At 41.3% G+C, this 71,538-nt stretch overlaps 4 protein-coding genes across 5 annotated transcripts in view; 1 reads left to right on the top strand and 3 right to left on the bottom strand.

Moving 5' to 3' along the window:
• Nucleotides 1–4,768, bottom strand: part of LOC139347419 (breast cancer metastasis-suppressor 1-like protein-A) — a 5,231-nt gene extending 463 nt beyond the window's left edge. Inside the window, exons 1-10 of the mRNA XM_070987011.1 lie at nucleotides 4,490–4,768; nucleotides 4,158–4,248; nucleotides 3,674–3,801; nucleotides 3,402–3,481; nucleotides 3,147–3,243; nucleotides 2,679–2,768; nucleotides 2,472–2,536; nucleotides 2,338–2,377; nucleotides 1,928–2,057; nucleotides 1–1,357 (exon numbers count right to left, since the gene is read on the bottom strand). The exon at nucleotides 1–1,357 is cut by the window's left edge and continues 463 nt beyond it. Of these exons, the coding sequence (XP_070843112.1) occupies nucleotides 1,240–1,357; nucleotides 1,928–2,057; nucleotides 2,338–2,377; nucleotides 2,472–2,536; nucleotides 2,679–2,768; nucleotides 3,147–3,243; nucleotides 3,402–3,481; nucleotides 3,674–3,801; nucleotides 4,158–4,248; nucleotides 4,490–4,625 (975 nt within the window). The 5' untranslated portion in view covers nucleotides 4,626–4,768 and the 3' untranslated portion in view covers nucleotides 1–1,239. The remainder of the gene's footprint in view (nucleotides 1,358–1,927; nucleotides 2,058–2,337; nucleotides 2,378–2,471; nucleotides 2,537–2,678; nucleotides 2,769–3,146; nucleotides 3,244–3,401; nucleotides 3,482–3,673; nucleotides 3,802–4,157; nucleotides 4,249–4,489) is intronic.
• An 8,588-nt stretch (nucleotides 4,769–13,356) lies between these two features.
• On the top strand, nucleotides 13,357–15,777 carry LOC139348056 (NF-kappa-B inhibitor alpha-like). Its single transcript, XM_070988008.1, has 6 exons — nucleotides 13,357–13,660; nucleotides 14,237–14,342; nucleotides 14,465–14,672; nucleotides 14,783–14,871; nucleotides 14,976–15,236; nucleotides 15,345–15,777. The coding sequence occupies exons 1-6, from the start codon at nucleotides 13,428–13,430 to the stop codon at nucleotides 15,372–15,374; spliced, it is 927 nt and encodes a 308-aa protein (XP_070844109.1). The 5' UTR covers nucleotides 13,357–13,427; the 3' UTR covers nucleotides 15,375–15,777.
• Nucleotides 15,778–17,447: 1,670 nt separating this feature from the next.
• On the bottom strand, nucleotides 17,448–21,041 carry LOC139347514 (proteasome subunit alpha type-6). The gene is made up of 7 exons (XM_070987193.1): nucleotides 20,883–21,041; nucleotides 19,857–19,951; nucleotides 19,367–19,448; nucleotides 18,580–18,735; nucleotides 18,271–18,449; nucleotides 17,967–18,061; nucleotides 17,448–17,646 (listed from the first exon to the last, which is right to left on the bottom strand). The coding sequence occupies exons 1-7, from the start codon at nucleotides 20,956–20,958 to the stop codon at nucleotides 17,589–17,591; spliced, it is 741 nt and encodes a 246-aa protein (XP_070843294.1). The 5' UTR covers nucleotides 20,959–21,041; the 3' UTR covers nucleotides 17,448–17,588.
• A 19,124-nt stretch (nucleotides 21,042–40,165) lies between these two features.
• Nucleotides 40,166–44,113, bottom strand: LOC139348199 (protein FAM177A1-like). Of its 2 annotated transcripts, none has more exons than XM_070988171.1 (5): nucleotides 43,969–44,113; nucleotides 43,472–43,678; nucleotides 43,195–43,261; nucleotides 41,594–41,691; nucleotides 40,166–41,499 (listed from the first exon to the last, which is right to left on the bottom strand). In XM_070988171.1, the coding sequence occupies exons 1-5, from the start codon at nucleotides 44,035–44,037 to the stop codon at nucleotides 41,287–41,289; spliced, it is 654 nt and encodes a 217-aa protein (XP_070844272.1). In that variant the 5' UTR covers nucleotides 44,038–44,113; the 3' UTR covers nucleotides 40,166–41,286. The 2 variants fall into 2 exon arrangements, with proteins under 2 accessions (XP_070844272.1, XP_070844273.1); XM_070988172.1 differs by having other exon boundaries at nucleotides 43,478–43,678.
• Nucleotides 44,114–71,538: the final 27,425 nt, after the last annotated feature.

The following is a 71,538-nucleotide window of genomic DNA, read 5'->3' as shown; positions in this document are numbered from 1 at the left end:
AAGAGGGAAAGAGAAGTGACGGTTGAGAGGGAGAAGTACAGATAAGAAGAGAGGATGAGGAAGAGGAGATACTTCAGATTTTTTAGAGGTGTAACATTTACACTGCAGGACTTAATAACCAATCCTTTCTGTTATTCTAGTCATAAAACACACAATGGGCTGGATAAAGACAAAAAACTGAAAAAACGGCACTATGAATTACGAATTTGAGGCAATGTACACATGGATCCTGCCTTCAGTGTTGAGTTCTAGGCATTATCAGACGCATGGCAAGGAGATGGAGGGAAGAATCACAGTGAAATAAACACAAAACACACAGTCACCTCTATATACAGGGCCCCTCGATTACTGTCGGCTGAAAACTCAGCTTATGTTTTGCTCAGTGAACGGGGCTGGCCTTAGTTTGAACTTAAAATACAGCGCTGGGAAAATTACATGAAAACATCAAGAGATCATTTAGTACAGTGGCTCCCTAAGTGGGTTTCAACAAAACCCCGGGGTGTCCTCAAAGAATAGTTTCATCTCATTACATTCACAATATAATCATTTACTCAAAATTGATTAATCGTTCCCCGTCTCCATATTGACACTTGTGCAACTTTTTTTTTACTCAATCAAACATGAACTGGGGATCTTAATAGACTTACTAGGCTCTGTGGAGCGTGGCCGGAGAGGTAAACCAAACACACGGCTCACAGCATCCTCACCTGAATCAGGGTTTCTCACTCACTCGTTCACTGACCCGCTCCAGTCCTCTTGGTGCTAACACAGTACAGAGTAAGGCTTCACTGCATTGATATTTAAAGTTCAGGACTTTTTTTTTCATCAGCGTAGGCATTATCTTGTCTCAAAAAGGCACGCGACTCAGCTCCGCGGTTCACAGTCCACCACCGCTCTGGTTCTTCGCCCTTCGTTTTTTTTGTTTTTTAAGTTTGTTTTTTCTTTTAGCAGCACTTTGCATTGATCTCCGTTCCAGAGAAAATGACACTTTGTGACCTTGTCAATAATATCAACATACATACATATTTACAGAGAAGATCGTCTCCTTAGACTCGAGGAGGGTTTGATATCTGTTAAGACAGTTTCTTTTTTTCTTACTTACACACAGAGGAAGTGAATTGAGGCGTGTTTGTGTGAGTTGAGACTGTACATATGGCAAGAATGTCGGATGATACCAAACAGAAAGAGAGAAGAAGACACAGCAGAGATGATGGTCTTTGCCTGTATGAGTGCATGTTTTTACGAGTGCTTGATAGTGTATTTGCCTTTCTGCAGCTGGGAGATGTACAGCTTTGACTTGGTGCCATCCAGCCGTTTGAACCACACCTCATCGTTGTTGACAGTGGTGATGATGGCGCTGCGTGACACAAACACACGACAATGTTAGCACGCAGTCAGTTCCCGCAGTTCCTCACAAACACCGCAGAGTTGTATACTCTATTCTGGCTACATTTTAATGTCCACAGACTTTCAGTAGGTATGCTGTACGGCTGTCCAGATGCACGTATTTCATCTGCACTCATTCATAGCAGCAGCATGTTGCATTGTGTGATCAGTGTAAAACAATGGAGTGGAGGGTGCTGTGCTGTGACATCAGTGCATACCTTCTATTCACTGAGCATCCTGTCCCGACAGCACGCCGAGCAGGACGCACAAAGAGCTGAACGTGAATCATTCAGCCTGATACTCTCATTGTCTGTCTTTGTTTAAGCCATCCATGATCATTTCCATTACAAATAAAGACACCATGTGACCACTGCATCTCGGCCGCACAGACTCACACGATGAGTCAGAAACGCAAACACTTGCAGATGAGTACACGCATCATTTAGCACTGTAACTCACACAGGCTACAACCAAAATCATCACTCTCTCATTATTACAAAGAGCGCTTTAACTCTGCTCCCACACACACGCACACACACACCTAGTCGGGTACTCGTCCTTCCTGTTGATGCAGATGGCCTGTCCCCTGCAGTACCATTGGTTGTCATAGAAAAGTCGACCGTCCTCGGAGCGCGCCACATGGTGATGTCTGTCAGGCTTGACTACAGGAACTGGAGGAGAGAGTTAGAAAGAAAAAGGGGGAGTGAGGAAGTCATGTCGGGTCGAGAAGAGAGCAAGCGAGGCAAGGAAAGCATAAACTTGAAGAAAAAAGAAAAGAGGACAGGGAGAGAGACAAAGACATATGAGGAGGCAACATCTGTCTCCTTTTCAACTATGAACTTGAGTACTCTGAGCTGAAAGGACTGACTCCGCCCGTCCTGTGTGACCGCGGGTCGATCGCTGCACTCAGCCAGATATTGACTGTAACCAAGGACAAGGAGAGACTCTTACCATCCACCTTCACCCTGTGCGGCCCCAGTGATGCCATCGCCTGTGGGGGTGGGAGGAAACAGACACAGCTGAAAAAGTCAAATCACAACACAGACACATTCACAGAGTGACTTCTTTCTCCGTCTCCAAAGTACCTTTCTTATTGCAGTCCAGTCTTCAAGAATATCTAGATCTTGCAGCATGTAAACAATATAGGGCCGTAACAGAGCCATTAAGGAAAGATATGCAGTGAAGAGGTGGGAAGCATCGTAACAGCACGTCACTGAAGAGCTGCTGCAAAATGTGGTGCAGAGGAATGATGGGAGGACAGAGACAGGGAGAGGACAAAGGGAAAAGGATATCAGAAACAACAACGGGCTTCTTCTTCTTGACAGGGCAGAATGGGTCTTTCTTCTTGTTTTTCCGCGAGTGCAATCCATCATTCCACAGCTCTGGCAAACAAAGAGGGCAGATTAGAGAGAGGAGCACACTTCCTTCTGTGTTATAGATTACGAGTGCAAACTTTGCATCTTGTCAGTTTTTTTATTTACTTGGTCTTCATTAGCACCGTTAATTGCACCCTGTATGTTAAAGGTCCAGTGTGCAGGATTTAGAGGGATCTATTGGCACAAATGGAATATAATATTGCTAATTATGTTTTCATTGCTGTACAATCACCTGAAACTAAGAACTGAATACTGTGGGTTTTGGAAATGTTTGTCAGACTTTAGGATGCCCCTGTAGGCCCATCCTTTGATGGATTTAACTGAAAAAACTGATACAGAACAATACTTTTAGAAACATTTGTTTGTTGCAGCCATAGCTGGTACCTGAGGTGATGTCAATACTGTGTCTGTCTTCCTCCAGTCTCCTTATCTTCTCCTCCAGCTCACTCTGCACAGTGTCAAACAGCAGCAACTTCTCACTCTGAGAGAGAGAAAAAAGGGAGCAAGACACACTGGTTGGAAAACTATCACTAAAGATCCTCCTCCAAAAGAGAATTTCTGCACCGTAAAGGCAGAAATCTATATGAACAAATTGTGGTTTGACACTGAAGACACTGAACTCATTTGTTGACCTCTCACCTCCCAGTGTTGGCAGGCAGCCTGGATCTCACACTCATATTTGTTCTTCACTGACTCCAAGCACAGCTCCCTGTAGATCCCTGTGACAAGCATTGAAACATTAAATCAATTTGAAGCAGTGGCTCGTAATGTATCCTCTGCTTTTGCCATAAAGAAGTTTATTCTATACACAAGAAGACACCCTAACTCTATCCTCACTGTCACAGGAGGCTGACGTGTTAAGTCTAAGTCAGTCACATGCACACAACATTAGTAGTATAACTCTGACCTACCAGCAACTTTGGTCCTGATCTGCATGTTCTCCTGCAGGTTGGCTAAAGGTTCCAGGTACTCTTGGGCACAGCCAGCCATCACCTCCTGCAGCTTGATGTCCACCTGGCTCAGACGCTCCTTGTACAACCTGAACAGCAAAAAAGGAAGTTGGCACATCTGTTCATAAGCTGAAAGTGGCAGCATTGCAGGGTCCCCAGAGAGTTTGGAGTATGAAGACAAGAGTCCAGCAGCAGAATAGAGCAGACGAGAGCAGGATGCTGTGACACATCTGCAGCAGGAGGCTGTTCATTTAACACGCCAGTGAGGCTGATGATGTGGCTCAAATTCATCAGCATATTATGAGGTTTCGAACAGGGTTTCACCTCTAAATGATGGCCAGTTTCATTTCAAAATTGCTGGCAGGAAAGACTGAATATGACCTGCAGCAGGTGAAGCTGTACGTGAAGCAGCAGGTGAAGCTGTACGTGAAGGCTATGAACTTACTGCTCCTTCAAGTCAGTGAACTGCTTCTCCAGGGTGGTCATCTCATCCAGGCACTCCATCCTCCTCCTCTCACAGTCCTCATCATCCATGTCTGTTCACATAAACACATGACTGGTTTGACATCAGCTCCATATCAACTGCTTTTCTTATCAACCACCATCGTCACCCTCATAGCATCTCCACCCGATACTGTTCCTTATACACACCATCCCTGGTCAAAATGTCCGCTAAATTTTAGCAGCAGGCACTTATTATGGTGCACTCATGTCTGACAGATAAGTATATTTGATTAATTTAGCTGTGGGTTGATATATAAGGCCTATTTTCCCTACCCGAGCTGTCTCCATCTTCAGACACGGACGAGCTAACGGTGTCCTCCTCGTCTGTACTGCTGCCGTCTTGCTCGGGAAAATCCACCTCCATTTCTTCGTGGTTACTTTCTTTCTTCTCTCGGGAGTGAACCGGCATTGCGTCTTCCAAATAAGCCGGCGTAAACGGAGAGGAAGGGCTGTTCGTTAATTTTAGCCCGAGTAAAGAGGCAAATGCTCCTCACACAGCTAACCGGTTAGCTAGCACGCATCTAGACAGCTGCTAATGCAAACATGGCCACCGGGAGCCAATCACACGGAGCTTTACTGAGTCCCTCCAATCAAATGTTGGTACAGGCAACCGAGCGCTACGGAGAGATTTTTGGGACTTGTAGTTCCTGTAACTTGTTCTAAACACCAACTACTTCTTGTATTTACAGGTGTATAATTAGATTGATATGTTTTTTGAGGTGTATGAAAAGTCAGTGGGAAATCGGAAGGCTTGAATTAAAAAAAGATAAATGTTTATGTTATACTTTGCACTTGTACTATGCACATACTTATTGCAAAGACAAATCTCTATTACAGTAAAACATGTAACAATAATACAAAGAATAAAAAATTTAAGCAGCTATGCTTGCTCTCCACAAATAGATGACAAAAATATCAATCATAATGCAGACAGAGAATATTGTATGTCTCAATACTGCTTTATAATTATTTTTGTGTTTTTGTTGTTGTTGTTGTTTGTCTTTTTCTTCAAATTAAATATTTGCTGTAATATTTTTCATTTTTCATTTTGTGAGATGCCTTCATAAGCCTTTTCTCTCTTTTTGACATGTTTTGTAGTTCATCATGAAGACACAGACAGTTTGACCCTTGACCTTCTGGAACAGCACTGTGGAGCACCTGCATCTGAATTCATTCATTGACAACTTGTTAACATGTGCCACTGCATACTATTTATAACTGCAGATGACTCACAAACATTTGTTGATGGCCTCATAGAAAGTGACAAACTCCATTCATGATTTCTTCACATGCATTCCTGCAGACTTGATGGTTTACTACTCTTTGTTAATTGCTAACGTTTAATTACATGTTAGCCAATGACCATTAATGACTCAAAAGGCAGAGATATTTCACAACCTGGCAGCCTGGAACTTGTTGTTATTGATGGCTTATAATTGATCAATAAAACATGAGTAAATGGTTATAAATCCTTCATAAAGGGTTGCTTTTTCGGAGCTGATACCATTTTGTCTTCTTGCTTGTCAAAATGGACTAAATCTGCTGGAGACAGTTGAAGATGGTGAGGTGGGTGGGTAGCATACCACAGAGGAGGTATCATTTGTGCTGACTGCTGACTCATAAATGAGTCTGTGAGTGTGTTTGTCCTGCGGGTCCAGACGTGCTATCAGTGCCATCATCATAGTCTGTAAGGGAACTTGAATACCTTTTTTTTTTGGCACTGGAAGTAGACAGGAGGTTTTCACTGTGAAGGCACCCTGTAGAGCTGCAGGGATATGCTGAAGAGGTGCTGGAGAGCCTTTGCTGGCTGACTGGCAGATGATTCAAGCACCCCAGGGTGAAAGCTGTCACGCATCGCTGCTCGATCCTCATCTCACTCACCTAGGTGGCACTGATGGATGGAAAGGCTGAGGAGAGGCTGGGGATGCGGTGTTGTCTAACAGTGTGATGGACAGTTGGAAGAGTGTAACTAGCTTATAGTGCTGATTGTTCCAACAAAATGATTGTGTTGTGATTTAAAGTATGCAAATTCAGGCAAGATTCATTTATTTATTATACATTTATTTTGTATGCATGTCTGGGGAATAATGATATATTCATTTATGTTGACTGTCAGAGATTTTCTCATACCATTTATATATCAAGCATCTGTCTTTTAATGTCAATGGGTATGTTAGGTTATTGTTGTGAATATAAATATTGCCAAATGACAATGGGGCCTGATATTTGCATCAATGTAACAAAATAGCTTGATTTGCCAGATATTTATTAGTAAGATTAGCCAAAAACAGACATTTCCTGTCTGGTTCTCGTATCCATGAACTACCCCTTAATTGATTTTCCAGGAAATGTACTAAACTGTGTTATCAAATTACATGTATTTGTTGTCATCCACAATGCTCCAACTTGTGTGTATTTTTGAAGAGTTTATGAGTGAGAGGGAGAAGGACCTGTGATCCCAGGATCTGCAATTCATAATTCAAGCACAGGAGGGCGATAAAGACCTTTGCTACATGGTTGAACAATAGCTCCCCAGTTCCTCCATTTGAATCCATTCCTGACCTGTATGATTTATTTCTAGTATTGAAGCTGGAATATTTGGTAAGAATGATAAAAGACCAACTATAGGATTATGATTTAAATGAATGGATGACTGGATATATGCATAAATGGATCCATGAAAATGTAACAACGAACATAAATGTTTGTTAAAAATGAATGCTATTAAACTACCCAATGCTATCATTCATATGTTGCTCCATTTGAGTTTGATGTTTGCAAAAATGAACACCAAGCATGACCTCAAACCAGTGTGTGTTGTCATCAACAGGCAAAACAAGAAGCTGGACTTTTCTTTGCAACACAGCTGACATAACAGAGGGCCTGCTCAAAATGGAAAAATTCATGTGAGCCACTTAAACAGTGAAAGATTTTGCTCAGTTGGTTTGCGGTGTGTCTTGAAGCCTCACTATTTCCGTGGTGTAGCACACTCAGTCAGATCCATTTTCACACTGCTGTAAGTGTGTCAGGAAAATTTGCTGGTCTAATTTGTATCTGGGACAGTACAGTGTGATTGCTGAAAGTCTGAGTTGTCCTTGTGGTTTATTTCATGATACTGATCTATTTTTTTTTCCTCATAGTCTCACACAGTCCAGAGTACAGACTGCTGGCACAATGGACTATCAATAAATCTGCACACAAAGGAATGTAGGTGAAAGTCAAGAATGAAAACATAACCGAACAGTGAAGCACAGTTTATGATCAAATGGCATGTTTTCCAAGTCCTCAACTCCTCCAATTGTATAACTTAGAGCTGTACTAAAACTGCATCCTGGAAGACGTCCTTAGCTCTATTTGCATTGTTTTTAACTGCTTTGCATGTGCACTCTCAGGGCAGTCAGCATTGTGATAACAATCATGTAAATCTATGACCTCAAACCATACTTTCCTATATAGGCTGCATGCCCTATTTTTTTTCATCTGATTTTAGGCTCTCAGTTTCAAAAATACTCTAACCTTTCAAACGGTGTTATATTGTTGTGACTTCATTCAAAGCAATCTAAGAATCTTGGTGATCTTTCACAACAAACAGTTATCCAATGATTGACTCAACTTTTGAAGAACAGGTAGAGATTCAAGTGCAGACTTGCTTCCTACCATTGAAGAATGACTATCAAAAAACATGTTAAAGTAGGCCTCTGATGCTTTTATCTTATCTCCTTTGAACTACTGCAGCTGCCTCTTTGTAAGCCTCCAAAAGCACTCTGACATCTCCAGCTCGTTCAATATGCAGCAGCAAGTATCTGAATTGAGGCCAAGCAAAGTGTTTGTAAATCCCCAACATTAGCAATCCTCCTCTCCTAACCGCTATGAAATTGCATTGAAATGTTAATTATCATGTGAACACCCATTTACCTCTCGAGTGGCATGACAGGGCCACGCAGACTGCTCCAGCCGCTGTGCCTCACTATTTCATTATCATCTTTAATTGCATTTTGAAGTGGCTATTTTCAATGTTTCCACAAGAGCTGAGCAACGTTAACTTTCTCACAAAATGATCATTATGTCATCGTAAGGGGTGGGGTATGTGCTTATTTGCTTTCTAGATTCAAAATCAATACCAGCCTTAAATCTGCATGCCACATATGAAGCTATAGGCAGCAGCTGGTTATCTTAGTGCACACAAAGACTGGAAACAGATGGGAAACAGCTAGCCTGGCTCACAGATCGATAATCTGTCTGCAGTACCAGCACTTCTAATGCTCAATTATTAACATGCCAAATCTAGTTTGTTTGAATTGTATGTTGTATGTATGATTACCTGGTAACCTCATGCTGATGATAATAAAACAACAATTTTTTGTTTTTATGTTTCAGTGACTTGGACAGAGCCAAGCTAGCTGTTTCCCCCTGTTTCCAGTCTTCACACAATGCTAAGGTAATTGCTTAATGGCTCTAGCTCATATTTAACTTAATCTAAGAGTGGTGTGGATTTTCTATCCAAGCAAATATGAATATTTCTCAAAAAACCCGAACCTGGTGGTAACACTATGGTCGTGAGAGATGCCTGGTGGCAGTAGGGTAGTAGGACAAGAGATCATATTGCATACAATTAATCCCTTTCTGTGTGTGTGTGTGTGTGTGTGTGTGTGTGTGTGTGTGTGTGTGTGTGTGTGTGCGTGCGTGTGCGTATAAAACACTGTGGGAATGCCTGGGGATGGAAATAAAGGTATTACCCCTTCTCCGAAAACACCCACGCTTCCCCGAAAAAATATGCATTTGCACATTCAGCGTGAAACCGAGGCAACAAAGGGGAGGATCTCAGAGTTTTCACCTCAGTTTGAAAGTTTCAACTGATACCCTGATGTCTTCAGTCACTTTTTCAGAAGCTATAGCAAAAGAAAGATGCGAAAACACTCTATTTTCCCCATTCTTCATAGCAGCAAAATGAGCATGACCATCACCTGCCACAGAGAGGAAATAACTTAGTTCTTTTTTACAGGTATAGAAACTTGTTTGATCAGCTTTTTTCACTCGTGCTGGGAAACACACAGAATTAAAGACCTCCCATGTACTCTTCTGCTTTCTACTCATTGAATGAGATCATTGGATTAGGTCATGAGAATAAAGGCCACACACGCATTATGATCTTCATTCATGTCATCTCCTCATGACCATTAAACTCATGTAAAATGTAATAGCATGCACATGATGTAATTCCATGTTGTAACAACCACCTACACTATATTTGTCTTTTAACATGGCAAACTCATGGTGAAGCTGTTCTGACAAAGAAACAGGTGGACTTATATTGTTCAACAGCAAGCGTGTCTTCACATTGTTTAAGAGAAATCATGCCAAACCGCCATGTGTGAACTTGTCATACTAAAATAGTTTTTTTTTTTTTAATCAAGCCACTTTGTGAAAACATCAAGTGGGTGTAGTTTGTGTAAAGTCTGCATGTAGAGGTGCTGTGTCACCAAGCCCACACAAGAATTGGATTGGTTGAGGTTGTCCATTGACTAATTTATGTAATAAAGGAGCGATAGCTTCCTTCTGACACATGATGAATGACAAGCTCACATCTGGGAACCTGAAGCTATTTTAGACAGCTGGGCTAGGAACAGATTACTGATACAAGTTACTGACATAAATGACAGCTTCCAAATGAAATAAACGGTTTACACATCTATGTTTCAAACAGCGTGACACGATTCACAGAAACACTATAAAAATGTCATACCACTACTAAATTTATTTAATTCACATTCATCTTATACTTCTGAAAAATGTGCTTGGACAAACAGACAAAGTAGAAAAAGATTTAAAACCTGGCTCTACATGACAGTTATTTCAAATGCTAAGATAAGCCAATCATCTCCCCGCTCTAGCTCTACATGACAGTTGCTTCAAATGCTAAGATAAGCTAATCGTCTCCCCTCTCTAGCTCGATATGAGTTGTCTAAACTTTGGCAAGAAAACGAATTTGTCCCAAAATGTCAAACTATTTCCTCAAGTCTAAATAATAAATGCTTTCCAGAAATTACAAGTCTTTCAGTTTCACAAATTAGCCATGATGTAATTTCAGTATTAGTAGTTGTGACCTTTTCCCCTCCCCTTCCCTTATTAGCAGTTTTAATCAGACGGTTCAGAAACAAGGTTGTGCACTTAAGAGTCTCTTCCTGTGTCTGTCGTTGCCACTGACCTGCCCCTTTCGGAGACTTACGACAGGTCCTGAGTCTATTCACTTCAATGCGAGAAGTGAACGTAGGCATAGATTATGACGTGTTGTCTCAGCAACACACTTTTGCGAGATCTGGGGCGAGCATATTAAGCTAACAGATAAAAACAAGCAGCAAAATAAAGCATTAAAACAAACATAAAATTTGTACTGTATCTTGCATCGTATTGTTTTGAGATGGACAATCAACAGTCCAGCAGAAGTGTGTTCATGTTAAAAATGCCCAGACAGGAAGTGTGGGCTATATCTTTTCATACGGTTAGCACGGCAATGTTTTGTCAGAGAGGATCTTTGATTTAACCCTTGCTAAATTTTGCTACTTATTACTATAAAGTGAAGATCGAAAGTTTCCTTTAAGTAAATATTATGGTTATGCGATCTACTTCATAGAATACTTAGCAAGGATTTTTCTCTCATGGGATATACGATTTACCTAAAAATCCCAACCTGATATACTGAATTAATCCACTCTATTAGGGTATAATGTTCAGTTTTTGTTGAAAAGATGTATTCATTCAAATTAATAGTAATTGTGGAGGCTGCAGTTGCATTGCATAATGCTGAGGGGTGTTGATGATATTTTGTTGGCTCCATTTATATCAATGAGGGTAGGAACAACTGTGACACAAGCTGTAGGCTCCAAAGTGATTATGTAGTTGAATCAACACTAAGCTATATCAGCAGAAACTGAACATTATAATGTTCATGGTGGCAGACTTTATTGCAGGACTCTTGTATTAGACTGTGTTCGTTTTAGCCTCTCATACAGTTGCCACTAAAAGTAGCTGCATAGTGAAACAGTCCATCTTTTTTTCAAAGCATGCAAGGTGGGGTTGGTGTTAGCTGGTGAATCAAGAGACAATGGGAGATTTTCATGACTTAAGCAAGTCAAGTCACCCACAGGGTGTGAGCCCCCCCCCCCGCCCAAGGCACTCACTGCGTCTGATAAGTGGTGCTTTACCAACACACAGACAGAGGGCTATGTGCAGCACTTGACGCTCAACTGGCGTCAGTGCTTTCCCAGCGGTTGGTGTCCATAACAACCAGCAGTAAACACAAGGCAAGAGGAGACAAGAGCAATTGCACAAAAAAAAAACCAACTCAAAGATGTAAAGTGGAAGTCCCAGTATTTCCCATGTTGGGTGAATATCAGAACATACACACAAGCACGCAATCTTGGCAAATGGAGAAAAACACAGGGCTGCAAGTACAGTTTGTTCTCAGATGCCTCATTATGATACTTGGCAGAGATTAAAGAATGTGTGGAACTCACTGCCACTCATGTGCCTGTGTGAGTGGCATTTGTCTGATGTGACGCACACACACAGATACGCACGGCTGCATAAGATATGACATCACAGCCCTGCTGGGTGTGCACATGTGTGTGTTTGGTTTGACGGCGTCATCTTGACTGAGTATCGCCCCACAGAGGTGTGAATGCTTCACTGCTCTTGGATACTGTTGCTATGTTTCCACCAAGCCTACCTTTCACAATCTAAACAGAAGTGATCCTGGGAATTTTATGTTAAATGTCAGGGGAGCACAGACAGGTAGCTCTATCACGCACTTTGCCACCATGTTGTGTAACAGAAAGTTTTCTCTCAAAGCAACAGAGGGACAAATGCAAAAGAAAAAAACACAGGGGAAATCACGACAGTGGGCATAAAGAAGATAAGGAAAACATTCAAAAATTCAGCCAAAAGTCACAGTAAGATAAGATATTTTCTGCAGGACTTAGCACAGTGTTTTCCAAGACCAAAGCTAATTTGTGCAGGATTTCACCTCCAGGGCTGCGTTAGGGATGTGCAATGCTAGATGGGTAAATCCAGAATATCCCATTGTGAAACATGCAGTGTTGGTTTCATAAGGGAGTCTCCACAAGGAAACTTTAGAATCTTTCACCTTCCTCCTCGCTCAGTGTGCTGCTAAATTCAATTCAATGTGGAAATCCTACCACCTCCCCGTGCCTGACTCCTGAAGACCCCTGCTCTTATATAATAGCCTATATGCACTATTTTCGCTCATGCACATCCCATTAATATGTAGGCAACAAAAAGACAGTAGAGTTTAAAGGGGTAATGGGACATATATTTGGCAGATCTGATCATATCAATTCTTTTGAGACTAAAAGTATTTGATAGTGACAGAGAATGCAAATCTCAAGTTGTGTAAAAATCCAAATACAGAACACTTGGATGCAGGACATGCATACATGTACGTGTGTTTTTACTTTAGTCTGTTTCCAACTCAAAGTGGAACACAAGTAATGTTGCGCACTCCTAATAGTAAAAGGAATTATTTACTTTCTGCGCTATTTACATTAGTAGGAGACTAATGTCCAGACGAAGTGAACACATAGATGTGCTTTGCAAGCAAAATGAGCCTTATCTGTTGTATGATTGTGACAGCCGCAGACCTGAGCAGTTTGGAGATAACCTGGTGTGGTTATTTGTGTAGGTGTGGTCTGTAGTTCAGCGTACATTTTCAACTGAAGTTCAAATTGGAAACTTCAATGTCCCTTTTTTAAAATTCACGTTGGAAAATAAATGGAACATAGATGCTACTCTGGTTAGCCACTTGAAACAGATAATTTCCCCAGTGCAGAAGGGAATTCTTCAAGAGACTTCCAGGGGCCGTCTCCCTCTCATTCATGCCCATCATGTCTCATTCATTGAAATAAATAATGACATGTCCCCTAACCTACATCACAGGTGAAAATAGGTGTCTAATAGGAAACTACAAGTTTTCATTCTGAGTCTCTTTGGGGGGGGGATTTTTGTCACAAAAGCACAGCTCGGTGTGATTTCCCTTCGCCTTTTCTAAGATAAGTCAATTGGAAATCCCCGCCGAGGCTCCGCCCAGCCGAGCGCACAAAACCCAGTGCGCCTCCCAGAGACGCACGACTCTGCCCTGACCTCTCCACACAGACTGAGAGACTGAGCTGCTGCGAGCGACAGACGCGAAGTCAATATGGACGTCCACAGAGTGTCTCACCACAATCAAATGGATTATAACTTCGACAACATGGAGCCCAAACACGGGAAAATGATGCCTTGCCAAGAGGACCGTTTTGACAGCGGCCTGGACTCCCTGAAGGAGGACGAGCTGGTGAACGAGTTTGAGGACATGAATGTGAACACAAGCGAGGACTTCACGCAGGAATACGAGCCGTGGAGAACCGCAGTGACTGAGGATGGTGACACGTAAGTGGATTCTTTCTTTCTTTCTTTTTTTGGGGGGATTTTTAATAATGCAACTACGCATTTGCAAATTTCTTCCTCCTGCGCAGATCTAATGGAGTTTTGCACTGAAGCGCAGCATGTAAATTAAAAAAAAAAAAACCCAATGCATTGAAGTAACACGAAAAGCTGCAAAATTACTCATGAAAGTGTCGAAGGTTGCACGAAAACAAGAGCCCTTTAACTGTGTGTGTGTGTGTGTGTGCGCAGCGCGTACATTGTGTGTGTGTGTGTGTGTGTGTGTGTGTGTGTGTGTGTACACTTTGGCTGAGAGCGCAGTCTGGGCGGTGCTAAAGTCCGCTCTGCGAGTTCAGGAAAGTCCCTGGCCCGCTGCCAGGAACTGATAAAGCATCAGATGTGTCAAGCCACAACTGGTGGAAATAACCCGACAAAACTCCATTCTTGCGAAACGCTCCACTGCTCAGGCTTTGTTCTTTCTTATTTGGCTGGAACCATTTCCTCCATGCGTATTTTTTTTTTTGAGAAACACTATTCTATTTTAACTAATCTCCTCTCTTTCTCTTCCTTTTCGCCCCACAGGCTTCTCCACTTGGCCATCATTCATGAAGCCACAGACCATGCCCTCCAGATGATCAAACTATCTCACCATCACCCCTTCCTCAACGTGCAGAACCACCAGAGACAGGTAACAACCCAAATCCAACCCAAACGATCAGCTGATCAAACCCCTACCTTCCCCATCATACACAAGCTGCCTTTAATGTCAAGATAATAATGAAATATATCTTATTAATGTTTCCTCCCCAGACGGCCCTCCACCTGGCAGTGATCACAGAGCAGCCTCAGTTGGTTGAGAGGCTCCTGAAGGCCGGCGCTGACCCACGGCTGTCTGACGACAGCGGGAACACAGCTCTCCACATCGCCTGCAAGAGAGGCTCCCTCGCCTGCTTTGGTGTCATCACCCAGAACTCCCAACACCACCTCACCTCCATCGTGTCCTTCCCCAACTACAATGGTGATTATTGAGTTAAAACAGCACCCCTGAAGCCGCTCACAGACCATGTGTCACTGAAGCAGCTCTTGAATTGGTTGTTAACTGAGCCTTTCTCAATTTTCTCTTCACAGGACATAACTGTCTCCACTTGGCGTCCATTAATGGCTACATTTCATTGGTTGAAAACCTTGTTAAGCTGGGTGCTGACATCAATGCACAGGTAGGTGTCATTATCTCTAAAGGCAGCTGGTCTGACTTTTTGCAAAAGGGATGTCTAAAGAAAAAGAGGTAGAAGGCTAATGCTGTTCCTCTTGTTGCCCATAGGAACAGTGCAGTGGCCGGACGTCGCTCCATCTCGCCGTGGATCTCCAGAACCCCACACTGGTCCGTTGCCTCCTGGACCTTGGCGCCGACGTTAACTGCTTTAACTATGGCGGCTTCACGCCATACCACCTCACCTACGGACGCCAGAATGAAGAGATCCGCTGCCAGCTTTACGATAAGACGGCGCAGGACCTGAGGGAGCTGCCTGAGAGCGAATCCGATGAGAGCGATATGGAGGATGTGGACCTATCGGAAGATGAGGTCAGTATCTGATTTGTGGTCCTCAAAGACAACATCAGCTTCAGAGTTCATACGTATCACAGCTGTCTAGCCCGGGTTCCTAACGTTTTTTTATTTCCTTTCCTCCAGCTGTACGATGACATAAAGTTCGGAAAGTAAACCGAGGCATCCCTCCACTGGTGGTGTGAACGACAGTGAAGCTGCTACTGGGTTGCCCAGCCACGGCCCCACATCGAGGGACACATCAGTCCGAGTCCCCCGTCCAGGTCCAGGTCCAGAGGTGCTGGCCCTGAGATCACAAACATGAATGAAGATGGCGTCCAGTCTGGTCAAGGCTGGTCCGGATCAGCCAATGATCTGCACCATAAAACCATAGTACAGCAAAGACCATGAACTCCATATAGTCCTTCTGTATACTGTAGAAATATATATTGATTTGTATATGTCAGACATGTAATATATTGTATATACAGAGATATTATTTTTGTACTTGTACATATGTTGTGTGAATTTAAACACTATTAACAAAAAGTTGTGGAGAATAAAGAAGTTTATGAATATAAACAGCATCGCCTGGTGTGCTTCCTCCACTCAGCGGGAGTGTAATTTCCCTCCATGTGACGACTGTTTTCTCGGCCTTTCCACATTGTAAAACAAGCATCATTTCTCACTTAGGCAGTTGTTACGAGGAAGAGAGTCATCGCCCAGACTTGTGAAAGACACACAGACAGAAACGATCACACTCAGCCAGTTGGAACAGTCTGGGATTTCCTTGTTGAGGCGAGGTCACCGGGTCTCTGAGTCACCACTCTGAAAGTCCCTCGGTGGCATAAAAGGAACAAAATGTACTTAAATATTCCGCCTTACCCTGGAACTGCCGCAGAACAGCAGCTAGAAACTGGCACTTGGAAGAGATGCTAAGGAAATTTTGTATGGAGGAAATGTCTTGTACCAAGACGGGAACGCGTGTGTGTCGCAATGACCAGGAAACTTTGCAGCAGCCTAGGAAGCATAAGGTGGTGGATAAGGAAGCATAAGGTGGTGGTCAGATCCTTTACTCCAGTATGAGTACTCATGTGATATTTTTGTGAATTTTACATTACTAATGATTGCTTTCATTACATTAATTTGTGCATTATTTTCCTCTATTAAGTGATTCTCTGGTTTATAATAATTCCTAAAATAATAAGAAATACCATCACTGTCCCCAAAGTGACACCTTCATGCTTGTTTTGGCCAATCAATAGTCCAAACCTCAGTTATTAAAAATAAATTCAAATGATTAAATAATGAGTGATTGAAAGTAAATACAACAAACCCTCACATTTGCAAAACTGGAACCTTAAAATGGTTTTGCATGAAATGATGGCCATTGAAGTCTCTGTCAATCAGCCATTTGTGTCAGCTGTACTTGTACATACTGTTGGGTATTTTTAATTTGTATTTTATGAGCTCTTCATATGTTTGGTATGCAGTCATCTTAACTTGGAAAGGATGTGTGGCTAAAGCTATCAGATAATTGTAAGTACAATATTTCCAAAGGACCAAGTTGATCCTTTTTGAGGACACTGGCAATTACATAAAAGACAGAGGCTTTCAGCGATGCATTCAGGATGAGAAAGCCTGACATTTTAACTGGAGTTGTTTCTGTAATAGCTGAAAAGACACAGGGAGGGGTTGGCGGGCGGGGGGGGGGGGGGGGGGGGGGGGAGAGAGGTGACTGATGGGAAATGGCCTGAAAGCAACTGAGAGTGACAGCACATCATCATTTCTGGTCATACATTGATGGCAAAACCCTTGGTCAAGGCCATTGACTAGAATCCTTAGCCACTCTTTCCGCTTGAGTAGAAGCTGCATGTCGGTTTTGTCATTCTGAGGTATCGAGGGGAACACATTTTCCCTTTGCAAAGAGAAACTACATGCGTTGTATGACACATCCGGTGAGTTGAAGGATTTCTGACATGCTTCATGAGCCAAAACGCAGAGAAAAATCAGGCCAAATCAGGTCTGCATCACAGCGTAGTAAAATAAGCTCTCCACAGCACCTCGGTGTGTCATGTGATTTCAGCGTATTCACAACCACAACAGGAAGCTCAGAGGTAGAGCTCTGCACCACTCATGTTCCCATCAACATCTCAGCCTGCTGCTACACAGCTGATGAAACAGAGGCTTCTGTCTACATGAGCAGAACGGATCCTCACAATGAACAGGTATACAGACAGAGGTTATTTTACTCCAAAAACTTTTTTTTTATTGTTGAATGAAATAGTGGGGGAAATGTACAGCAAACAAAGATAACACCAGTCTCCTTCTGGGAACTGCATATCCCATCATGCTCTAACTTAATCCAACAGGTGACCCGTCTCTGCTCGCTCAGTCCCGCTCTGCCAGGGACATCAGGTGGGTGTCCACTTCAGTTTCTGTCAGAATCCTGGGGAGAAAAGAAGGGGACATGGATGATGAGCTGATATCCCCCCAACATTTTAACTGCAACCAGAGTTGCAACCACTCATCCATACAACTCACTGACTGACTGACAGGAAATTAGGGATTCTAAAGGTTACTTTTCAAGCACAAATGCCAAAGAACAAATGCTTTTCTTTTCCATATATGATAGTAACTGGACTGTTGGTTGAATAAAAAAAGCAATTTGAGTGTATCTCCTTATTCTGTGCGAAATTGAGTGAGAATGACATGTAATTCTGACAAAAGTGCTATAGGCCAGATAAGTGCGCATTGCTGGTTTCTTACCTGAACTTGGGATCCTGCGTTGTGACAACGCCCACCTCGAGCTCAGAGGGCTTGAAGTCGATGGAGAGAACAGTTGACAGACAAGAGATTGCCGTCTGAAGAAGAATAAAAAAAGGGAGGTAGGGAGATAAGATTGGGAGGGAGATAAGGGAGATAAGGTGTTTATTATTCTACTGTATTATATCAGAACGTCCTTGACATGAAAATCATAGTTTTAAGATTAGAAGCCGCACAGCTGGAAACCACCTGTGAGGTAACTTTCACATTCATATATGTTATGGTTATCAGCCTGATTTTATCGTACCTCAATGGTTTGCTCAAAGGTCCAGTCCAGTTTCTTTTTCACTTTCTTCTCCAGGAAGCTGGTGGCTTCTGTCTGCTTCACTCCAGCGGCCGTGGCCTTGAAGCCGCAGTAGTAACCTGCTGGGTCGCATTTGTACACCTGGGGGCCGTACTCCTCGTCTACGCCGATCACGATCATACCTGCAGGCAACAGCCACCAGTGAGGACTATGACCGACAGAACCATCCCTATGGATTTGGCGAATGCCAAAGCACAATTCAACCATTGTGAGAAAACCCTCGGCCGACTGGAAATTCATCAGTAGACTTACAGCAGCCCAGTGGTCGCATCTCAGCGTTTTGCGTGTAGACTTGCGAGATGTCAGCAATTCTCTTACACAGCATGTCCACTGGGATCTCATAACCATACTTGTACTGCCAGTTGGCTGCCTCGTAGCGAGCTCGCTGGACTTGGGACCTGCTGTCAGCTGCAAGAAGTGAGAGGAGCGAAAATGGCTGATTTGTTCAATGCACCCATTTAACTGTCACACTGTTATGTTGGTGCTTCAAATCTCCAATTCAATCTCTAAATAAAATCCACAGAAAGCTGTTCTCATGTAAAGAAGTGCCCTTGAGGAAAGAGGAACCACGAGCTACAGTAAACGCTGTGACTGAGCAGAACAGAGATGTCAAATAAGACTCATCACTTTCAGTTTTAACTGAAAATACTTGGACTTTTTAGAAAAGTTATTTTGGTTCTAACTGGTTTTCACAGTTTTTTTGTTCCTATGTGTGGAAGAATTACTGGATTTCCTGCCGCAAGAAACCTGCACAGTTTACAACAGTGGAAAATTTAGAATGAGCTACACCAAAAAAAAAAAAATGCATCCAGTAAAAGACAGAGAAGAGAAAAATGGAAAGAAAATGTAAACATACTGCTAAATATGCACCCTAGGTAAGAAAAATCCAAAACAGGTTTCCTTTCATAATCTTATTTGACTCTCTCTTCTAGTCAAAATAAACAGATTCCTGGACTGATTTTCTAAAAACAGATGGTGCCAACTGTGTGCGCTAAATTAATTAATCTACAACGGTTTCTCCTGCAGTAAGAAGTCTTACCTGTCATTCCAGACATTACACATCCAATATTATCTGTTATTCTGAAAAGGTGGGTCACTGTGGCGGCATCCAGAAGCTTGTCCTGTTTCAAGGAAGAACAGGATTCAAGAGAAAAGGGATAAATGTGATACATGAAAGACTGGCCAGATCTGATGAGGTCTTTAATGCATCCAAAAGATTTACTCAACAGTCAAAATCAATAAGTGCCATTGGTATTAGACTTTAAAAACACTTACAGTTGCTTTTTTCAGATTCACATAATGCAAACTGAGCACTATAAACTGATAACAGTATTTTGGCTGCTGGTTAGACGATGTGAACAATTAAAGAGCTTCATAGCGAATACCATTAACTGTCAGTGTGAATGTTGCCAGGAGGTGTTGAAGCGTAGGTGGATGCACCTTGTATTCACCACAGACTGTGAGTTTACAGTGCTCCCCCGCTTCCACTCGCACACCAGTTTGAAAACACAGATGTGACATCAACTCACCGGTACTTTTTTCTGTGTTACAACAACTGCGCAGTCCTTCCCCCTGACTGCTACCGATGTGAGTCCACCTTGGTTTATGGCCTTGAAAGCATATTCTGCAAACAAGCAAGACAAGAAGGTGTCTTCAGCACACATAAACATATATATATATGCTGTGCTTATCACAGCATTCAGTGCATGTACAAAAACAAACAGCTGTCTCCCTCAGAAGAAAACAACAAGCAAAGAACTGATCAGGTGTCATCTGATTGGCTCGCTGACATTCAATCATGGAGTCTGTGGGCTCCCAGAAGTTATGCTTCAGATGTTGCATCCAAATGAGTGTTACTTGTAGGATTTATGGGTGTGCATAAGGGAATATCCCTTGTGACAGTAAACTACAAAGATGTGTTTAGTTCTTTACTGTTTGTGAAACAACTTCAAGATTTGTCTTCTGCCTGTCAATCAGATGACATCAACAAAAATCCTATCTACGTGCAGTTGAGTTTAAGAAGAGACTGAATCAAAATAAAACCCATTAAAATTCATCTGCAAACTATTTAAACACCATATGTGTTTAATATTTTACGGTGGATTTTCCCTTTCTGTCCAACAACGCTTGCCGTGTTTGAAAAATGCAAAAAATGCCATCATTGTGACAAAATGCCATTATGATTGAGACACTTTAATAAAAACAAACGTTAAACCAACTTTCCAAAACAGAAACATTTGATTCGATGTCAAGTCGACACTTTCAGCAATGAATCAGCTTGCTTTTCTGCAATGCTAACCATGCTAACTGACCAGCTAGCTATTTTGAGTCGCGCTGTTTTGTTTAATTGAAACGTGAGCGAAGAATACGTAAAATAACGACTGGCACAACACAAGTACGACTTTCACGCTTCTACATTATACTACTCTCAATTTGGCGGGGTGTTATTTACAAGCTAGAAACCAAGCTAACCGAACCATGACAGAGCATTTAGCTAGCTAGCAAAGAAGTAAGCCTGCGAGCCGGCTTTTGTCTAAAAAACGCTACACACTGACCGACTTGATAGAGCCTTCCTTCAGGAGAGAAGATGGTGATGTGTCGATCAAACCCTGCACTCGACCCTCGGGACATTTTACAAGCTTAAGTTGGCCGAAAAGTTCGTCCAAATGAAATTGCAAGTACTTCATGCACAATATTCCCACCCGGAAGTTAAGCTGATGGGACCCGAACTTCATCCGGTGTCAAAGGCCTGCTTCGTTTCCATGGCGATAAAATACTTACGCTGTCTCTACAGAACATATCTCCTTGGTGTGAATGTTTTTGGTAAGTAAATGTACTCAGTGACTACACTACAGTACTTTTTGAGCAACTTGTACTTGTTTGAATTTTGCTGCTTCATACCTCCACGACATTTGAAAGGGAAATATATGCTACATTTTCTCCAGCACTATGTATACTATGTGTTCGACAATACCTATTAGCTATAGTTATTAGCTTTTAGCTGAAAATAAATTGTCATAGAATGTACTGCATGGACGTTGGCAGCATATAAAGAAGTTACACTTGAATGTATTCGTAATAACAATAATACAGTATATTAATATTTGCTAATATTGCATGACGAGAACCATTATGTTCTTGTCCCTGAATTCTTTTGATATCTTTGTGCATTTTTCTGATAATATTTAATATTTAAAATAGATTTTGAATTATGATTAGAATTCTGAAAGATTATTCCAATTATCATAATGAGTATTTTACACATACAGCAGTCGGGTCTGTGGGAACCAAAACAATGAGTATTTGCTCATTTCCTGTTATTATGAAACACTTCAGGATGTTGATATCTTGTACTGAAACTGCAAAACTGTGTACATTTAACATGTACTATGGAACTGGGACTCAGCATGAGATGGAGGCAGATATTTTTTGACTTGTCATACTGTTTTAAGAAAAACATGCACAATACTGGGATTTTATTGGTTGATTTTCTTATTATCACCTTTGCTACCATAAAAAGGCTGCACGGTGGCGCAGCAGGTAGTGTGCGTGCCTCCTAGCAAGAAGGTCGCAGGTTCGATTCCTGGGTCGGGCCTTTCTGTGTGAAGTTTGTATGTTCTTCCCGTGCATGCGTGGGTTCTCTCCGGGTACTCCGGCTTCCTCCCACAGACCAAAAATGCGATCGGCTGGCGACCGGTCCAGGGTGTACCCTGCCTCTCGCCTGATGACAGCCGAGATAGGCTCCGGCCCCCCCGCGACCCCGAAAGGGATAAGCGGCATAGAAAATGGATGGATGCTACCATAAAAATGCATTCCATGATAAAAACTGTGTACATGCTGACTTACTGACATGACACACTCTAACACATACATGGAAAAGTGCTTTCCTTAATGTCATCAGCACCTGTCACGGCAAGTGAAAATGTCTGCGGTGAAAAAGGCCTGTACTACCTTTGTGAATCTTCGACTATTTAACTTTAGTCAGTGTCAGGATGCTGGTGAGCCAGCTGGACTACACACTTAATTGTTCATCCTGTTTTTTCAGGAGCATTTTTAATGTAATTCAATACAAACCTACCACTAGAAGAAGAAAGGGAGTTATGTTAACACTGTATATTAACAGTGTCTAGTTGTGTTAGTGTCATTCCTGGCTCCCTTTTTTTGTTACTTAGGATTTAATATAGTTATACATCACCTATTATATTACTCATACAGTTTAAACTAAGCAGCTTCCTTTTGCCTGCCACAGACGCCAACACAATTGTAACTATATATATTATCACTGTGACAAAGTGAAGACAGAGTCTCATATGATACCACAGGTTTGCTTTTCCCTATCACATAACAAGCCGAGTGTTAATAATGCCATCTTTGCTATGGATTGTTTTTTCTTCCAATTCATGGAATAAAATCACTGACAGATCACTTGGTAAGCACTCCATTTCCTTGTTCCTGGAAGAAATGTGCGTGTGTCATCAGGGATTTTCCCTCTGTTCCCAGGTAGCTAATGCAGCTGAACTGAGAATGTTTGCTTCCTCTTTATAAGTTACTGATGTGCATCAATAATGATTCATACACTTATCACTAATCATCAGGAAGTGAATCACAGGTGTGCGATGCCAACAGGGGTTATCTTTAAAATCTCAATAAAATTTTCTGATATGGTTTTATAGCAAGAAGTCCCCATCTTTGGTTGCCATGTCATTACTCTAAAACTGATGTGACATAATGACACATGATATACATGGGAGTATTTGCGTTTGTGTATGAAATGTGACCTAATCATACACCATCTAAAAATGAATCATATAAAAAAGGGTTTTTTAATGCAAAAGTCCAGTATTGCAAAAAGTTTGTCCACTCCTGCACAACCAAAAGTATTCCTTCTTATTAAAGAGTGCTGCAGGAGGACAAGCACAATTTCCAACAGAGATGTTGTAACTCCAAAATATGTAGTTTTAACATCACTTAGGAAAATGAATACATCCTACAGACATTGCACAAGTTGGGGCGTTTAGATGATATTAATTCATGAATATTAATCTGTCAAATATATTGTTAAGGCCTAATGAGGATGTTGTTTGATTTAAAGACATGTCTAAAGGGCAAAGCAATAAAACACTTCTTTTATGTTGCAAGAGCATTCTTTGCTTTCTTTCACAACCTAGACAGCACAGACACCCACCCATTCATGCTGATGCCCTCCAACTTGATACTTCTCACTTTCCTGTCCTCTTCCCCACCTCTGCGCTCTCTCTCATCTCTCCCCTGCTTCTGCTCTTACTGTACAAAAGCATGGCTCATTCTTAAAGGATAAGCGCAGCCTTTGCACACTGCATTCGCATATGAAACCAGAAAGACCCCCACCCCCGGGTCTAAGAGAAGAGGCGTGGGACTGAACTCTGGAGTGCAGGGGGATCTCCACCATCGATGAAAATACTTTTTCATGTTGCAAAGCCACAGCCTGCCTAATGTTTTCCAAGCACAGAAGTTTAGATGTTAGGCAATAAGGGAAACATTATTATGATGAGGCCTTTCGCTGAAAACCCTCATAACCTAAAATGAATCATTTGGACTCATTATGTGTAAAACATTTTGACAGCTTTTCCTTCCACAACCAGGGCCATTTTCAGACACGTTTTTAAAATTTCCCAAATATTTTTCTCTGAAGAGGCCGTTGCATGTGGTTTTCTGTACAGAACCACTACACACATTTGGTTGACTCTAAGAAAGCATGAAAATGTTAAGAAGACAATCCAATTTTTCTCACAAACGCAAAATATTCATCATACTTGACAGCAGACAGTTTCTAAGAACCATAATGCTATGTGCAGCTTGTTATTTAAAGGGAAATAAGACGTAGACTGATGCCAAAAAGATAGAAGTCATGTGGCTGATAACAACACTGTGTGCTGGCTTCCTTTTACTGCAAACATCTTCTTTAGAATTTTGTGCCTTGTAAATGATCTAAGATCATAAACTTAACTTTGCAGCACAGAACAGATGCCAGTCTTTTAAAATAATGTCACATCTGGTTTATATGAACCTCACCTTCTGATCTAACCTCCTAAATTAGTGGCGTTTGAGTTGCTGAGCAAACTCTCCCCGCTTGACCCGTATGAGAAAGAATATTGACACGCAAACTGGAAAGTACTGGCTGGTATTGTTCTTCATTAGATGTATGTAACTCCAGTTCATTTGTATACAGGGCCTTCGGTGATCTGGTCCGCCGCCAACTAGGTCAAATTCACTTTAATAACTTTTCATTTACTGTACTACTTGCCAGGAAATGTTGCTGTTGGCCTATATTTTTTGGCATATGTTGACCAATCTTCACTCATGTACTAGTAAGGTAATGTGTTTGGTTTTATGATGAAATTCCCTTCATTGCTACTGTGATTATCTTCCAGCTAAATATCGGATGTGTTGAGACTTACTGAGATTGAAGAACAGTCAAAACAAAAGCTACTGCAGTTTACGTAGGAAAACACAACTCAGCTCTTGCATAACTGCTGCAATTTCTGTCACTCACAGCAGATAAAGAATGCAAATGTGATGCCAGAGCTTATATAACACACTGCAATTGAAATGTATGTGAGACAAAATAAGAAAATGAATGCAAATCATTGTCAGTTTCGTCTTTCATAGCTCACCCCAGTCTGCAGTGGGCATTATGGCCCCATTTACTTACCTGGTATTGCACATAAATAGAAAAGAAAAAAAAAAAAAAAAAAAATCACCCAGCAAGTTAAAAAGTGGCCCAACTCCACCTCCTGCCACCTCAAGCTGCCTGTCAAAATGACAAGTAGCAGGAGTGGATAGCAAGTCTTCTCTTGTAAAAAGCAGTTTGAAAATAGTTATGCCACAACTGCAACTAATTTTTAAATGTGAAGGCGTGTGGATCAGATGTCATTGTTCTTATAATGACACAGGTCACAAGGTTTATAATTTTAAGTGCTGAATCAGGAGTGAAACTGGTAGCAGAACATTCAGATTTCACATTTTAAGGACGTATTACAGCAGTAGATTAGCAATTAGCAATAGATTTTAAAAAGACCAGTCAAAATCGATGCAGCAGAGGCTGAGATATCCTGACTTTAGTCCCTAGAAAGAGTCAAACTCCTACAGATCCTACATTTCCCATAATGCACCTCGATAGCTTCTTTCACAAGACCCCCTCCACCTTCTAAGTGTCTACTGTCTTTTTTCATTTTTTCAAACTTTGGAAAGCTTCCTCTAGAGCCACAGAAGACATTACACAACTGTTTTCACCGAGTAAGTAATACTTCTCGTGGCAAATAGACTGACCTTCATGTTTAGTTGAAATAATGGAGCCATTTTTATCATCTAAAGCAGTGAGTTTACCCGAGGTTTACCATCTGCCAGTGAGCAACAATTTAAAGTGGGCTGCGTAATGATCATTTGCAGCATTGGTCTTGTGGGCCACGTGAGTAGACCCAGCTTGTGATTCTTCCACAATGTTAAGTAACTTTGGAACTGTTTATGAAATGTGGCTGATGCATTATAAAGCTAAAACAGTTGGTTGAAATACAGACACCACAGTGTTCACTTCAGATGAGTTTCAGCTGGAAAACTTAGCGTGTCGTGTATTGACACTGCAGTTTATTTAAACCAGCCAAAGGCAATGGTTTAATACAAGCAGCCTGCTGGTAGCACAAGTCATGATGATTGTGCAATTACACCGTTTGCTTTGACATGTGCCTCCTCTGCTTTTTGTCAGAAGTAGAGTTGTACAGAAAGTTGAATACTTTATCACACACACTTGTTTTGTTTCTCAAGCTGTCCACAGAAGCCAGTAAAAAAAATCCATCAAAGGTTTCTTTTTCTTAGTATTGTATTGGCACACATGATGGCAATCAGAACTTTACTGCAAACTTCAGGGAGATAGTAGGCAGTGACGGACTGAACTGATCTCACTTGTCCTATGTCTTTAGCTCTCCTTTTTCTAGTAATAACCAAGTCTGTGAACTGACTGGGACCTCATCGGCTGATCTTTCAGAGCAAACTGTAGAGGAACAGGTGTCTTCGGTGACAATGGAGCCAGCATGGAAGGTGGGGGGGATATCCGTGGTTTTAACCCACATATCCTACTATAAATGTCACATGAAAAAAAAGCCTTAAATAACCTGCACATGATATCCCTGAGATTAGACTCAACACAAATGATATTCACAGATGCTGAGTGCTTTTAATTCAAATTAGACACACTCACTGTCTGCACACAGCCTGTAATGTAATAAGAAGTTATAAATATGCAAAGAAACCCACATGTGCTGGATGTCAGAGTGGTGGGTGAGACCGATAGCTGTTTTTGACCAGCTCACTCCGAAATACTTGCTCTTGTTCTTGAATATAACCACAGAGTTGTTCCGTTGGATGGATAGATTAAAGCAGATTCTATAACTAGGAAAGGCCTGTTGCATGCATATTAAACAATGGGCCTGAATGCACAGAAATAAAATACATGGATCCAACTTGATCACTCAGTATCATCAACTTGAATCCAAATGTGGGCTTCAAACAACAAAAAACAAGCTGTACTTCACATTCTCTTCAGTAAATCACCCGCTTGAGGAAGTAAACATGTGGCACTCTGCTGTGCTACAGGGCAGCAGGAAACCCAAAACCTCTTCTTCTTCTTTTTCGAAGTCTCGGTCTTTTGAGGCTGAGAACGTTGCAGAGTGTTTTTCAGCAGCTACTCAACAACAGGCGTATTCAGACAGGCCTTAACTATCAGGTTCTACTGGTAAGCTTTGTCAGCCGTGCCTCATGCCCTGCTCACTGTATCGTCCTCTACAGTGGGTTATGCCTCATGCTGAGCTATCTTATTATTTGTACCTTTAATGCCATCATTTGATAGCACTGTGCAAACCAGACATGCAGGCTTTTACTCATGCGTTGACAGCAAGTGCAACTTTACTCCTTGCCCTCAGGCTTTGAAGCTGTTTTTCACTTTGTTGAGCTCAAACCAGAAAACAAAAAGCCACTCCAATAGGTAAGGCTGCAACATCTAAACTGCAGCTCATTAATTTGCAACAAATTGATTGAGTTGATTTATTCAATAATTCTGTTTTGCTTCACATTACATATTTTCAGTGATCCTGCAGACAAAAGTTGATCTTTTAAATCCAATCTTAAATGATCTTTAGACCCTGGAGTTAGTGGAGTTAATGACTAACATGTGAGCAGACAGTTTCCTTTTTACACATCCAACAGTTGCTGTTATGTTTCTGGTCACCCAGCGAATATCCACTCTCCTTTTACCTCTGGTCATGCGATGGTAATATCAGGCTTTTTCAGACTTCATAAATTAAATACTGTGTTCATCACTAATGTTGTTACAATGGATGTGTGCTAACCTCCTCTCCTGTATATTGTTTGAAGTAAGCTAATGCTAGCGCCTAGCCTGTCCTGTAAACAGATGTGTAACTTATGTGACATTAAAGCCTTGCAGGAAAAAGTTATTGAGCGGTGCTGGTAGGTATATTTCATCTCCTTTTGATAGAGCCAGACTAGTTATCTCTGTATCCAGTCTTTATGCTAAGGTACACTGCCTAAGTTTTACTTTAAAGTTCCCACTAAACAGCCAGCAGAGCACCATTTACTTCCATATATTTACATGTTTCCTGCAGGCAGCTCGGGAAGGACTTGGCTATGCAGCTAACCGAGTAAACTAGCTAACAGCAGCTAGCCTTAGCAGCAGTTAGCAGTTACTTTAGCAACAAGTGGAGCTATCTGTCCTTCAGGGAACTTTGCGAAATCACCTCAGTACTCTAATGTTATTCCCTGTCGTCAAACTGGCCTCCTTCAGCCTCACGGGCTGTGTTCTGTTCCTGGTGTGGGAGGCTGCTAGCAGACAGTGTCTCATTGGACGCAAAATAACTAACATCCCAAGTGCAGAATGAGGCATTAAAATTATTATTTCCTTTCTAGGAAACGACAAATTCTAAAATACCACTAATAATACATTAAAAAAAAACTTTATTTTGTCATAATTGAACCAGATGCTGGTATATAGGTAGCATGAGATGTGATTAAAAACACTTTAACATTGATTTTGACTTCACAGGAAATTTAAAGAGCTAAAAATCTTTAACAGTATTAAGACACAAAGTTATCTAAATCAGCCTGACACTTCTTCCTAACCAAACTAAAGTAATATCCCACAACTGGAAACTAAAGAGCACGAGAGGATGGCTGATACAAAACCTGGAAAACCCATCTATAGAGTAATTTTGGAGGCCCGTAGTTCCTGGTGGCCTCCGTAATAACAGAGTGGAGTCAGTAATCTCCCAATGGCTTAAGAATAGAGGAAACACCCTGCTGCATTGTAGCAATGCCAACTGTACCATGCAGCAGTGGCCAAACCAACTGTGGACCGTACATGATGATGAAAGAGATACCAATCAAACCAACATGTGAAAGGCCAACAAGAACAATAAAACTGTTATATTACTAAATATTGGGCAGTCCTGGAGCAAGACCACAGCCTGATAGACACGCTTGTGGCGCACTGTGGAGCGAGACTGATGCAAGTCACCAAAAAGCATGACTCATTTTCTGCACACTACTGTACGCCTATAAAAATCCCCCCTTTCACACACTTATGCATTCATTAATTGAGTGTCCACTTTGTCCACAAATGGAAAAGTTTCGCTCATCGATCTCATTTGGTTATGCTGGATGGTCAAACAGGATTAGAAATAAATAACTATACTGAGTGGTGAAGTCACTTCAGGGAATGCAAGGGGAATTTGGAATGAGAAATCTTTTCCCAAAAATTAAACAGCGAAAATGACTGATGGTAACTCATGATGCTGTTTCACATTCTGGCAAAGCATAGGCTCTATTTAGGGATGCAATCCAACTAATTTAACATTTTAACACCTTAAGAATAACTTTTCTCTTAAATCCTTTGATGTCTTCCTCCTCTTCCTGTCTACTCTGCCTGTTCTTTCATGCTCCCCCACATTCCCAACGTGAACTGCATCCAGGAAATCTAGCAGGGATATAAGCTTACATGCAATATCCTCAGTCTGGGAAGATTTATCGCTAGCTTGAGGCTATGCTGGATGTTCAAAACTGTCCCACAACTGTAAATTTGACTTTCATTTCAGCAGCGAGATGTTCTGAAAAACGCAGGAATGTGCTCACAGAGGACTGCTAGAGTGGAATTTTTGCTGGGAATTTCCCACTAGTGTGTGTTTGCACATGCGTACAGCGGGTACGCATGTGGCCTAGGTGGAGTGCCTGTTGCCTCTGAGTGAGCGTAAACAAGTCTGACTGACTCAGGTGCATGTCTCCTTTTGAAGAGGTAAACAAGAAGTGTGCCAGGTGAAAAATACCTTGTTTTGTGCGTGAGAGCTCTGTCAGATCAATTATGAATCATTAGTAGAAGCCGGGAATGTCCCCTGTTCAAGAGGACATGCCGTACTCCAAATTTAACAGCAAGCCCTTCAGACATGCATGCTTACACCTCTTTTCTAGATGTCTTTTAGCTTCACTATGGGCTTTGTGCATTTCATAATAAAACCGCACGTACAATACACGGTGGAAAGCAAGCCGCTGTGTTTGGAGAAGTGGTTTCAAGAAATGAAAATGAAGCTTTAACAATGTGCAAACCCTGCAGTAGTGTATTTTAAAAGGGCAGTTTTGCAGAGGTGGCGGACTACTGCTGACCTCCAGTAGCACTGTTACTTAGAGGCTGCATCTCTCCCTTCTGAAATCCCCCAAACTTTCCCTCGGCCAAATCTTTCCTTCCAGCCGCCAAGATAATGGTCTTTTCAGGCCTCCCATGATACACACTCTGCTGTGGATCCGCCGCAGCTGGTGAACTGGCTGCCCGGTGAGTAGTAGCTTACACCAGCCATGTGTTCTACCTAATTGCTTTTCCAGGGCAGAGCAGAGGCCAGTGTTATGAAGACGAGACAGAGGGCTCAGAGGATGGACGAGGAGGCGTGCGGAGAAGCTTTCTGGCCCAGATGTGTGCAGTAGCAGTCGGCCAGGCGCACATCTGCAATCGTTTGAACTTACTGGGGGAATTCCTCTCTCACTGCGTGTCTCCATATATTTTGTCCCGCTGAATCCTCAACTCAGGACAATGAGCTGGTTGACTGCCTCCCTCTGTTCTTCCTCTCATATTTCCCCCTGTGTGTCATGAACTGTTTCCCCCACAGACAGACAAACAGGCTAGTCTGGTAGCGACTTCAGAAGGCGTGGGATCCTTTGTGTTGAGGAAATTTAAAGGGAAGATAAAAGAGACAAGTATTTCTGTAAATATACAGTACTGCGTATGAGGCACAGACATAACAAGCACTTAGCTATGAGGCTGTATTTGGTATCGTGGGCTTTGAGTGCACCTCACCACAACATGTCCTCCCTATGACAAAAGAAAGATGCAAGGATTTCAGCCACAAGTGCTTTATAAAAGCAGCAGGCAGGAGACGGACTTCTTACTTGGCCAAAAAGTCTCCAAAAATGTAAATAGCAATTTCATTTTAACAGTGCTGGTAAGTGGGTTAAATTTAACAAAGGGCTAAAAATATCTATTGTTTTGCTGCTGCGTGGGTTGGCCAGAGCACAACAAAAGTGGGGAGTTTCCTCTCCTCCAGGAAGTCAGGAGATTTCCTTTTGTTAGCATTGCAAGATTTGGGACAAGATGTTCTGACTGACACTGATCTACACTGAGATGCAACTCAGTGTCAGCCTCCTCCGAGGCACAGCGTTCTTCACATTCTCTTCCTTCAGTGACAGAAGCAGTTTGGGACGCGAATCATCAAAGGCATCATGGAACGTGTATCAGCCGGCCCTGCATTAACCTGCATTATCTATGAAATCATGTCATGTGCACGTGTGTTTACGCAGGTGATGTCTACCCATTTTACCTTTGACATGGGCTGTCACCTGACATTTCCACTCCCTCACACGCTCATCGTTTGCTTGACCTTTGCTTCTGATACTCCTTTAAGCAGGTCATAGGTGATTGGACAAAGCCAGGGTTGTAACATTCAGTAAGTGGAGCATAGAAAGGCCATGTTTAATACAAATATACACATGCTACCTGAAGCACATACAGTCTTTGTGAACAGACCTGACACAATTACTGTCTTTGGCATGTAGAAAACAGCCAGAAAGCTACACTATAAATACTAGGGCTTATGTTCTCCTTTTAAGATTAGTTTAACTCACTAACTATAGAAATTAAGAGTCTCACATTGGTTTTCTACGTTCAGTCCAGAGGCTCAGACAGTATATACAGACACAGATTATGCAGGTTGTGTGTGGCTTATTGACCGATTTTTGCTGCAGGTATTAGCATTATGTCTTGTGTGCTGGGTTTAAAGCTGCACTAATATTTTAAGTATAAAAAATGTGCTGGATGACTAACAGCAAATTGAAAGGGCTCGCCTATAGTGACGAAACAAGAAGAGGATTATGAGCCAGCTTTGCAGTTTCAAAGCGATACACGTTTTACTCTTCTTGTCTGTTACCAAGCCTCACCTTATTGAGTTACCTGTACTAGTTCCTACTTTTGGAGCATGTTTTTTTTATCATTATCTTATCTTGCAACACGAGTTTCTAACTTCAGTGCTACGTGGTGCCATAAGAGAGACAGAGAATATGTAACTGTTCCAAAATGAAACAAAAAACTCTTTTGCTTCGGGCCACTGTGCCTTACATAGTTTGTGTCTTTCTTCTTCATTCAAGTCTAAGTTCAGTCAACTTAACAGATTTGCCTCAGGGGAATACAACAATTCAATTTACCTTAAACGTGGCGCCCATGACCATCAAATGCACAAACATACAGCAGATGATAACTCTGGTTTCCCTTTGTCGTCCCTGTCTATGATCAATACTAGTTTTCTATGTTCATGTGGTCTGCGAATGATTAAAATAATACTACTTTAAAAGGTACAGGCCATAGAACTAGAGTCCCTATTCTGTTATTTTTGTCACAGACAACCACACGCTGAGCTATTTGTCATTAACCCAGAAGGGGGTTGACATATTTACTGCTTCCTTATGTTTCCAACTACTGTTCACACTGCTTGCTGTATATCAGATCTGAGAGCGTGAGTGACAGACACTGGGGGACTGCTCTTTACAGAGGAAAGTACCTAAAGTATACATCTGGACCTCAGTGTCCCTTACAGCTCCACACTCCACCCATGCAGGCGCATTACTCTGCAGAGGATGTTTCACTACCGTTTGCTCTGACCAACAGTTACATAAGCCATTCTGAAAAAGGGAGCAGGCCTCCACCCTGCAAAACAAAACACCCACTGACCAGTGAGGTTTCTCAAAGTCAAAGTGCAAAAATAATCAGCCTCACTGCCACTTGTTCCAAGTGGAAATGACATTTAGAAGTGCTAGTCCAGACTGTGATAGCAAACATTTAGTTATTACCGACACTGTTAACTATACCAAACATGTTTTTTTCAGCTCTTCTACTTTAAAAAAGGGGTAGGTAAACTTTTGAATGGGAAGGCTGTGTGCACATTTCTAAAATGAATAATAATGTGTTGACTCAAATGTAAAGCTCTGTGGCCTGTTGCACCAGCTATATGTAAGTAATTCTTAAGTTAAGGTGCAGGACTACACACTAAATGATAAACTGAAACTAGTTTGATACTGTACTTGGTTGACGTAATGTCCATCTTAACTGCTCTGGGGTGAAGTTCAGACTTACCAAAATATTGTCTCAGAAAATGACGTTTTCGCTAGCTGCAGCCAATCGGTGAAAAGCACTGTTTTTAATGTAGTCTGTGCTGTCTCTCATGTGCAGTTGTCTTTGGACACTTTGCTATGTAATAGTGAGCAGGGTAATGGCTAAAAAAGCTGCTGTCAGTCACCAAACAACAGCAACAAGGTCCATAAACGAGGACGAAATTTACAGCTAATGCGAAATTACAACATTGACATGGAATGGTGAAACCATCGACTACAACACAGAGTAACATCATGGTGTGTTGTTATTGGGCAGATTAACATTATAATAAACACATAATGACCAGTTAATTAGAAAGTTATCTAACCCTCTATGTTTGCTAGCCAACACTGTAACGTTAGTGTCTCCTGTCAAATTCAATCAAGTGACCTTTAACCTTTAGCTTTTAACCAAGTGTGATGCTATGCTGACATTCGTTTGTGTGCTGTTCCAGGAGATTGCCTAATGTAAAATAACTGGTAGAATTAGCTCGTCCTCATCCTCCAAGTCATCCCCCCTTTCAAAATGATGCCAACTGCCAGCCACATACCAGCTGCTAGTTCAACAGAGAGTTTACACCTACTAAGGGATTGGTATAAGATTTAACTTATTTCAGGTGGCGCAACCCTTAAAGTCTTGGTGCCATGTAAACATCCTAAGTTAGAAATTACAATCAGGATACACTTATGAAAGGTCCCATTCCTAGACTGTTCCTACATAGTGGCAAGACACCCAGACTGAAAGAGACACAAATGACGCAGCGACGTGGTTTTGCATCCCTTTGCGGTCAATTCATGTCTCCCTGCAGTTGTTTTATTCCTCTTTGGATTCGTCATTGTAATTGTTTTGCATCTCCTTGTGGTCATTTTGCACCTCTTTGTAGTCATTTTCAGTCTCTTTGTGCTTGTTTTGTCTGGTCATCCCTCTGGCCCTGCTCCCACTTTAACTTAATTTTATTTGACTTTGACTGATGAAAGAGCATAAAAAAGTGTGAAATTAATGCTGGCATTGCAAGACTCTGATTATGAGTCGGTTACTGATATATGTATATCAAAACAAATCAGGTTAGATCTAAAGAGGGACTTTTCACAAACTGCTAGCATCTGTCAATCGCGACATGTGTCCACAGAAGAAGAAAGTTAGAGGCAGTGATCAAGGACAAGGACAAGGATGGTTGTCAGGATCTTGAGTCATAATGTCTGAGAGATCTGAGAAAACAGTGATAAGGATGAGATGCTGTTAGGAGCTTCTACTGATCAAGGAAGAGAACTGACTCATACATTCTGTTCACCTTGCAGACGTTTCTCTGCAGAGACATTTTAAGAATTTCTGCAGATATAATACATGTAATTCTATTAAATTCACTTACAAAGTCCGTAGATAATATGCCTTTAAAAGAGGCTTTAATCTGAGCCCGTCCCAGAGATTTCCTGCTGTCCCACACAGTGAGGACAAAGAATGAAAAAATAGCAAAGATAAGAAAAACAGAACAACAAGTTAGACAAAAAGTGAACACCTCATTAAAAGTATACAGCGTTTGATGGAAAACAGCAAAAACAGAAAATGTATTCAGAGAACTGTAAGTGCTGTTCATGGTTAAAGTTGTGAGGAGAATATGCTGGAAATTCATACAGTGACGATCTTGCTGGCCAAACTCTGTGAGACATTGACATTTTTTGTGCATTAAAGTGCATTGAAAATCTTTCGTTCAAAGCAGTTTTTCTTTTGTTTTGCACTGTTAGAGGAGAACGATTGAACAGACGTCGGAAAACCACGCAATGCACATGAACTTGAGGCCAGCCAGAATTAGTTTGTGGCTGGGGTATATTTCAAGTCCTGAAAGCCCCCTTCTCATCTGCTTTTAATTCAGCTTTTTTGCTAGCAAGCAGGTCAATCAATGCATGAGCAGCTGGCACAGTATTGTTGGTGGAGGTTCACAGGTCATATTGCCTTTGCTTCCTTGTCACTGTAGCAGCCACCTGTGCGAGCAAACCTAGAGCTGAGATAGGAGGCAGATAGTGCCAGGGACTTTCCACAACCCAGTGTGTGTATGCATGTGCGTGTGTGTGTTAAGTACTTCTTTGACAGTCAAGTGCACTTCTGGTTGTGTGCATGTGTGTTTGGGTGTGCACAGGGCACTGTGTGCACAGACTGAGTGAGCGTAGTGTGAACTGCAAGTGTGAGAAGACATGCAGAGGAGTTTAACAGTAAAATGAAAGGATTGCATGCTAAGCATTCATTCTCCTGGATGTGATATTGTGTGGCTTGCAAACTGGGGACACAATAGGATTTTAATACAAGAAAGGAATGAGTGAGTAGTATGAGCATATTCTTAAACACAGCATCATCATGTAGCATGCAAACCTAAAGTAACTTGATGCTCCACAGCAAAGCAACCCTCAAACTACCATCTGACATATTCTGCTCCACTTTACCCCCAAAGGGATGTGGTAATAACACTGTCTTATCACTAAAAGGCCAGTGCCTGTCATTCCAGAGTGACAGTTTTAGCCCCAGAGTCTCTGTGTTGGTGTAAGTGGGCTGTCTGTGTTTTTAAGCTGTAGCCCACGGAGGAAGCAAAGGCTAAGGGGGTGAGGCAGGAGACCACGTAGTGCTGGAAATCCCCTTCCCTCGCTAGGCCTGACTCGTCTTAGACACACAGGGCCCCGCTGAGGCCCACATCAAAGGGGCTGCTGCTGTTCTCATCATCCTCCCTCTTTCTGCCTTTCTATATGTCTCACTGTCCCTCTGTGTCTTTACCCCCTCACCTTTGTCTCTGTTTCCATTTATATACATGTCTGTTTTACCACTGAGGAGCAGCTGTCCTCATGTTTTAAGAAGCGTCTGAATCTTGCAGTTACGAAGTGTGTCGAGATGTAACATGCCACTAACTCGCCTGGGTGTTTTTCTGTCATAAGCCAGCCTGGTGCGAGACTGTTCTGCAGGGCATCTTGCCTCTGCAGAACAAATTGCTCCTCTTTAAAGTATTTGTAACAACTGTTTGCGAGTGACAAAAGTGCACGTGCGCTCTGATGAATAACAGGGTGGATGCATCAGCACATATGGCAGTCAGGTGTGGCTTAATTCATTTTTAGGACATGTGGTTAGACTCCTGTACCACCTTTGAGTAAATCAGAAGTGAAAATGCTTGCTAAACTGGTCTCCCCAGAAGGGAGAAACACCTTCTGTCCCCACCCCCACTACTCAAAGCCCACAAAAATGTCAGGTATGTTTAAAGCAGCAGACAACTGAAGGCTGGCGAGTGGACATGCAGCCCGGGGACTGGCACATGAAAGTTGAACTTTGGGATGGAGCTTTTCACATGCAGACACACAAGCTCATATGAGGGCGACCGTTTGTGCGCATGCACACATTCTGCACCAGTAAACACTAAGTCACAAGGAATGGCATTGTGAATTCTCAACTCTGGATTTTCCCTCTTAATCACAGATTGCCTGATGACTGCTGCGTGTCTCATGTCTCCCTGAAGGAAGCTGCTCAAATAGTCTGTTTCCTCTCAGCTGCACCGCTGCACAGGCTGCTGGCTGTAGACACCAACGACGGTCACTCGCTCAAACCGGTTTCACATAATCAGGTTCTAAATTTAAACCGAAAAAAGACCAGATATCATGTTTTCCACTTGTCATTGTTTGACTACTTTAACAGGTTGTGTTTTTTCACACGCTGTGCTTTATTTCCACAGAGCCAGTGATACTGTCAGGGCAATTTTACAAACTTTTTCCTAAAACTGTTCCCAAAATTGCTTCAAAAGTGGTTTATTTACATTCATTGTTTGAACTTGAATGGCACCACTGGCCCTTAACCTCAGTCAGTGTAATTCTTAAATCCAGTACTACCCTCTAGTGGACTGACTAGGGACAGCAGAATTTTGCCTGTTAGAAGGTCTTCTATCAACCAACCAGTGATAAACCGACTCTGCAGTGTAAAAAAAAAAAAAGGTGAAGGAAACTGAAAACTAAATTCCTGCCTGCACTGATTGAACAGTAGTTGATCTGTAGGCACAATATACATTTGGGAAGCGCTCACTCACGAGCAGTGCCTCCACTTTCCTACCAACTAATTACAATGTCAATACCGCCTCCAGCCCTTTTCTCATTCTAAAATATTAATCCTGCATATTTTCCGGTCCATTGAATGTGGATGCAGCCAATTCTTTTTGGGCAGACAGAGCTGAAATCAACATAAAACAGCTGCTAAGATGTAGCTCATGATCTGATTGAGAGTTGGTTCAGGACACAGAGGCGTCTGCTGGGACGCAGCAGAGGCAAATGCTTGGGGCGTTTATTTTGGGTGTACAGGACATCCAAGTATGGAAGCCCATCAGAAAAAAGATCCTCTCCATCAATATAATGAGAAACATTCTCAAAGTAATGACTTATGTAGAAATAATGAGTTGTTTTTTTTTTTTCAAATAATGACTTACTGTCATTATTTAGTGTCATTATTTTGAGAAATCTTGACACTGTAAGCCTATGACTGATTCTCACCAATACTGTCAATCACCATCATTTGAACAATGGGTGAAATCGAATAAAATATAAAATATAAACAGATTTCTTCAAAGTTTTTAAAGAGATCATTTATATAGTGGCTGATTTCTTTAACTTGAAGCAAATCTCCAGGTTCCTTCTAAATATTTTCTGAGGTGTCAGCAGGATTATTACAGACTGTGATGGTAACTATATGCTGTAAATCCCCACATTGTAAAATTTTGCTGACGATAGAGTTATCATGCCCTTTTTCAGATCACATGGAGCCTTGTGACAGATTTATTTTTAATTCTGCATATATTTAAAAGTAAAATAATGATCATCCAGACACCATTTGGCTCATAAATAGCTGCTGTACAAGAACAGGTCAGTTTAACATGTGTTTAGATTGATAAATGCTTTGCACTTTGACACTTTTTGTGTCTTTTTGACATTATGTCCCTTCCTGTTGTTGGGTATTGCTGGTAGACTATGTGTTGGACACTGGCATGAATCATAGTGTATTTCAACACTTTGCTTACACTATATTTACATTTTTTAATATATATATATATATATATATATATATTTTTTTTTGCATGAATGACATCTTTATGATACCCACAAACATGTGTTTGGAAACCTGCTTGCCTCAAACTGCCCCTCGAGGGATGAAAAAAGTCTTCAAGTACTCAACTAAAATCCCACGAGAGGCTTTAAGCATGCATATAATTGACTCAAAAGCAGTATAAATAAATAATAAACATAAAAACAGCCAGCAGCTGTTTTTGAAAGATCCAACAAGTCTTTTTCAATCACAGTATGTTTGGCCTTGCCTTGAGGCTCACATCTCAACAGATACTGAGAAACTTCTACCAAAAATATTCATCTGTGATCTCAGATTGAAACGTAATTAAAAAATCTGCCGTGATTTTGCAGTTCTGAATTATGTATACCAGCATGATGAATTATTGGCAGCGTTTCATGACCCTGTGCACTTGGATGTGCAGGCTGTCAGTGGGTGGTATTGTCTGTCAGTCTGGATGGTGTGTGAGGCTGCCTTGTGTGGCCTGGCTGGCATGGACTGACTTCACTACGTGACTATTAGAGATGAGCTCTCCCGTCATGCCATCACCATAATGACGTGGTGCTGCATGTAAGCGGCCACCAAATGGAGCATCATCCTGCATATGGACTATTGTTTGTGAGTTTGCATAGTTTGAAAGATGCTGTATGTCCACATATATCATTTCCAAACGGTGGAAGCTTTTGGGATCATACTGAATGGAGAAACTTAGCTTTCCTGTCACGCTCTGAGGAACCACTGCCAAACATTTCCATCATTGCTCAATTAGCCTGTCATTAAGTATAAAAATGCTGACAAAATGCTTTATTTGATGTTGTTTCAAGCACCTATTTTTTAACCGCTTTTGAGAATGGTGGAGTTTTTGTCTTGAAGAAAATGAGAAAACAATGATTTGGGGACTTGAGAGCAAACTGAATTACCTGTCAAACAATGTCACAGTAATGAGGAACAGACAAAAAATCCCAAATAAACAATAGATGTTGTAATACACTATGAAAATATCTACATTTTCAGGTCATTTTTGACTTGAGCGGGAATGATCAATCTTAGAAACAGTAGTTTGCAGAAATAATCTCAAATCAGGCACACTTGCTGACGTATTCCAGAACTTTCAACCACAGACTCCATCCACTGATGTGAGGTGTGGTTGAAAACTTTGGAAAAAGCTAGCAAGTGTAGTGTAAGTTGAGATTATTTTGTCAAACAATTTTGACAAAGAAATAATTCAACATTTTGGGAAAAATCCTTACTTGCTTTCTTACCGACAGTTAGACTCGCTCCTGGTTGCCTAGAAATAGTTTCCATCTGAAAGAAATTGTGCAATCCTTGCTTTTACACTCAGGTTTTTGTGAAGGTTAAACAAGCAAGACACGTGAATTAGTGAGCTTTGGACGTGCTGATGAATTCTGTTACCTTTGGACAGAGCTGGTCCAGCTGTGTCCCCATTTCCAGCTTTTATGCTAAGCTAAGCTAATCAGCTTCCGGCTGTAGCTTCATACTGGCCACATAGATGTGAGGGTGGTACCAATCTTCTCGTCTGACTCTAATTCTAATGCAGCAGTCTGTGTTATTCTGTCTCCACGCTGATGTCTTAGTGATTCTGATATGCATTCCACTCTCAAACCTTCTTCTTTGTGTGTTGTTTATGTTTTCATGCATCAATACGGCATGTTTGACTGTTGTGTATGTCAACAGTGGTGAGGGCGTGACTGCTGTGGGGGTCGTTCTGGACCACAGAAACCCACTCTGACCTGAGAATGGATGCATTGTGCAGCGGGTGGACAAGGTCTCTGACCTCAGAGCAGTCTGCGTACAGTGCAACACAAGGCTCTTTGTTAGCGGTGACAAAGACAAGCCCTCACATCACTCACACTGCAGCACCACCGAGTCTGTCAACAAGCAGAAAACACAGCACCACTGCCAACATTGACTTAGGAAAATAATAAAGATTTTCCATTTGGACCTGTTCAATCTGTTAATGACTGTTTTAAAATGCTGATGAAATCAGACAACAAAGGACAGAGAGACACGTCTAAAAGTCAGACAATAATTATGATTTTATTAACAGTTCATTACAGTGTTACTAAATCAATAGAAAAAATGCTTAAATTAAGTGTTTTGTCAGTTCATTAAAATAAATACATAATTATAAAAAATCGTACTAAAAACAGTTAAAAATGTAAGTAAATTTGCAAGTCTTTGTCGAGACTAAAAATGCTCCCTGCCATTATCAAAGGCATACACACCACATCTGCTATGCTTATGTCCATAGCAAATAAGGCAGATGAGAAGAGCAACATAGAACACCTAAACCCGTTTTCATAGTTTTTTCACAAAATGTCAGTCAGTCTAAAGATCCACAGATGACTTGATAACCAAGGCTTAAACTGCTCAGAGCTTCCACACAGACAATGAGTGCAATGTGATCTTAATAAGCATTAATACAAAAATAAAGAGGTGGGGGAGTGTTTAAATGGCCAGCTCTTTGGTGCAGCTGGGTGTATCAAGAAAAGCACCAGTTTGACCAGATCTGGACAAAACAGCCGATGTGCATACATCAAATATTTGAAAAGGCTGGAGTGCACTCACTGATTAAGAGGCTAGTTTGCATCTTTAAACGCTTTAAATGACTTCGTAATACATGCTTCGTCCAGATCTGTCACTGACTTGGCTGTATTGGTGATTTAGGCACAGTGTCTGGTCCGTCAGAGGCACAGGGGAGCAACATTTAACCTTCACTCCACAGCAAACGTTCAAATTCGGGAGGCTGCTGTAGCAACTGATAATAGCTGCTGCATAATGTGATGCTAACACGCTAACAATGTCAACTAAACTATGCATTAGCAGATAAAATGGCACATAATGTCACATTTTCTGACTCATATTGTATGTTTTCATAATACATCATATCCAAATCTGTTGCTCTATTATCCAGCAGTTACTGTGTCAGTTGCTACACTGTTGCAAAGAGACACTTAGTAGTCAGAGGAGTCATTGCACCACCGCCGTCCTTGCCAAACAACCACAATACAGCAGCACTGCCCATCTAAAGCTGTGTTGTACACAAACCAAACGGTACTTAGTGAAACAAGACAGTGATCCTTCTTTAACAAACACACAGACATCGAAGGGCAAACGTCCATTTCTAGGGATGGTTAGGTCGCCGTCACGATCGCAGGGACTACGATGGTGCTGGAAGGTGCCCGATTTTCATCCTCAATCTGATAGGTCACGTCAGGGTGAGCGGCGGCCACCTCCGCCTGGCCCGTTATGGTGATCGCTTCGTCTTCATCTTCCCGAGACTGTATCTGTTCAAAGGATCGTTCCGCTTCTTCTGACAGGCGGTTTTCCTCTTTCTCTTCCTCCCTCTGACACGCAGACACCACAGGCATTACATCAGCTGGCACAGTGAAAAACAAAATGACAAAAACAATGTGGTTTCATAACCTCAGTGCAACATACCTCTTTCTTCATCCTGTAGTATTCGTCAATTGCGTACTGATATTTGGCTGATGTTATCCCAAAGAGGGAGGCCATCCTCTCCCCAAGGTAGTCGCAGGCTGGGAAAGAATAAGAAGCAGCTGAATGTGTGCTGAACCCTGTTTGGACTGATCCATGACAACAGTTCCAGGTTCCATTATTGAATTAGGCAATATTTCACATCTTTCATCAATCTTTGTAAGACATCACATATTCTTGTTCCTATCCTCTGCTAACCCCACAATTTCTGGGTTTAATGTCAGCGGTATCAATTATTCAGATTTCATCTAACTTTAAGACAGTTTTCCAAAATATAGACGGGCTGACAGCGTGAGTAACAGGATGAATAATTTAAAAGTGACATTTTCTAAATAAATCTCAGTTTCAAAAGTGAAGTTTCAGCATTGATGTGAACCTGACAAAAGCAAGTTCAACTTAGCCTGGCTTTTTCTCATCTGTCTGGTGACCCTGGATAACCTGAATCATGGCTCGGCTAACTCTGGGGGGAGTTCTTAATTACAAGTCAATCCCATGCAAACCATGAGCAGAGTGCCTCCTATGACACAGTGATCGTACTCATGTGGAAATGAGATCACTGCAGCAGCAAAACGTTGCATGAAAGTGATACAACATGAGTATATAGTCACACAGATAAAACACAATAAGAACCTGTAGAAGCATAAGGATTAAATTAAAACTTTCAGGCAAAGGCTATCAAAAAGTGGTAGGGATGTCATTTTGAACTGTAATGACCTCTTTGAAGTCTTTAAGTCCAACAGACCGTTTGATGGAGTTTGTGGTCCAGCAGAGCTTGATCTCCTGCATGCCCTGCTGCTCTATCAGTAAACTAGGCTGATAGACAAATGGAGGAGGACACAGAGCACAGCCATGCCGATTGGATAATCACGACACTGAAGCATCTGAGAAGCCGAGTGTGGAAGCGCTTCGGGTTCTACACAGTAAAATTGCCAGCAAAGATAAAGTTGTTTGCCAACTTTGTACAAAGCTGCTGCGTTACTCTACCTGGTGGCTCAAGTGAGGCATCAGAAGCATCAGAAACGGGTGCAGCAACATCCGCCTCGTCTGACACAGTGCAACTATGTGAGCAGTTTAAGCTTAAGTAAGGCTGCTGCAAAATCACCCTTCATGAGACTGTCAGTGAGTTCAACTGCAATCTCTCAGACAGTGGTTGTGTAAGAAATGTTTGATATAATTATCATGGCAGGTACAACGAATGTATTGATTTTTAAAAAGGATAAAAACACAGATTACCTGCTACTCTAATGTAAACTCTGTGTCCCTGTTGGCATCCTGCAGGAATGACGATTCAAATGCACAGCGAGCTGAGTATTGGAGCTGCAGCTAGCTAACTAATGCTAACTAAATGTAACTAACTGTGCCGCTAAAGGCTGATTGACAGGTAAATGTCATGATATTATATCTTGAAGCACACGTCCTATTTAGTTTTACAGAGAGGAAATATGATTGGATTTTGGCACAACAGTAGAAAGAATCTGTTTATTTGTATTTCTTTTTATGGCACACATTGTCATCATATTTTATCTCGCCTGTAATGAACAAACCTGAGATGGTGGATGTGGCAGCTCTCCACATGTGAAACCAGAAGTACGGACCCCAGGTCAGCTTTGACTGCAACACACAAACGTACAGTCAACGGGACACATTTCTAAAGGACATCATGTATGTTTCCTATTGCTCCTTCTTTGACTAATTCACAGAAAACACAAATCCCTCTTTCCTCTCACACACACTGCCGTTGCTCCATCACTTCCCTCGTCCTCATTCAGCTCCTCGTACCCCCCACACACACCAATCCCCCATCCCTCCACCATTCCTCACCCTCACCGCATTGACCGGGGAGGACAGCAGGTCTTTCCTCTCTGGTTCCTTGTCCTCTCCCTCCTCTTCGTCGGTGCTGTACTCCTCCATGGTCTCCCCGCTGGAGAAATGGATGATCCTGCGAGGTGCCTTCTCCCTCTGCTGCTCCCCTCTCTTGTCCAGCTCCCCCAGCTCCACACTCTCGAAGTCTTTACCCGGGTTAGGGCTCTGAGTGTGGGAGGACATCACAGGCAAACATGAAGACAGTGTGTGTTATTATGGGACCATTTGACAAGGGAGTCAGTTAGTCAATGCTGCCAAAGGTGGGATAAAAACTGAATTTCTGATGGTATTGTGGCAGTATAACCTCGACATAATATCCTGACCAACCACACCGACATGACAGCTGACAAGTGCCAACAAGCTACAGGCAGTGGGCGACATCTTCAGCCTCATTCAGTAAACAAAACGCTAACGACAAAATGTGGCGATTATTGGAGAGGCGGGGGTTTACCGACCTGCGCCACATCCATGGTCTGTCCTATCGACACGTTAACGTTAGTGAGGTACAGTGAAATATCGGCCATTGTCGTCGTCGTCGTCGTCTTTGTATCTCTGGATGCTGCGCCCACCTCGACGCCTCTCCTCCGCGCTGCCAGACCCGGAAGTGCCGTGCGTGCTCACCGTACGTAATCTCCATGGAGATTAATCTCAGAGCATTAAGTGTACTGATTCCTTTATCAGTGCTACAGAGGTAATACGGCCAAACTTGAATGCAATTATTACTGTTTGTCTTCAATTGTTAACCCCAGGCGATTATTTTAATGAGTAAATTTCATATATATATAAAACTTTTTTTTATATCTTAGTCTTCCCGAATTTTAATACTAGCTTAATTGTTGTAACGTCAGGCTAATAATTTAAGATAGCCCTGCTATGGAAAACTAAAAAAGTACTGTAGAGTAAAGTAAGTACTTCACTGGTGATACTGAATAATGGCTCAATATTTGTTATTTGAATAAGGAAAAAAGTCATACTACAGAGGTGATATCAAGAATATAAGTCGAAACTATATAATTACAAATAGTTACTCTTAAACATTTCTGTGATAAAAAAAAGAAGTCCCTCTATATTTATTTATAATGTGCCTGAATTGTATTAGAGTATGCTTAAGTTATTGTGTAGTTATTTCATTGCCATTATGCTTTTCCTGCAACATTAGTATATAATGTTCTTGCAGTAGACCTTAAAAAAAAAATAAAAAAAATTCACAGGCACAGGGGCCCAAAGAGTCAGGGGCCCCCAAATTTCTGCTTCTGTTTAAAATGACTGTTATCAACATGACTTGGTGCAAAACTCACAGAATACCTTCAGTCCTGACCGTGTAATATTGAGTATTTGCTGATGGTGAGTCTGCTCTGATACATATTTAATGTGTTTCTGCTAGATAAGTGGGGGGCTTTTTATGTGTTTGTGCTCAGCATGGTCTGATGCCTTTACTTAAGCGAGATTTTGATTGCTGGGCTTTTACTGGTAAGGGAGCACTTTTACACTGAGGTATTACTCTTTTATAGAAGCAAGGAATCTGAATATGTCTTCCAGTACTGCAGCATTATCTTTAAGTTGAAGCAGAGAGCCTGGGAATCGCTCCAAACCTGAATTAGCATTTTTACAACCACTAGATGTCAGTAGAGCTCCACCTAAGGCAGAAATGAACAAAGCCATGTCTTCCACTTGGCCTTGAATTATTGGGGTCTGACTCCAGAGTTCTAAAAATCACCAGCAGAACCTGTTATATCTGCTCTATAATCAGTTATCACTCTGAAGTTACCTACTTTCACCCTGGAGAGCTGTAAAGGCACTCCAACAGGGAGAACGTAAAGAAGGCCTGAAACTGCACAACTCACTCTCCAACCTATGATGTCACCAGATGTTAAAACTCTCCCCATAAAAAATGCAAGTCAGCCTCATTTTGTGACTTCACACGGATGTTTGCTCGAGGTGCATAAGGAAATCAGCTCCATTCTTAAAGAGCTTTATTAGGTGTGAGCCAAAATACGCTTCCTAATCGCCAGAATATCCCTGAATCTTCTCACTCTTCGGCTCCCCCTGCATCGTTCTCCTTTCCTGTGGATATTAAATTTCGGCTCCTCCAAGATTTACAGCTTCACCTCTTCCCACCTTGTTTTGTTTGGATTGGTCCGAAGCAGAAGTGTTGCAGTTTTTCATTGGCTCGGTCTTGTTTTCCCATTAACAACTGACAGTGGCATTTAAGCAGGCTATTTGTAATCAGTCACACAATTGCTCAGGTCAGCTGTTTATTGGACAAAACATTATTAATCTTGAGCTGTCAAAAATTATGGATTTCTCAAAAGGGTAAAATCACAAGCACAGGGATGCATCTGTTGTCTCTTATGGAAAAGGTTACTTCTATCTCATGATGTTGCAAGTCATTGAACCTTGGGAAGCTGCAGGTCCTAAGATCTGTTGTTTTATTAATGGCTTTTTTGTATTATTCCTGTTCACCCACCATTTCTAGCCACTAAAACCAGACTTTTTCCCCCTCTAAGTAATATAAATGAAGGCAAGAACATACTGTACAAATTGTTGGCAGTTATTTTTAATTTCACTGTGACTTTACAACTACAAAGTGACGGCCTGGGAGCATTTGAACAGGTGCAGGAAAATTACAGCAGCCAAAAAGAGTCGTTAAATCAACTTTACTGTGGGTTTTGTAAGACACAGTACATTTTTCTGATTGGATTCTCACCTTAAATTGCCCTCTCTAGGATTCGCTTGAAAGTGGCGTGAAATCACCTGTGTCAGGCTGACTGTGGAGCTGTTGTTCATGCAGATCTGATTTGATTGGAGCATTCTTCGCTCCTGACGTGAGCCAAAACCAAGAGGGTAAAAACACACCAGGATTTGATTCAATAAGGTGTCAAAAGCAGCCTAACAGGTCTGTGGATGTGTTCTCTATGGACTTGACTGCCCAAATTTATGAAATCACTTCAAATATAATGGCTTTCAAATGATGGCGGTGTGGCTGCAGATATTAGGACTGCATGACGCTATCATTCCTAAAACCTTGAGCAAAGTTTAATCAAGTGTCCTGTTCAAGCTTTGCAAACTGTGGAAATAGTGTGTATGTGTGTGTGCATTAGCAATAGAGTTGTGTGCACTACACGTGTATGTCTTTTGTGCATACATGTGCAGTGTTGTAAAATATGTGGGTTGTCTCTGCCCCATGCTAAAATGAGCATTCTCCGGGCTTCCAATGATGTTTCACGCGTTACGGTACGTTCCCTTCCAGCGATGTTCCATTTACACCGCGGGTGATATGAGCTCTGCTGTCGACGTGAATCATCCCTCTCACTAGCCCATTGCCTCCAGATAGTTATAGGACTATATGGCCTTGCACATGCTTTTCACGAAGACTGTAGGAGTGTTGTTAACAGCTCTGCAAAACGCGGGAGCAGACATAGGAGGGCTTTGAGAGGCGGTGAACTAACAAAAGGAGCTAAAATAAAATGTACAGTTTGCATGCGTACATCCAGGTAATAAATAGACTTGATGGTCATTAAGGCACCACAGAAAGATACATATCCATCTTCTGGGGGGGAAAATGAAAAGCTTTCTGCTTTGACCCTCCACTCTCCTCACTAATGAACGTCACATTAGTCAGACATTGAATGAATCACTTTTCTTCAACTTGCATGAACTCCTCATACAGTGTGACACTTTCACAAATGTCTTCGCGCTGACATGCCCAGCAGTTATTGTGCTCTGTCTGTGCCTTAGCTCAAGGTTAGTCACACTGAATGACTGAATTAATGAGTGATGATATTACTTGACACACAGTTGTTGTTTTGACCTGTTAGTCGAACTCATCTCGCCGGCTGAATATAATACTAATGAAACACGATAATATATTGGAGAAATAAAACTGCCTTGTCTGTGAAAAGGCATTAAAAGAAATACTTAACAGTTCTGTTTGTTAAGAGCCAAATAATTCAACTCATACATGCAATAGGCTTAACTCTGTAAGACTGCAATGCAGTGCCAATTTATAGACTTAGATTACTGTGTCATGGCCGGTGAAGCCTTCCTCTCTCGCACAGCACATAATGCAGTTTGCAATGGGAGCAGCGGCAGACTATCCACTAAAAAGTTTTTGTCATTTTTCAAAGCGTGCGTCCTTGATTTTAGACAGCAGCCTTCCTCATTTCATGCTGGCAACCCTGCTAAGGTAGCTAAGTAAGACAGCACTGGCCTCGACCTGCTAATGTTTCCGAGTCACTTCGCCTTTTAAAACGAGAATCCTGTAAAAATGTGTCTTAGATATGCATTTGATGGCTGAATAGGCTACACAAAGTTGAGTTAAAAGATTGCAGTTAAAGCTGCATGTCCAGGACTAACAGTGTACATCCTCACCAGCTGATCATCCATGTAGAATTAAAATTATATTAATGGGGCTGGAGCAAGTTCCTTGTATTGGAGGCCTAATTATGATAAGGAAAAACATGAGACCAGAATATTATTTCATTCTAACATTACCCTGTTAGGCTGCGTACACTGACATATTTTCAAACTTTTAATGTTTTTAAGGGGAAAAGGCTTTGAGGATGAGGTTTAATCTCAGGTAATGAGTTTTACTGGAGTAGCTGAAGTGTGAACCTGGAATACATCAAAGATGAGGACAGAGCTGCTTAAGTTAGACAGTGGATGTGCTTGTTGTGTATGGGTCTGTTATTATGACCCCACAAACAAATGTTCTTAGTCAGTTAGCCCTTTAATGGGCACTTTGCTGTCCATTTCTTCCACTTTCTCTAGTGCGTTTTGCGTGTTAGAAAAGCACGAAAAAAGCTTTTATCCTCCGAATTCTTTAAAAATCAGAGCACCTCTGTTCTTCTAGCCTCATGCAAAGCCCTTGTAAGAGGTGCAGAAACAAAGCTTGACAGGCCTGCCACAGTTATGGCTGCACAATCACTGTTTGGGGGAGGGTTTTAGCTAACTGTCAATTAAAGCATGTCAGCATGCTGGTTGCCAAACGGAGGCATCATATTTGAATTAAAAGAGACTTCAAAAATCTTACGTCAGAGTCGAATGTGACAAGCAGCAGGGGCCTTCAAGGTAAGCACAGACAGGCCTGACTCTCTGCATTACAGAAACACAAAGGAAATGAGGTGGCATCTCTTCAGCGAGAAAGCGGGAGAGAATATTAAATACTATTTCACGGGGTACTGTATTTGGGCACCAGCTGTGCTGATAAAAGGCTTTCATTGCTTACGCTGCTTTTTGGGTGGATTTTGCAAGCAATGGAACCAAAGCAAAACGGAAAGCCAGAAAAGGACACAAGAGGATCAGAGGTTTATATGAATTTTACAGTTTGGATGCATTTGAACTGTTAATAGAGCACAAACCATGATGCAGAAAAAAAAACAAACAGCGTACTGTAATGCATGTGTGCTGTTTTATCTGCAGCTTACTTCACAAGCGTGAAGCGCGCCTCTCCAGCTGTACGTGTATAAACAAGCATATGTGCGTTTCTATTCATCAACACCTCTTTTTCAGCAGAAAAAACAATCCGGCCTTCATCCCGTGGCTCCTAATCACTGCCTCTGTCTCTCCGAGGTGTTTATCTGCTCTTATCAAAACCACCTCCTGAAGGAACCTGCCGATCGCAGACATTCATTTTGTCTGAGTCCAGACATCAAACTCCCAAGCAGAGACAGCCATGCACTGCGAGGGAGAGAAACTTATTTGTAACAACTGGCAATCGTTACCGTGCAATTTGAATGTGAATGATTTTTATGCACTTGAAATATTTCCTTGACACAAAATACCTCTTTGAGGTCAAGCTCAAATATGTTTCAACTGTGCTGTCAGTGCTGAACGAGTTTTTGAGACATTCAGCATGTTCCAGACTGAAATGTATTGATATATGTGAAAGGTAGTTTAAAGAGAAGCCGAGCATTGGCTTATTAAAGATCGACTGAACAGTGCACGCTCCATAAATAAACATTTTTGGAAACTGTGAGCATGAGGTTGATTTTCCCAGTATGAATCTGATGATGATGGCAGTGCTCCTATGCACTCAGCTACCCCCATTACTGTTACTCAAACAAAGTAATTAAGCATCAAAATCAATGTGATTGATTTGGATATACTTAAAGAGCATGCAAGAGTGCCTAAGTTATTATATAAATGCAGTATAGAGGATGTAAGGGAGGCAAATTACATCAAAATTTACCTATTTTAATCAAATGAATTGAGCCGCTCGATGCTTTAGAATGCAAAGCTTAAACGTAGAAACAAATGCATCACTAGCATTCAGAGCAGTGGGGTTGTTTGTGTCCAGATGTATCCTCAGATCAGTTCACAAGGTCGACCTCTTGATTTATTTATCTCCTGTGCTGCTGGCAGGAGAAGGATTAAGCATGTCGTGTTGGAATTCATGAAATAAGAGGATGAAGCGGTAAACAGTGCAGGAGCTGCAAGCAACAGTGACATCCACCTTAGAGCGAATTTCACCAGCACGATCAAGCTGATAGCTTTCAAAATCCTTTCATCTCTGTCTTTTGTACTGTATGTGTAAAAAACCACCACAATCCTGTGTCACTGGGATGAGAGTGGTGCACAATGCCGGATGAAACCGATGGGATTCGGCACATTCTTTCCATTTTAATATATTTTTAAAGCAGGTTTTCATTGCAATACAAGACAATTATATGAGAGTGAAAGAGCAGAGTGTTCAAACATAACCCTTTTAGGAACCCTTGTACTTTACACTAGATGCATAATTCTCATGCAAACAGATCATCATAATCTGTCCTCAGGAAATGTTCATGTATTTTAAGCTTTCTTTAATGATTTTAGATGTACTGCTTCACACACATTTTCAGACTTTTTAGCATTGGAGTGGGTTTGGTTTTTTGTTTGTTTTGTTTGTTTGTGTCTTTGGGTTAATTGCATCCAGACTATTTACTTCAGCTGACAGCAGGGGATGGGGTCAGGACTGCGGTGTGGGTGGAGCTGACTGACTAATGAAGGAGTGGCCCACTGTTGACGATGAATGTGGGGCCAGGACCTCGCTGGGAGACTCTTTAGATGGGTGGGGATGCATTACTCAAGTAACTTAAAACAAAACTTCATTTGACCATGACTTAGCATTTTCTTTTTTTTTTGTTTGTTTGTTTTGACTAATTGCTCCAGCTGGGATATGAATCCAAGTTACAGAGTCCCCAACCAGATGTTTACCATTGTGCTTTACTGTATTAGTATACTCCATGAACTTAATTCAATCTTTTTGGGGCTTCAGAGTGTGAGACTTTAAGGCGCTCTCACTGAAGCACTCTCTTCCAGCTACAGCTAAATTTAAATGCCTCTGCTTCCAAGTCATTCATTCATTTATTCAGGGGAAATGGTAGATATTTGTTTGGGTACATAAATACAAAATTTCCCCCCGCATGAACCTCTCTATGTTTGTCTGCTCAAGTACGCATAAAACGGAGAAGAGACAAAGGGAAGGAGATGGAGGGAAAGAGGTTCACAAACTGCTCGCTGTTCTGGTTCCTGACATCTGCAGCTTCTGAGCTCTTCACAAATCAGAACAGGCTGCCTCGTCTTCCTCAGACAGGCTGGAAGACGGCTGCGCTGTCAGAACATCTATCAATAAAATACATCACACACACACACGCATTCGCAGAACACAACACACAGGTATACACACGTACACACCTCTGACATGAAGATGAATGGCACACATCAATGTTTCCATCTCCTGCTCACTGCGGGGGCCCTAGAGTGGGGCCTCTTGTGCAAAGAGGAGCCAAGTTCCCCTCGTTGCTCTGTCATGACCATGAAAATTACTTATCATAATTTATATGATGTGACTGCGCAGGAGGAGCTCTGCAACATGCAGAAATCTGGCATGGAGGAAACAAGGGGGAAAGTGGGCTCGAAGCAGGTGACAGGAGCTTTACTGTAGAAGCAGCAGCTCGTGCCCCGAAGTCTGCATCCAAGGGCAGAGCGTCGTCTGCTGACATCCTCGAGATGCTGTTTGTGTGTCTGAACAGAAGACAGAACACAACAAAAACACACATGCACACACAGAACAGGAGGATTATTTTCATTGCAGCTCCACGCAGACCTTATTACTCACGAACCTCTGACCGGCAAATGAAAGAGGAACCTGAAAAGACGGGTGGGATGATGTTTGAAGGCCGACACATTTTTCAGTTTAGCCGAAATGATCCTCAGCAGAGTTTGGAGCTGATGATTCAGCTTTAATTACACCGCAGATTTGTTTGTTGGACTCCAGTGAGAGCACAGCCTTGCTTTCACTGACATTTTGTTAGGAAACTGAAAAATGTTTTTTCTAGCTGTGCTGATTTGTCTAAATCTTGTTTTTTCCTGTTTGTTTAGTCTTCATCGTATTTATTTTAATTTCCTCGAACAAATTGTCAGTTTAGATAAAGCAAATAAAAATGAGGACATCATAATGATTGACGATTGGAAATGCGTTCCTCTATTTCTCTGTAAACTCCAGGCAAAAATTTTCTAATTTATGTTGAACTTTATCATCATGAAAAATAATACCAAAACAATCATTATCATTCCTGTTAGTGTCATGGCTAAAGGCACAATTCTCTTGACTTTTTCCACAAATAACACAGCAAGTGAACTCAGCCCCAGGCGACCTCTAGTAACCTCTGCACGCAAGAGCAGCTTCCACTGAAGCCCAGTGAGATGTTTATACCTCCCCAAACTAGACTCAACCTCGACAAAGCTCAGCACAATAGAGAAACCTCGGGTTATGGGAGGATAAAAACAAAGACCGCAGAGTTCAAGGGCCCCAAATTGGGGCCAGAGAAATGTTTCTGCCACTGACCAACCACAGCAGTGCAGTTAGCCGTGTCATTTTGCTGTCCTCTCTCTGTGATAGATGGATGGCGGTGAACCTCAGAGGAAATTCTGACATCGCTGTGTGTGTGCACACGCACTCCCCAATCACACAAACGCATGTGCCAACCCTTGGATGCCTCTCAGCACGTGTGTGTACAAATGAATGTGTGGGCACGCTGCGTTCCTCTGGAGGCAGGATGCCGTTTCCACATCCTTCTCTGCCTATAATTAGCCGTCCTGATAAAACACCGGTTTGCTGGCGCCTTGCAGGATCAAACAGTGATGAGCAGGCAGCTCTCTTCACAGCACACTGCAGACTCCAGGTGGCTGTCCTTGAGTTGAGAGCTGGGCTATATGCAGTCTGCATCTGGAGGGCAATTAATCAGAAAAGGCAATTGTAATATTATATGATGCCACTCTTGCAGTTGCAACCACAAGAGATGGAGCATTTGTGATCTAATGTACAGTAAGCTTTAATTTGTGGAGACGGTTTGTAAATGTTTAGGAGGTTTTGTCATTGATTCTAATTCTGCATTTTCAGTGTCTCAAGTCATTAAGGCTCCCTCTAAAGACTGACAGAAAGTGACTCTATTGCAGTGTCTCTAAGCATGTCTCATTTCATTCCATCTCTCTTCACACAAACACAGCTGCTCAATCACGCCTGCCTGCACACACAAACACATAACTCCATCTAAATCACCAGCAGGTTAGGGACTGTAGGAGAATTACTACCCTCCCTTTTTGCTATCAGGAGGTTCAACTAAAATTTGGGGGAGGTGAGGGGAGGACCTTTTAACTTCTCCTCAACAAATTTCATATTTAATGTCATTCTTCCCTTTTGACATTTATGGGCAACAGAAAGATGCTTTTATCTGTTCTCTGGCTCATCAGGAACCTGACAACAATGCTGTCTCTGCATTGGGGATTTATTGTTATTATTTATCGTCTGTCCTCATTAAATCAGATCACTGGTATCACCAGTTTGGAGATACTGATGACTGCTGAATTGATTGCCATGAAAAGTGGCACAGACGTTCATGTTCCCCTCAAGTTGAATTGTAATAATTTAGTGATCCCCCGATGTTTCATCTAGCGCCATCATCAGGTCAAAATTCAAATTTGTTTATGACCAAACACAGTAAACAGTGGTTAGCACAGTAAACAACATACTTGGCAAATATTAGCATATTAGCATCGTCATTATGAGCATGTTAGCATGTCGATTTTAACATTTAGCTTAAAACACCACTGTGCCTTAGCACAGTCTCCAATATGACTTGTATGTTTTCCATTAATATGTTATTCTGAAATATTGGGGGAGCACATTATTTTGTTTTCTAATTGGAGGAGAGGATAAGATTTAGGCCCCTTACCTTCCCTTAGTGGCAGAATGTGAATCTTCCATTAACACTGTCTGAAGCCCTCTGTGATTCGAAGGTGAGAAGAGCTGAGCTCTTTCAGTGTGAAAAGGTAAAAGCGGGTTGCTGGTTGCATGAAGTTTGCCCCTTGATTACATCATGTATTTAAATGTCAAGATATCCCTGTGGAGACATTCAGGTCACCGTGCTCTGCGATGTTTTGGCCTGACATTGTGAAGGTTCACTCATGTAACCTCAGTCCAGAAAGAGGGAGCAAGGTTTTTATACCTCTCTCTGCTGTGACTCACTTTGAATGTAGCCGTTGATGTGACTGGCTCCCAGGATTAGAAGCTTCATGTGGAATTTGAACACAAAAATAAACTCAAACTGTCAAAATAAAAATCCAGAATTTGTTGTTGATCAGACACGTTTTTTTGTATAACTTCTAAAACAGTGATACCAAGTGACTTTACTCCAACTTCACTTCCTTTTTTCACCAACTTTTACTTTAAACTGTCATCAAGGCAGCTCCACGATGATAATGAAAGTCATTTATAGCATGTAGTGGCCAACTGCCTTGGGCTGAAAGCTGCTGTGCCAAATTGACACTTTTGGCTTTGTGTGATGGAAGCTTTTGTGAAAAAGAGAAACACTCACTATAAACTGTCATTAAGGAGGCAGCACTTCGCTTACACTTTGAAATCCTGTCTACTGCACCAACACAAATGGTGAAAAAGAGGTTATAATTGGCCATCATGCAACGATAATAGACGTCATGTCAGTCCTTCACAATGGGCTGATTCTCTTCTACCTCGATTCCTTCTCTCCCATGCAGTCTAATCTCCTTAAACAGAGCAAATACACAAAGTGAGACACAACGACGCTGACAGACATAATCAGACAGGAAGCGTGTTCATGGACTTTAAGTCGAGGAAAATCTCATGTGAGTTGCAGGGGGAATGTGGCATGCAAAAGGGCAAGGGAGGTGAGAGGTGAGGAAGAGGATGGAAATTGGGGGCAGGGAAGGGTAAAGGTGGTGTAAGAACAGAGGGAGAGAGCAAAGAGAGCAGTGGGGTTTCTGGTTGGGAGAGGGCAGCCATTGAATTGATCATGAATATGTTCCCCGTCCAAGCAGCACAAAGCAGAGTTCAGATGTTCCACTCTGGGGCCAAATCCAGACTTGTCTCTCTATTTGCCTCGTTGAATGGAATTTTTTCATTCATAAAATGCCAGTGAATATCTGTCTACTGACAGCTTCAATTTCAAGATAAACAGAGCTGCATCCGCAATGGGAAATATTTTTCTATGAACAATGGATCACATGACTACGATAGACGGCGTGACATTTTTACTGTTTTTTTTTAACAATTTAGATTTTGAAATGTTTAGAATTAGCTGTTTAAATCTTTTAAAGAGAAAGAGGAAGAAAGACATTGGCTGTTTTAATTAACCAATAATTAAATATAATTCACTGTTTTAATGACCCTATTTTGATAGCTGGCATAAGATAAGGTAAATAAGATATTTGCTGGTGTAATTATTAGTAACCATTTTGACATTTTAGCTATTTTAACTGGAACTCCTGCTAATTATGTCGGCCTGCACCAAACATCAGGCTGACATAGCAACGAGCAAGTGAGCATAGTGGAATATCTAATATACACTTCCCTTTAGCAATGTTAGATTGCAACGAAATACCTAAATAAGTTGGCATTTCAACATACCAAAGTAAAAAGGTGATAGCTGTTCCTTGCTGTGCTCACAGCTTATTTGCACAGTGGCCAAAAAAGTTTTTGCAGCTTTGAATATCTGTAATGTCACTGGGGTTGTATTAACATGCAGCACATCACCCTGCCACAGCTGTTCATAAGCATTCTGCGCACTGTGCAAAAAACTGACTATAGGTTGACTGTACAATTTAGATGGAAGATGGAACAGTTTATTGTTTCATTTTATTCTGCCTTGAATCGTTTTCCAACTTTCTACTGTGCTCTGTTTTGTCTGTGTTCGACCAAATCCATGCAGCAATTCTGGTAAAGGGAAATACAATATCCCAATAATGCCGGAGTCCCCACACGCGTCCAGTAATCAGAAAAAAAATCGGCGGCCCTGAGAGAGCAGAAACAAAGGATCGAGTTTTCCCATTTGCTCTCAGTAGGAAATCTGTAATGTGAGGGCAAAGGGCTCAGTGGGCTCTTGTCTGATAAGTCAGGTCAGTCTGTGTTAGTTGCATTGATGAAAAAAAAATCCTTTAAAGGGTTTAAGTTTTCACGCTGCTGAAGTCAATACAGATTTTCTACTGGGCGCAGGGACTGTTTCTCTTCTCTCTTTTTCTGTTTTCTATCTGTCTCTGTTTCTCTTCTGGGAATTCTTCTTCCCATGAAATTCTTTCTCTTTCTGCCTCTGCATTCTCCCTCTATCTCTCACTGTCTCCTTTGGGTTATTTCTATTTCACATACTGTACCATTGCTGAGGGGCATCAATACTAGTCCAGAGTGAACAATTTATTACAATGGGTGGGATGAAAATACCAACCTGGCAATCAATTCGCTTTCTAGACTGTGTCCTGCATCACAATTTAGTTCAATTGTTGATTTCATCTCCTACGTGCAGGTGTGCTTTTCAGTCGGATGTCTGTGCTTGTCTCAATCAGTGGCTCGCATTCCTGCTCTCACATGTTTCTGTTCACTTTAACAACCCTGTTCAATGTTTCAAATGGAGTATCGACTCGAGATGCAACGCACATGGTGGACAGTTGGTCAAAACAAGTGCCAGCCAGATAAAAGAGTGCACGCCATGACTTTTGCTGAATCTTTCCCTTCATTTACTCATGAAAGAAGAGGCAAGGTAACAGTCTCAGTTCAAGGTATGGAGAGAGAGACAGACAACATCCATAAAGCACTGCTATTTCTGAAAGAATCTAATTTCTATGACTTTCTGTGAAACTATATGAAATGCAGTGGCACTTAAGCTTTAGGGGCTAAGTGAAAAGCCCATGTTGTTTGCATCTCTCCGCAGTCAGATGTAAGCCAAGCCAAGCCATTTCCATGTGATGATTGCATCAGCTATGAAGAGCTTACTTTACTGTCCCCTATTTGCGGCAACTCTGAAAGCATTAATTAACAATAAAGGAAACCATTTGTGATGACAGCAGCAGACATTTCAAAGGAAATGTGGGAATGGAAGTTAACTATTTGAGTTAGCAAAGCTAGTTAATTAACATTACTCAAAGAAAGACATTGGTAGTTTGACAGTTTTTAACCAAGACAGTAGCTGTTTTAACATTTTAAACTATTGACAGTTGATATAGTTGATATCAATAGTTTATTGATAGTTAGCATAAGTCTACAGTGGCTCTAATACAGTGGAAAATGTATTTGATAGAGTACTTAAATAGTTTGAAAGTTATGTATCATGAACAGAAATAGCACTCAATGATCTCTACATGTTGAAAACTGCAATCCTTTCCCACCTTCTCATCTAAACAGCTTTCTCAGAGGACAATGTCTAAATTATATGGTGGACAGCAAAGGGGGCAAATGGCTGTGCATGTTGGTAAATTCAAATTTCAACTGGAATTTCATGATAATTCACTTTTGCTTGGATCTGAAAATCAAATGATGTGAGTGATGCAAAGTCACATGCACGTATTAAGATTATGCAGCAGGCGAGTACATGAGCATGGAGAAAGTGCTAACAACTTTACAAGTACTTATAAAAGCAAACAACTAAGAAACACGAGACACCAAAGCAGACATCTTGACTAATAGGCTGTAATATTGCTGCACACACTTTTTCGTAATAGATTCAGTGAAGTGAAAAGTAAACAACATTACCCTACTTGTTCAATTGCCATTTTCCTTTCCCTGATATTTCCTCCTGACCATATGTTCTCCTGAGCTATCTTTCAAAGGGAGCATGTGAGTGTGCTGTGTTAGGCCCCTGAGGGGTACAACAAACTAGCGGCCCTCTGACCTCCAGTTAGAATGAGGACTTTCCATCTCTGAACAACTTGCCCTTCGAAGCTATCTGCTGTCACTTAAATGGCTAATGGCTCCCATTCCCTCGATACAAGAAAATTAGGGGGCCAAATACAACAAAGTGGACTGGCTTTTGGTGTTTTGGGGATAACAGATTGTTTCCAAAGTAGTGGAAGGGGGCACACTCATTGTGAGGATGCCTCATCAATCATCATTTAACAGCCTTTAAATGGGTGTGTGCCTCCCTAAGGGGTTTTAGGATTGAACTGCCAAAGATATAAAGGGCAAGTCTACTGTATGTTTTCCAGTCTAAGCAGTTTCTAAAGTAACTCTGTAAGCAACTCACCCTCTGAGACTACTGACAGTCTGCGTAAATGTTTCAGGTGACTCCAATGCTATACAATCACCATAACATTGCTGAACAGATACAGTAAACAGGCTGTGGCTCAGTATAAATTGCAGCAACTGTTCCTTAAGCCGTCATTTTCCTTCTGACAGATGACAAACACTCTGGAGTAAGAGCCAACATTATTATAAAACCGGTGCCAATGACACATGTTCATGACAAGTGGAAATGCTGATGATGAGGAAGTGGACAGGACTGCTGATGCCCTCTTCATCAAACAACTGTTACATGTAATTTCTGAAACCCACAGCCTCTGTGCTAAATGTGAAGGCAAATCAGAAATCCAGTACACCAATCAACACAGGTCCTTTTACAGCTGATTACTGGGCCCATCCACTGGCCTCTGAAATCTCTGTTTAAAATGAGATGTATTGCATATTTCTGACTTAGATTTAACAAAATGGTTGCAACACAGAGTCACACACAGACACATTGTTTCTTAACAGGGATAGTTTGACATTGACAAAGGTACAGCACAGTATCACGCCAAAGAGTGTGATAAAACCTTCGGTTCACTGTGTCAATGTCACATTTTGTCTCGCCAAGGCATGAAAAAAAACACAACCTGGTCAGACTACAATAATAAATGTCCATGTAGACTTCCAAAATAAAGCTTGATGAGACATCAAAATCACTGGGTTTAGGAAAAGATCTTGGTTTGGGTTAAAATCACTACTTCCATAAAACAGTCAACATTGCTTTCACACAGAATTTGAGCTCCGGCATTTTGTGTGAAAGTCCTGCGTTTGACCCACCAGTCCACCCCAATCTCCTCACTGCGTGGATGCTCTTTATACTACGTTCGTCCTTGCTGGTTCTGCACTTTCATACGCATGTACCTTTTATGCCTAGTCAAGGCAAAACATGACACTAACATGCCATCCTCTAGGGGATTGGCAGGTCCATTACGAGCTTTGGTGAGAGACTGGACTGAAAGGCAACAAAATCTGCCTACTAACATCTCTCATCCTCTTTACCATGCTATTTCTCATGCTATGATAGGCAGATTTTTTCATCCAGGCTGGGTGGCTAATCCCCCCCCATTTCCAGTCTTTATGCTAACCTTAACCCTAACCCTAATTGTCGGGTTGCTGTAGCTACATGTTTAACACAGAGGCATAAGTGTGGTATCAAACTTGTAATCTAACTCTCTGCAAGAAAATGAATGTGTGTATTTCCCAACATGTCAAAACAGCAGTAAAACATCTACACATCACAACCTTCCAATGTATTTTCTGCTATTTGCACTGGCTTTGGCCTCTCATTGTAATGCTGCTCACCTCAGGTCAAGTATGATTTCAATTACAGCACTTTGAGGGAATCTGAATAGTTTTTGTACCTGAACCAGGATCAGTTAACTCTGCCCTCACCCTTGAACCCCAGAAAGCTACTTCAGTGTAGTAAAATGCGTTTAATGACTTAATGACCTAGCTTACAATTGCAGCACTATTTCCTCTCTTGTCTTTGAAGGACCAATCATTCATTCTAGGTTTGTTTTGCACGGAGCATTGGAAAAAATGTTCAAAGAAAACAGGCTAGGCTTACGCACATTATCCACTAATCTTCCTTTTGACAGGATAATGCCAGATTTAGTAAGTTTGTGTCTATCCAACCTCTTACGAGGCAAAGCCAGTACAGCAGTGTACAGAAGTGTTGTTAGGTGACAGCTTGATATGCGCCTCTGAATACACAAGTGACAAAAACAATTAGAAAGCATCCAGTGCATTTTGCTCCAACCACTGTCACTCACGTGCTGCATTTCATCGCTCTCCCAAAGACGCCTTCTCAAACTTGTCAACTGAAGTAACTTTTTTGAAAGAAAAAAAAAAACATTTTTCCCACTTCAATGTGTATCCCCATCAGCGATTTTAGAGCAGAATGAGCTCCTTTGTCAGTCTGAAAAGCAATCCTCATTTCATATTTTTGAAATTCTTGGCAGCCTCCACACCCTTCTCGTGTAGATTTAAGATGTGGGACTGCGATCAGGCATTGTCAGGCACGTGTTGGCAGTTTGTATGGGACTTTTTTCCCCCAACAGGATTAAAATGATCCATTATCAAGCATACATTGGGAGGATGAATTATCCAATGTTTATTCACCACAGGAGATGATGAATGGCTGCTCTGATGGTCTCCTGTGTCAATCAGTCAGGTTGGCTCATTAGGTCAGCAGATTCTGAGCCACAGCGGGATGGTTATTCAAATCCCTAAAAATATGCAGAGACAGTGAAAACACCTTGGCCTATGAATAACAATAGGCTCACGGCGCAAGAGCCTCCTGTGAGGAATACAGCCACTGTGATACACAGAATATCAGAGAGGGACTTTGAGTCGCGGTAAATAAGACAACATCATACATATTAAAATCGTGGGCACGCTAAGAACAAAAGCCTGGCATGTCAGTCATGTGTAACTGCAGTGCACACAACCATGAATGTTCTCCCCTTCAAAAAAACGAATGCACCTCAAGTATAAATCATTAAGTACACCTGGGTGAACAAGTATACTCGTGTAAATACTGCATTGGATAAAATATTGGTACTCTTGGTAGTGGATAAGTGTCATACTTGTTTGGACTGGCCCTCTTTTTAGTACATAAAGTATACATCAGATGTACAGTTATTTTGTCTGTAAACTCAACCTAAACTTGAAACTAGTATAATACACATGTGCAAGTATATTCAGAGTGAATTTGTTAATACTCATCTCGAGCACTCTGTGTTTTCTAAATGTGCAAATACACTGCTACAGTATTTCAATTCATAGTATTATTTTTGTACTTAAAGTGTGCTTAAAGCAATAAAGTAGAGTTCTTTGAATTAGTATACCCACATAAATACACTGGTAGTCTCTTACTGCACTGTTTCCATGCTATTGTGAACAAACGCTGAATTTAAATTGACCTGGTAGGTACACTGCTACTGTAGAACAAAGAAGTACACAGCTAGTGTACATTTAATGAAGTATACTCAATGTGAACATTTAAGTACGCTACTAGTTTACTGAACTAGTGAACTTAAAGCTTGTCCAATAGATTACAGCTATTATTATTATTATATTTTAACCATAAAGTTTACTTAAAGTTATCTCAGCTGTATCATTTACCATCATCATCTTTTTCTATACTTTCAGTGTACTGAATAAGTGAACTTACAAGTACTTCATTAGCTTGCTTAGGGAATATTTACACATTTAAGGGGAACATACCCTGAGATCATCGAGCAGCCGTATAGATTCCTTGCATCATTTATACTAAACTCCTAGTTTACTCTTAGTGGGTGTTAGAGCAGATTATGAAAATGTAATTTACGAAATGTTAATTGTATGGTATGTACAGGGTGTATGGTGATTGGTAGTTGACACTATTCAAACCAGGAACTTTTGTGACTCGGTAGGCGTTTCAACTGGGAGGAGAAACTGTTTTTGACCGCTGTATATCGCTGTCTACTGTTCTATACATATACTCTACATGTGATTATGCTGTATGGAAATATGTGACTTCTGGACTTGTAAAGGAAAAATAAAAAGAAGATTGTGCATTACAACAGAAATTCAGGTGGATTTTCATTTACGACATGACAAAAAGTGCCTCAATTTAATTTCAAGTCAAAATGCCTCAGTGGCTTAAAGCATTGGCTTAGCCTGTACAACGGCTATTTTTGTATTTTAAGCCTACCTTAAATATGAACTCAGAATCAAACTACTAATTTAACCACATAGTAAAAGGTAAATATGTCTGTTCATTACATATTCTACATATTATCTAATACAATAAAGAGTGAACTTTGAAAACTATGCTAAAAGAAGATTTATGTTTAGCTTTGCAACACGTTTTATGAAAACGTGTAACACATAAATGCTAGCATGGTAATTGTTCACATGTTGATGTTGACACTTAATATTTGATTCATTGCTCTGTGGAACATCACCATCTCAACATCTGCAGAACATCTTTCCCTTATGGATGCTTGTCTGTGTGCCCTTGCTATTCCGTTAGCACAGGAGCTAGATAGAAAGGTAATGTCTCCGAGCCTTTCCAACTGTGGGAGGTGGTCTCCGGCTGGGCTCCTCAGTCTCCAGAGCGAGCCAGACCTCAAGCCCTGCCTGTAGAGCGTGTGTTCTGCACCGATCTCTCTATCTCTCTCCTTCTTTAACACATTCTTTCTCTTCATCTTGTTTAGACTTTCTTTCGCTCGCTGTATTTCTTGTTTTCTCCCTCTCTCTGTTTGGTGTCTGCCCTCCCTCCTCAGCAGATATCTGGGTTGCATTCAGGAATCAGCCAGTCACAGTGAACACCAGGGGGGAGGGGAGGGGAGAGACTGTAAAGTCTGACTGTGTGCCAGCACTGTTATTTTCTTCATCACAGAACCCGCCTTGACACAAATAATGGAATGCACTGGCAGTCTTTCAGAAAGACAGCAAGGGGAAAGTGGGCCACAGCCAACCCTAGGCTATGCAAATCCATCCGCAGCCGTCTGAGTTTAGAAATCTAATGATCAGACCGAACCCAGGCACTTTCCATCCTCTCTTTTTTCCAATATCTGACTCTCATTTCCTCTCTTTATTCCTCATTCCTCCTCACCACTTATTTCCCAAGCTCTGTTACTGACTCTGCCATCTGGTGCTGGTGCCCAAGAGATGGACTCGGCTCTGGTTTGCAACCAGGGGGCTTAGAGTGGGAGCCCTGCACCACGGCTGCTGATTCCAGAATAATCTACACTGTGCTGTTGTGACTCATTTTGCCTCTGATGGGCACTGTGACCACTCAAGCATGTGCCTGCAATTAAGCGTTGTGTTAAGTAAAAACTGCAATTTGCAAAGGGAAGCATGAAGGTGCACTTCAGTAGAACAAAACAAATTGAAGGAGTTGAGGTGTATGTGGGGCTCATGTGGAGTAGCCAATAAATCTAAGCCAGGGTTTTGACTTCTTTTTTTTCTACAAATTGTAATGGTTCTGAAATTGGAAGTAAAATATTATACAGCTGTAGACCTAAGAAACCTGAATAATTTGTGATTAGGATTTATCAGAGAGCTTATTTTGAAAATAAGCTTTCTAAAAAACAAATGATGAAGTAACAGGATTTGAAAGTGGCAGTCTTTTAATATGCTGGTTTGGTGATGCATTCGTTAGAAATCACTAATCTCATTCTGTCTTTCCAGCAGGGATTTGTTCACCTTTGATCGCTGCCTCCTCAAGATTTCTCAATATTTACACCAGACAGTGCAGCCGAGCATTCACGTTTCACCATCTGATCATCGTGGACTATGATTATATTTAAGAAGTGCTGTCAGAAACTGATGTGAGCAGCAGTGAGAGGAACATATTTAGGCATCTGTTTTCAGGTTCAGCTCCAGGTTTGACCGCTAAGATTGCAGCTGAAAGTGTTGCTATTTTTACCGCTGTCAATACTGACCACTTACTGTCAAATAAAGCTGGATGTGGGCAAAAAAATGAATCCAAAACTGCAACTGAAAAGGCCACTTATATAGTTTTTCCACTATTTCCTCACTTACATGAATGGGATGAATTTGTGTATGTATTTCTGTTTCTGAGTCTGCATCTTCAAGACACAGTTTGATGATTTGATGAAAAGATTGGTACCATTCTCTTGTCTCTCTGTTAAATATGAAGATGGACAGTTAGCTTAGCATAGCATGAAGACGGGGAAAACAGCTGGTTTGGCTTTGTCTGCAGGTGGAAAAAATCTGCCTACCAGCATGTTAAAAGCTCATGAATTAACAGCGTCGGGCAAACTACTTAGAAAGTGTAGTGAGCTAAGCTATTAGCCCAGAGAAATGTAGCAAGCTAAACTACAGGAACATGGCAATAGTAGTTTACAAGCTTCCTCTTCTTATTTGTTTTTTTTTTTTTTGAATTGACCCAGCTTCAAGTGTAGCTCAATAAAACTGTCAGTCAAACGGATGGACGGGCAAAAAATATGAGATTCAGCTGTTTATTAAACAATATGCTGTGGTCTCTGCTCTCACTCTTCCAAAACCAATATGTCAACAAAAACAAACAAAAAACCATGTGCTGCACATAATAACACAAAGCAGGTGCTGTATGTATGTTCATCTATGTTTGCCTGCTCTGTGTGTGTGTGTGTGTGTGTGTGTGTGTGTGTGTGTGCGCGCCATCATCTTGGGGTTCCACAGTAAGCACCTGAACACATAATGTTTCACATAATGTTTCATTTATTCTTGTGTATTTCTTGAGGTTGTTTTTTCTGTGTTCCCCTGCATCAGCCAACGTGACATCACCGTCAAATGGAAGTGCCTGTGTCATCACTTCCTGATCCCTAGCAGTTTTATTTCAGTCTGCAGCAGAAAGCTTCGCTGCGCTTAGGCTCCAGGCTCCATGCTGGTGAAAATGCATTACCTGATCCACAAAAAAGCTGAGCTACTGAAAATGATATATTTAAGTAATATATAATTATGCATTCAGAAAATAGCCCCGCTACCACAAGGTCACCCAGAAATGTGGTTAAACTAGTGACACCAGTGTTAATAAATCAGTGTAAATGTACAAACACACTGGATACGTTGATGGATGTCAAGTCAGCAGATCCTATGCGTTTTCTATGGAGAGCAGGAGATCCGGCTGCGTGGTACATGATGGATGCAATATGGCGTGTTGAGTTTTGGACCAGCTGCAGACACATCCTCAACGTCATGCAAATGAGTGCGTCCAGCTCAGCGCAACAGGCTCGCAAAAATCAGATCAAACTCTTAAACTAGGCAGCGGTGATGAAATGTGAATCAAGATTCTGTTACTGCATTGTCTGTTTCAATCCTAAAATGTTTTCAGAAACATATTTAGTGTACTGTTTTGCTGTAATATGAGAAGACTTGTGACCCGGCTGCTATATTGGAAAACAGATGAGCCACAACCAAAAACTCTTTTGAAAGGTAACACTCTTTTATTCCCAGCAGTTTGAATTATTCTAAGTGTTACTGGCACTGAGTAATAGAAATATGAACACACTGAAGTAGAAGGACTTCTTTTTCTGCGTGAACATTTTTTGCAAACAGATGCATACAGATGACTGTATCTGGAACCTATTAGCTGGAAAACACAATGGGACCACAGCATGAAGCCTTATCTGTCACATGCACTCAATACCTTACCTGCCACCTGCTCTTCCTAGCCACGCCCTCCTCCTCTCACCTGAGCTGCACACCTGTGTCTCGTCACTCATTAAGTGAGTAAATAAGCAATGCTGTTTGACTGAATCTTTGCCACATTGTTTCTGTGCGGTTATGCAAGACTTTCCCGCGCTCACCTTCGGACTGATCTACTGGTTTTGACCTTGCCTCTTCCCAACCTGCCCTGCTGTCCGTTTTCCTGCATCCAAACTACGTCAGTCTGCTGCAGTCCTGCAAACTCTCTCCAGTCTGTCACCAATTCACCCACCACGGGTAAAACAGCTAATCTCTTACACAGTGTTTGCTATGCTTGGATCCAAGCCCTTGGGTGACTTGGGGTCAAGCGCCTGCACTGACAGAGTAAATCCGTCCCAGTTTCAAACTAACTCAGCACGGTACACTGCTGCCCGGTTTCCTGTTATAAGAATGTGTTGGCTGTACTGCGTTTGGGTTCAATTTCTGCTCATCACGCTTATTCTAGTCCAAGTTCAATAAAAACGGATTACAATAAGACAGAAATTGAATATTTTCATGTTTTCCTCTAATGGTATATCTAGATATTCTCAAAAAATTATATATTATATCTATATTTATATTTATATTCATAAAATCTAAATTTTGTGCCATCTACATTCATATTTAAGATATATAAATAAATTTATTTTGGTTATACATCTTTAATATTGGGGAAAGTTACTATAGTTATCACTTCAAACTGTGTGTAACATTCCTGTTAGCAGACTTCCTTCATTTGAGGTGACAGAAGCTCTAAATAACCGACTGAAGTGGCATAGTTGGGTGCTATTCAAAGCATCAATCATCTGCAACATCTTCACACACGAGAAAAGAACAAAGTCCTTCTTCTAAACTCGGTTAATGGTTGCTCTGGTTCCTAGTTTCATATGGCAGATTGATCAATTAAACGTCATTTGAAACCTGTGACTCCACAGTGTTAACTGCAGAAAGAATAGTGCCTGTGTGTATACTTTAAAGGATGAAACTGTTTTTTTTTTTTGTGGATTATTATCATGTTTTGAACTAAGTATTTTTACTGCAGTGGATCATCTGGACCTTTGCCGATGTTACCAGACTGTGGATCACTGAGAGACGTAATTGGTGAGTTTTCTCAATGTTAAAAATGTTTTCTCATTTTTAATGTTTCTCAACATTGTTTCTCAACATTGTTTTCTCAACATTAAAAATGGTTGTTTGTCTGCTGTCGGCCTTTTTGTGCCTCCTGTTGTGATTGTATCTTGGTTTGTGCCAATCGAGTAAGGAGAATCTAAGCTTTCCTACAGTGCATATTATGAGTATAAATGTGAACGCTTAACATTTAACAAATAAGCTATCAGTGCTTTCAGTCTTCTCATATAACTGCTGTTTTTATCTGTTGTTCTAAGAGCTCTGTTTGAATGGGATTAATATTCAAAACTCTGTGTTTTATGGACCAATACATGATGAATTTGTGGTATATAGTATTTCACTTAATACAAACCAAAAGCACATGCTGTATTAAGAAAACGCTCAGGATCAGCTGCTTTCCTCCACGTTCATTTGTGAGTGTGCTGATGAATCCAAATTACATGGCAGGAATTCATGGGTCCTGAATTAGCATGATTTAATATCATGGGACCAGGCAGCACGCACATGAGAACATGAGAAATTAGAATCAGCAGAAACCGCAGTCGTGCTCAGTGCTGTCAAAGAAACGCACTTGCAGAAGCAGCTGTATGGCTAAAAAAAAAAAAGCTGTTATATGTACTGAGATCACACGGCAGGTGAATGACAGAGAAGGAAGGAAAAAGACAGTAGTTGTAGTGGATTTTAAAACTTGTTTAAAGTACATTGTTTGGCACACAACGTAAAATCAAGGGCACAGGAGGAGACAAAAGTACAACTGTTGGGTTGCTCTTCCAGACTCTCGATCACACTGTGGCCTCAGTGGGAATGCGTCTGTACTCTGGCGCTGTTCCAGATGGGGTCAGTGACAGTATAGCCTCTGACTGTTAACAAATCGAGTCCAGATCATTTTTTTTTTTTAGCCCTTTAAATAGTTAACCCTGTTCAAATAGAACAACCTTTATTTGCCTTTAGTGGAAAACAACAACAAATGATTGTTAGTTTCTGTGAAATATTGCTTATTTGTGCTTTATATCATGTAAGAACTTGAAAAAGCTATTTAAGTTGTAGATTTACTGACATGGTTAACGTTAGGTTTCCACTGTAAATTTAAAACTAAACGTTTCTCAATCCTTATTTCACTCAGTAAATGTTGCCATGAAAGATTTATGAACAAATCTGTTTATGAATTACTGATTTATGAAGTGGTTCAGTGTGCATGGAGTAACTGTTAACACGGGACATCTGTAATGTGAATGCCAAACTGCACAGGATGAAAGAAGTCTGCAGCCATTCCCCAAAATCACACGCGTCGACTTCATTTATGTGTTATCAAGCCAAATATGTCCAACGAATGATACATAATTTCAGCAGCTGGTGTTAACATGCAAACATTACAGTGGAACTGCAGGGGTGGAGACAGATCGTATGCAGAATAAAGTTTGCATCTGGTCTGATCTCAGTTGGGGGGCGAATGCTGCTTTCAAATACAATTTGAACAGATGGTTCATCCGTTCAGTGTGGGGGCAATACGTGCAGAAGGTTTCGAGGATGTCAGTTTGGATAACATTACTTTAACCTGAGGTTGTTTTTACTGGACATCATACAGGAGGAACTGAGATTTTTACTGGCAGCGATGTGTGTGTTCAGCAAGGATTACTTCCCAGCATAAATCTAATCCTTTTTAAATAGACTTTTGGTATGTTTTGTACACCTGGTGAATGTATTATGCAAATATATTATGCACATTAATGCATAAAACATTTGAATGTATTTAAACATTAGCATCAGCATATTTTGTCGGACGTGCGTGCTCTTGCTTTTCCCATGTCAGATGCACACATGGACATAATTCATCATGTGTTAATTGATTTCATTTTTCTTAATTATTTTTATTTACCTATCTTAATCACAAACAAGTCAATCAGTTATGCTGGGGCTAAACGTAGACATATTGTGCGTGTCATAATGACCCATACAATAATACATTTGGGGATTCGCTTGTGAATCAGAGAGGAGAATGATTGTTTGCTATGCTTTGATTGAAGAAAACTCTTACAAGCTAAGCTGCAAGTTACTAGAGGCGTAAATTATGTATCACATTGATGACTTGAATAACTTCAGAACAGTTTGATCACCTTTTTTAAGCTAAACAACTGCATCTCCGTCAAACAGTACGTGTAACAGCAAGTGAATACATCACCGTTCAAATGTAGTTCAGCATGTACGGCAGCAAGTGAATGCACCACATGTAGAAATTTGCCTCTGGTCATTTCTCTACAAGATGACTCTACCAGCGTTTCAGCTAGCCAGCATTGCGAAGTTGGGTTGCCAGATCATCAGGGCAAATATCCCTCATGTCTCGATCTTTCTTCCTTTTCCTGGATCAGCAACTCCTTGATCTGTCTGTCAATACCCAAACCTACGTGTATGGTACAATTTGATATAATGTGTGTGTTTGTTTGGGCTTCAATATGGATCAATTATGGTATCCAATGTGGGTCATTTATACATTGACAGAATAGTAAGATCTGTGAAATATCAAGCTTGTTATTCATACATGAAATAAGTCCTGTAGTTTAAATGTAATTACAGTAGATTCCTATTAGTGTAAACCTTATCTTGAGAATATATGGAAAACGGGTCCTGACATTCCCTGTCTGCTGAGTAAACTCTTTGATGTAACATGCTAGTCATGAGAAATAGATTTGTTTTTAATTAGATTACCACGTTCACTCAGCACGATATATTTACATTCAATGTGGTTATGTCTGGTGCATGGGCTGAAATGGGATGGTGTGTTCTACTCTAAAAGAGGACAAATTTGTCCTCTCTGCACAGACTATGATGTAACTGAAATTGCATGGAGATGGCAGCCAAATAACCTTAACGGGGGCGCTGTGCTTTTAGTTCCATTACTGGATGTATGATAAAATGTACTTCCTTCAAATATTGAGCGTATTTGCAAATGATGAGATGAAACATCCGCAATCCCAGTGGTGGAGAAAAGAGTCCATGGAGTCTATACTGGGATGCAGGATTACAGTAAATATACGAACATGAAATGTAAAGAACAAAATCTAATTAAATCTTAAAACTTTAATATTCCACTAATTGGATTGTATTTGGGACCATTTCTGAGCTGAGCAACTCGGCGCAGTGCAGAGAGAAGCTCTTTATTATGATGCCAATGTCTGATCACACCCAACTAGCCATATCCATATTGTTTGATATGTGACATGTAACCTCAATATGTGAGTAATTACTGTTTCATCTCTGGGTTGCCTCAGATGTGGAGGATGGCAGGGCAGGATGGTTCAGGAGCCTCAGGGGAGAGAGAGGGAAAGAGAGGGAGCGTCTATGTTCTGGGAACCAAGACAGCTTTTATACGATGGTTTTGATCAGCCCTCAGGGTAGGTAGAGCCTGAGATGTGTGTGTGTGAGTGTGTGTGTCAGACACAGAGCATGTGTATGTATGTGTCTGTGAGGGGCAGGTGGCGGACAGTTGTGTGTTTAAATTCTCATCTGTGTATGTTTAAGCCCTATGTGTGTGGACTTTTATGTTTTCTTTTTCTTTTTAATTTTGAAAGAGCAGGTTGTAGTAGGTGCTACGTGCATGTACTGTGTGACCCCTGAAAGCGAATGGGCGTGGACCCCTTGCCGCTGTGCCAAGCGTGTGAAAGCTCTAGCTAGAAGGTGACTGCCTGTGCGAGTGGCACAGGGGCCGCGTTCCCGCTGTCTCGGCACGACTGGGTCAGATTCCTGTTACGCACACAAGCCCATTAACGCGTCAGGTTCAAAGGTTCAGACCTGCCCACTGGTGCCAGAGCCAAGAAGTCAATTTAGAAATCAGAAGACAGGCAGGGGATTGTCTTTTTATGAAACATAATGGATTTTGATGCATCCATAAAATGCTGCAGTGCTTTATCAACACAGTTATATGCAAAATCTTATTATATATTATAAAAGCAATCGGCAGCTAGAGGCTCAAGGGTAACATCAGTTCTCAAAAGTCACCCCCATGTTTTTCTTGAGGGAATGAGCCTCTAGGGACAAAGATGGGCGCCATGGAAAGGCTGGATAGCTGACTACATGTAGGTTACTCTCGCCAGATTGCTCTGAAATGCACCTCTTTTATTTCAGTGTTTACTTTTTAAAAAATGATTTGGCAATACAGATTTCCCACAAGGATGGTAATAAACAAGGGTCCTTTTCCCTTAATTTCCCCCTGAAAACATACCAAACATCTAAATCTAAATGAAGATGTTTGGCACGGTGTTCAGAGATCCCTTATTTGTCCATTTATTTGGAAATATGAAAATTTCAAATTAATTTAAAAACAATCCCAGCAAATTATGCAGCTCTTGTTCCTTAATTTACATATTGAATTGGTACATTTCATAAATATGCTTATTATTGATTCAAGGTGCCATTAAGGCACAAATAAAAATGCTTTCAAATGTTCATAATAGCATTACATGTAGCCCTTATTTGTACCTCGAAAGATCTAAATTAATTGAAGGGCAACTTCAAGGGTTCACGTGTATGATCAGTGGATAAATTCATGTATTCTAATTTATTAAAGTACGGTGTATAAGAATTAAAACGCCCTTAAAAATGAAAACTGAGGTGAATTTTAATTGAAAAAAAAAAAAAAAAATGTAACATATAAATGTTATTTCCTCATTTCTAAGGTTTTTTTTTCACCCCTTAAAAAGCCATTAAATCCTGCACCATTAAAATATATAAAAAATGTAACACATTAAGTTCGTCCTTGAACTATATGTGTGAAATTCCATGAGAACGTAATCCTCTTTCTCCACGGCAGAAAGGACACACTGCACCACTGTGTATGTCATTATATGACAGATAGAAGGATAAATCTCTCAACTTTTGTTCTGACTACACACAAACAGCGGTCAGTCACTTGTGAAGCTGATGTAAAGGTGACAGGGTCACAGTCTGTGTGAAAGCTAAAGCTACCAGTGTCACGCTGGGCAGGTCATTCTCTAAATATGGACCAGAGCCCATTAACACAGCAGGAGCCAAACAGAGAGCCGCAACACCAGTTGATAATTTTCCGGCTATTTTCTGCTTATATGAGAACACTTCCTGCTCCTCTGCTTTGTGAGCCTTACTTACTAACAGACAAATGCACTGCTTTGCAATCTAG

This window comes from Chaetodon trifascialis, chromosome 19 (assembly GCF_039877785.1).
Source record: "Chaetodon trifascialis isolate fChaTrf1 chromosome 19, fChaTrf1.hap1, whole genome shotgun sequence".
In the NCBI taxonomy this organism is placed as follows: Eukaryota; Metazoa; Chordata; class Actinopteri; order Chaetodontiformes; family Chaetodontidae; genus Chaetodon; species Chaetodon trifascialis.
This window is presented reverse-complemented; position numbering and strand designations above follow the sequence as displayed.

Coding starts and splice junctions, on each gene's coding strand:
- LOC139348056 (XM_070988008.1), top strand. CDS start 13,428: ATGGACGTCCACAGAGTGTCTCACCACAATCAAATGGATTATAACTTC. Junction 14,872..14,975: donor GTGCTGACATCAATGCACAG/GTAGGTGTCATT, acceptor TGTTGCCCATAG/GAACAGTGCAGTGGCCGGAC. Junction 15,237..15,344: donor TGGACCTATCGGAAGATGAG/GTCAGTATCTGA, acceptor CCTTTCCTCCAG/CTGTACGATGACATAAAGTT.
- LOC139347514 (XM_070987193.1), bottom strand. CDS start 20,958: ATGTCCCGAGGGTCGAGTGCAGGGTTTGATCGACACATCACCATCTTC. Junction 19,952..20,882: donor AGGAAGGCTCTATCAAGTCG/GTCAGTGTGTAG, acceptor GCTTGTTTGCAG/AATATGCTTTCAAGGCCATA. Junction 19,449..19,856: donor TAACACAGAAAAAAGTACCG/GTGAGTTGATGT, acceptor TCCTTGAAACAG/GACAAGCTTCTGGATGCCGC.
- LOC139348199 (XM_070988171.1), bottom strand. CDS start 44,037: ATGGCCGATATTTCACTGTACCTCACTAACGTTAACGTGTCGATAGGA. Junction 43,679..43,968: donor AGACCATGGATGTGGCGCAG/GTCGGTAAACCC, acceptor TCCCACACTCAG/AGCCCTAACCCGGGTAAAGA. Junction 43,262..43,471: donor CCCCGGTCAATGCGGTGAGG/GTGAGGAATGGT, acceptor TGTGTGTTGCAG/TCAAAGCTGACCTGGGGTCC.